The sequence below is a fragment of the Helianthus annuus genome, chromosome 8, assembly GCF_002127325.2.
Source record: "Helianthus annuus cultivar XRQ/B chromosome 8, HanXRQr2.0-SUNRISE, whole genome shotgun sequence".
Classification (NCBI taxonomy): domain Eukaryota; kingdom Viridiplantae; phylum Streptophyta; class Magnoliopsida; order Asterales; family Asteraceae; genus Helianthus; species Helianthus annuus.
This window is the reverse complement of record NC_035440.2, coordinates 115,054,406-115,126,494: the sequence shown is the minus strand read 5'-3', so window position 1 is coordinate 115,126,494 and position 72,089 is coordinate 115,054,406. Positions and strand designations below refer to the sequence as shown.

At 37.2% G+C, this 72,089-nt stretch overlaps 2 protein-coding genes and 1 non-coding gene across 4 annotated transcripts; 1 reads left to right on the top strand and 2 right to left on the bottom strand.

Moving 5' to 3' along the window:
• The first annotated feature begins 40,289 nt into the window (after positions 1–40,289).
• LOC110873399 lies at positions 40,290–42,568 on the top strand. Its single transcript, XM_022122317.2, has 2 exons — positions 40,290–40,414; positions 41,138–42,568. The coding sequence occupies exon 2, from the start codon at positions 41,144–41,146 to the stop codon at positions 42,275–42,277; it is 1,134 nt and encodes a 377-aa protein (XP_021978009.1). The 5' UTR covers positions 40,290–40,414; positions 41,138–41,143; the 3' UTR covers positions 42,278–42,568.
• A 10,664-nt stretch (positions 42,569–53,232) lies between these two features.
• Positions 53,233–53,305, bottom strand: TRNAF-GAA. Its single transcript has one exon. It is a non-coding gene; the product is annotated as a tRNA-Phe (tRNA).
• A 423-nt stretch (positions 53,306–53,728) lies between these two features.
• Positions 53,729–57,214, bottom strand: LOC110873400 (heterogeneous nuclear ribonucleoprotein 1). Of its 2 annotated transcripts, XM_022122318.2 has the most exons (5): positions 56,981–57,214; positions 56,784–56,890; positions 56,291–56,596; positions 54,881–56,006; positions 53,729–54,131 (listed from the first exon to the last, which is right to left on the bottom strand). In XM_022122318.2, exons 3-5 carry the CDS (start codon positions 56,540–56,542, stop codon positions 54,118–54,120), a joined length of 1,392 nt encoding a protein of 463 aa, XP_021978010.1. In that variant the 5' UTR covers positions 56,543–56,596; positions 56,784–56,890; positions 56,981–57,214; the 3' UTR covers positions 53,729–54,117. The 2 variants fall into 2 exon arrangements, with proteins under 2 accessions (XP_021978010.1, XP_035831664.1); XM_035975771.1 differs by lacking the exon at positions 56,784–56,890.
• Between the last annotated feature and the right edge of the window lie 14,875 nt (positions 57,215–72,089).

The following is a 72,089-nucleotide window of genomic DNA, read 5'->3' as shown; positions in this document are numbered from 1 at the left end:
TGTGAAATCAAGCTTTACGAAGACTAATTCAATGAATTCCGCCTCTGGATTAGTCTAAGACCTCTTCTGATCGACTCATCGGGTCAGCAAACGATCCTACAATATTTATCGTTTATCTTGAATCACATGCTTGCTATGAGGAATTGTTTAAACTTATCTTTTGTTATGTACGTACCAAACTTGTATACTCGCCTTTGCTTTTGCATTGAATTGTATTTTAAACATGTTACAGGTTGATGATGACGATGCTATGAAAAGAAGTAGCATTGATGCCTAGATACACATATAGACGTTAGGTTTAATATGTCGTATCAATTTTGCTTATGTTATTATGTATTCCTTTTGAACTTGTTGTTACTTGAGTTTATGTAATGTTGAAAATTTGAAGTTATGAAATGAAATGGGAATTATTTAATTATCGTCACAAATAGTGTTATGATGTCTCGAGCAATCTTCACACTTCGTCTCATCCCGATGTTTCCGCCATTGGTTGGGGTGTGACAGATTGGTATCAGAGCCATAACTATATGGAATTAGGAAAATTGCTATGCTTTTGCCCTAGTCTATAGTTTTAGGAACGTTGTCTCTTATTTGTTGTTTAAAACATTTGTACTCTACCTTACATGCTTCCTAGCTACACTTCTTGTTATTAAATTTATATGCCTTTCCTAAGGCTAACACGAATACACGCATGCTATTTTTATACTCTTGTAACACCAACGAGAAGAATTTACCAAAATAGACGTGAAACCCACAATTTGGTAAACGACTCTCATTCTACCTTAAACTATTTTTTGCACGAAATTTCACCATTAAGCTAGGAGTGAAATCCACAACTTAATGGTAATTTCCAATTCAACTCTAGTGGACCCTCGTCAAAGTGTTGAAATTTATTTTGACCCGACGAGTACTAACCACATTAGGGTACGAAATCTTCAAGTTAGGGGTGAAACCCGCACCTTGTCGATTAAGTCCCACTCCTTGATTTTCGATCTCGCCAAAGTCCCGATTGTTTTGATCGATTAGAGACGTGTAGTAACTGGAAGGGTAAGATACCGTTAATCACTTCTCGACGAGAGTATCTTACCTATAGGCCAAAGCACGTTTTCTCTAATTCGAAAGGACTTTCGACCCACTTTGGAATTGTCGACGTTTCTCTACCCGAAACAATCATATGTTTTATTGAGCCTCTCTTTTATGTATCTCAATTTATATGTGATTTTATACTTGAACGTTCTTCATTTCAAACTTTTAAACTCATTTCGCACGTCTTCGCAATCAAAAACAATGATAATTCTCGTGAACAAACTAAATTTATACCCTTTACGCAATCATATGTGTTATACTTGTCGAATACATGTTGGAAACTTATGCTTTATGTGAACTTTACATGATACATGAACACTTACTTGCTTTTACATGCGAAAACCTTATTTTCAATTTATGATCAAGTCTCATCCTTTCCTTCTCTTTCAATCTTCTAGATGTCGACTAGCACTTCCAAGAAACTCAAGTCAAAGAAGGGTTCGACTTCCACCGCCATGTCTCAAAAAGATTGCATGAAATTCATGGCCAAGCAATTTGCTAAAGTCCTACCCGACATCTTTAGCAAGATTCACACCGATTCACCGCATGGCTCTGTCGACTCAAAGGCAGGCAAACCCAAATCGACCTTCCAGTTTAAGCAATTCATGGCTTGTAAACCCTTAGAGTTTACTGGCAAGAATGGCGCTATCGCCATGATGAACTGGTTTGATGCCATCGAGCTTACCTTCTTGCAAAGTGGCTGCCCTGATGAACTAAGAACCTTGAATGCAACTGGGGTGTTTCGTGAAAAGGCACTCGAATGGTGGACGACTGAACGCAACAAGAGGGGAAACGAGGTTGCACATGATATGCCTTAGGATGATTTCAAACAGCTTATGAAAGACCACTTCTGTCCTCCTCACGAACTCCAAAAATTGGAGAACGAATTTTGGAACCTTACTCAGAAGGGGAGTGACATGGATGGCCTGATTACGCGCTTTAAACAGCTCAGTGTCCTCTGTCCTGGACAAGTTGAAACCATCCCCAAAACCATAGCCAAATTCGTTCGTTGTGTTGCACCTTCCCTGACAAACCACCTTGCCTCTGCCAATCCCCAAACCATTGAAGATGCTTTTCGTATAGCCACCGAACTTAACAACAACTGCGTTCTTCATGGAACCTTTGACAAGGTTTCAACAAAGAGTGCACGCCAAGCTACAATATACACTACCACTGATGAGCCCGTACCCTCCCAAATGTCCAAGAAAAACCAAGGCAAGAAGCGGAAGGCTTCAAGCCAAAATTTTGCGGTCGTCACTCCGCCAAACCCACAACCCCTACAAACCGTGCCTGCTTCTACCAACAATGAGACTCCACGCAAGGTTTATACTGGAACGCAACCTAAGTGTGGTAAATGCCAGTATCATCACCCTCCAAACGCTCATTGTCGAAAGTGCGACAAGTGTGGCCGAAATGGGCATACTTCTCCATACTGCCGCATCCCACCACAGGCCTACCAAAACCAAGCCCTTTTGGCTCCAAATCAAGTTGCCCCTGTGCGAGCATGTTACACGTGTGGTGATACCAACCATATGGCCAACTTGTGCCCTCAACGATACCAACCGCAACAGCCTCGACAGCAACAACCACAGCCACAACCCCAGCAACAGCAGCAACAACAGGCTCTACAACCCGCTCGAGGTCGAGCTTTTCTTCTCACTACTGCTCAGGCTCAAAACGCGAACGACGTCATTACTGGTACGTTTCTTGTTAACCATGTTTATGCTTCATGCCTATTTGATACTGGCGCCGATAAAAGTTTTATGTCGTTAGAATTCGAGTCCTTGCTCAAGTGTAAACGCTCTAAGTTGCCAAAATCTTTCGCCGTCGAAGTCGCTAATGGTAAAACCGTCGCTGTTGATTTCGTTCTCTCCAATTGTTCTTTAATCCTTAACGATCATACGTTTTCAATCGATCTCATACCTATGCAAATGGGTAGTTTCAATGTCATAGTAGGTATGGACTGGCTTAGGCGAGTTCGTGCTGAAGTTGTCTGTTCTGAGAAGTTTATTCGCTTACCTCTTCCAAACGGTGACTCCCTACACGTCTATGGTGAAAAGCCTTCTCAAGGCCTTAAGCTTATGTCGTGTATCAAAGCAAACAAATGCTTACGCAAGGGTACCTTCGCCTTTCTCGCCCACATTGTGGAAAAGAGGGACAAAGGCCCAAGCATAAGCGACATTCCTGTTGTACGTGACTTTCTGGATGTATTTCCCGACGATCTTCCTGGTTCGCCTCCTGCTCGTTCCGTCGACTTTCGAATCGATTTAGTGCCTGGTGCAACGCCTTTCGCTAAATCTCCTTACCGTTTAGCACCCTCTGAGATGCAAGAGCTCTCAAGCCAACTCCAAGAGCTTCTTGATAAAGGCTTTATACGCCCTAGTACTTCTCCTTGGGGCGCTCCCGTTCTATTTGTCAAAAAGAAAGATGGGTCTTTCCGTATGTGTATCGATTATCGTGAGCTCAATAAGCTTACTATCAAGAACCGATACCCTCTTCCTCGCATCGATGACCTCTTCGATCAATTGCAAGGCGCGACCTGCTTTTCAAAGATCGATCTTCGTTCTGGGTACCATCAACTTCGAGTTCTTGAAGAAGATGTACCTAAAACCGCCTTCCGTACACGATATGGTCATTACGAGTTCGTGGTTATGCCCTTTGGCTTGACCAACGCACCTGCTGTTTTCATGGATTTGATGAACCGCGTGTGCAAAGCATACTTGGACCGTTTCGTGATCGCTTTCATTGACGATATCCTTATCTATTCCAAGACACAAGAAGAGCATGAACAACACTTGCGTCTTATCCTTGAACTTCTTCGTGCTGAACATCTATACGCCAAATTCCCCAAGTGTGAATTTTGGTTAAAAGAGGTTCAATTCCTTGGTCATACTGTCAACGAACTTGGTTTTCACGTCGACCCCGCTAAAATCGAAGCTGTGAAAAATTGGATCACACCAAAATCTCCGTCCGAAATTCGTTCGTTTCTTGGTCTTGCTGGTTACTATCGTCGTTTTATTTCCAATTTTTCGAAAATCGCCGTCCCTTTGACCTCCTTGACTCAAAAAGAGAAACCTTTTGTTTGGGGTCCCGAGCAAGAGGAGTATTTTCAAACGCTCAAGGACATGCTATGCAATGCTCCTATCCTCACCCTTCCTGATGGAAACGACGACTTCGTCATATATTGCGATGCTTCCCGCCTTGGCCTTGGTTGTGTGCTTATGCAACGAGACAAGGTCATCGCTTATGCGTCAAGGCAACTCAAAATACATGAGAAAAACTATACTACTCACGACCTTGAACTTGGAGTAGTTGTTTTTGCGTTGAAGATTTGGCGACACTACCTTTACGGTACTAAGTGTGTGGTCTTCACCGACCATAGGAGCCTTCAACACATCTTTGACCAAAAAGAACTGAACATGCGTCAACGTCGTTGGGTGGAACTATTAAACGACTACGACTGCGAAATCAAATACCACCCAGGTAAAGCGAATGTAGTAGCAGACGCCCTTAGTCGTAAAACTCATGTCAAAAGTATCCGTTGCTTCCAACTCGTCCACGATCTTCAGAATCGCATACGTAACGCCCAATATTCATCTGTTAACGAGGGTAACCTCTACAACGAGATGCAATGTGGTGCTGAAGAAAGCCTCGTGTCCAAACCTGATGGTATTTTATACTATCTCAATCGTATCTGGATTCCTAATCGTGATAACCTTTGAAAGTTCCTGATGAAGGAGGCAAATCACACGAAATATTCTATTCACCCTGGTGCCGACAAGATGTACCATGATATGCGTGCATCCTATTGGTGGCCTGGAATGAAGAAGGATATAGCCACTTTCGTCTCGAAATGTCTCACGTGTTCAAAGGTGAAAGCTAAACATCAACGTCCCTCTGGCTTACTCGAACAACCAAGAATTCCTATATGGAAATAGGAGAGCATTGCCATGGATTTCATCACTAAGCTTCCTCGCACTTCTGCTGGTTATGACAGTATTTGGGTGATCGTTGATCGATTGACCAAGTCAGCCCACTTTCTCCCCATTCGTGAAGATTTCAAAGTCGAGAAATTGGCTAAAGTCTACACTAAGGAGATAATCTGTCGTCATGGTATTCCCATTGACATCATTTCCGATCGCGATGCTCGTTTTACGTCTCGCCTCTGGCAAACTTTTCAATCTGCTATGGGTACTGAACTCAACCTTAGCACTGCCTTCCATCCTCAGACAGACGGTCAAACCGAGCGTACTATCCAAACCCTAGAGGATATGCTTCGTTCATGCGTAATAGATTTTGGTGGCAACTGGGATTCACACTTGCCTTTGGTCAAATTCTCGTACAATAACAGTTATCACACGAGTATTCAAATGGCACCTTTCGAAGCATTGTATGGTCGCAAGTGTCGTTCGCCTATTTGTTGGCACGAGATTGGTCAAGCTCAAATCACCGGTCCCGAGCTTATACAAGAGACGACGGACAAGATTTTACAGGTTCGAGACAACTTATTGAAAGCCAGGAGCCGACAAAAGAGTTACGCTGACAAACTTCGCAAGCCTTTGGAATTCGAGACAGGTGACTTCGTGCTTCTCAAGGTATCCCCTTGGAAGGGCGTGGTTCGATTTGGCAAGAAAGGGAAACTCGCACCTCGCTACGTTGGTCCTTTCAAGATTCTCGAAAGGATTGGCAAGGTTGCGTATAGACTGGACCTGCCTGAAGAACTCAACAATGTACACCCTGTCTTCCAGGTATCCAACTTGAAGAAGTGTCTAGCTGACGAAGGACTACAAGTTCCTCTCGAAGACTTGCAAGTCAACGAAACGCTTCACTTTGTGGAAAAACCAGTCGAAATCATGGACCGAGGAGCCAAGCAATTGAGGCGCAGTCGAATTCCTATCGTCAAGGTGCGATGGGAAGGAAAACGTGGCGCTAAATTTACTTGGGAACTCGAGAGCGATATGAAGGAAAAGTATCCTCATCTTTTCCCTACATCTTCCTAAATTTCGGGACGAAATTTCCTAAAGGAGGGGAGACTGTAACGCCCGGCTCTTTTTACTTTCCATTTATAGCAAGTCTTGTTCGTATTTCTATTTTTGGAAGTCTTGTTTCCTTTGTAATCGTATTTCGTTTTAAGCCATTGTAATCCTGAGACTTCAATCGCAATAAAATTGATCTTTTGTTTACAAATTTATATGTGCATTCGTATGATACTTTGACCATAATGGAATACTATTTTTATACATGCTTATACGTGTCGCAATACATGGGTTATATGTTACCAATCTCGAATGCATACGCGCAACCGATACTCGACATACTGGTACTCATAATTTATACATGCTTGTTAACTATTAAATACATAGTTGATTATAATAATAATAATAATAATAATAATAATAATAATAATTATTATTATTATTATTCTAGTATTAATATAATAATAATTCTAAATCTAATGATAATATAATAATAATCCTAATTCTAATAATAACAAAATAACCATATGACCATAAAGTGATCGAAGACAGTAGCATGCAGCTACATTTTGGCTGAATTAGATTGTCTTACTTCTTTTTTTTTTATTTATATATTTGCTAACCACTTAATACCTTAGATAAAATAGTCATGTTACTTTAATATAACATAATATAAAGTATACTTTGTCTAACCTAGTTGTCACAACATAAAAATGGAAAATCACATGGCTGTTGACAGCGACTCACGGCCGCAAGTATCAAGCAATCATAATTCCTTTTTTTAATTGTAATCAACCAACTAATTGTATTTATTGCCAACTAACTTAAACCCTAATCCTTCCCTATAAATACCCACCTTCTCCAAGCATTTCTACACTTCAACACTCTCAAATCACTCCAAATTCACTCTCAAATCAGTTGCAAATCTGCATTTTCGGACAGATTCATACTCTTGCACAAAAGTGAGTATAACTTGCTCATTTCTTAACGAAATCACTCGATTCTTCTTCCTACTTGCTTGGATAATCATGGAGTTTGATTCCTTGACTTCTTTTTGGAGAAATCAGACCTGGAATTGCTCCGAAATTGTCCAAAAACTTTCTGTTTTGTTTTATGTTCTTCAAAAACTTGTTTAAACTTATCCAACTTGTGTCTAACACATCTCATACCTATGTCCCAATGCTTACAACCTCTCTTATGGTTGGTTAAGCTTAAAAACAAGGTTGAGACACTATAAATCAGAGGTTAAAACCTCAAATACTTTCTGTTTTATAAGGGTATTTCACCCACAAGTCATGTTCAAGCTTGGTTCTTGATGAAGAGTGATTACGGAACAACTTGGGTTGTTCCAACCTAAAATCCTCACATGATTTGATGATTTCTCGTTAGTTAGGTTGTTTGTATTATTGTACTAATCCTAGTTCGTGACCCTCCTTGGTTGTTTTTACATCAAGTGAAGTGGTGAACATTCAAGGGGTTCCTAAACGGAAGCTAGTTCTTCCTACCCCATACATGACTTCCATGATAACTCGAGGTGCCTAAATGAGGATTCTAATCCTCTACCTCCTATTTGAATTATTGGACTAAATAACATATAATACTTAACCTAAATATATGTATACATTCATTCGAACCTTTAATGTTGAACTTGTGTTTATATGTTAAAGTAGTAGAATATCATCTAAGACCTAAAACACCAAGTATGATTCTAATGGGCATATTACCCATGAAAACATTCTAACCATATTGGTTACATAGTGTCATACAAGGGTTATTAAGTTAAAGATGATTACTTTTCGTAGCATACTTTATTCTACTTTATGTTATGTTAAAACTCTAATTTCATAATCTTCCGTTAAACGCCAAACTCCCACACCTATGTTTCCTCGTGTAGAAGGACTAGGTGCTCCAAACTAATCCATCCACCAACTCACTCGCGGGATTCAAGTAGGAAAGCTTGCAAACACCGTGAGTATACTCGTATTTCCCCTTTTTACTTTTACCACTTTTGGGGTGTAACATGTTTACTTATCAAAAACTTACACATGAACATTTTGCTTAAACACATGAACATTCCTATAACATGCTTGTATACGTGATGGCTTGATACTTTAAACTTGGGTGATTCTTATGTGTTGAACTTATCATTAACTTCGTACGAGCCTAACCGTGACATATGTAGCGCTATAGGATTGACGACCCGCCCGTAGACTTGAGGTTTGATTGGAGTGTCGCGCTCCGGTCAAAGATAATATTTATATACCCAAATTACCCTTAACAAATAGCTAGTGGTAGTGAGGGGTCGAACCACGAAGAGTATGTGGTTTGTGTACGGATTTGATTGAATTATGAAGTTGTCACAATTATGAAGATTGCTAAGATATATTTTTGTGTTTTTGTTTGATTGGAAGATGTGAATTAGAATTACTAAAATGATTAATTAAATTAACTACTCGAGATTACTAAATGCAAGAATTGAAAATGATTGTTTGAACAATAATGAGAAAACAAGGTTCACACCCGGTTTCAACAATTGCAAGACTTAGGGTTACTATGTATTTTAATTAGTTTCACTTGAAATAGTTCATTAACGGATCACAATCACAAAGCTTAGGTGTCAATCACTATCAACGTCGTAAACGACGGACCATGATACACTTCGTTACTTTGGACTAGCAAATCCTACCAAAAGACAAGGCATAAATACGTGTACTCATTCGCAAAGTCAAATTTAATCATTCACTCGACAGTTTGCAAATTCAATACCAACGTAGGACAATTGTCTAAGATTCAAACGCAATTCAAGTTGTCACAAAACAATTAACAAAACATAATAAACCCTAAACCTTACAAAAGTCTACACCGGGGTGAAACCTCCAAGAAATTAGCCAAGCATGATCGAAGAAACTTGATCACCGGATGTTGGAAGCATGAATTGGATCATTGTGAAGCTTGAAGATGGATTGATGGATGAAGGTTAGGGATTTGGATGATTGGTGATGGTGAATGGATGAGTGAATTGATGGATTGGGGAATTCGTGGAGCTAGGGTTTCGAATCAAGAAGATGATGATGAATTGTTCTTGATTCGGGTTGTAGAGAGGATGATAGATGGAATGGTAGGTGAAGAATAATGGTAATTGGCTCCAAGAACAAAATTCAAAACCCAAGAATTGTGTAACTCCCGAATAATGTCCCCAACAACCCCCTTTGATTCGATATTTGACCCAAAACAAACAACCAGCGCGCAGCAAGATTGACAAGCCGTCGCCGACGGCCTGATGCCCCGTCGGCGACGGTCCTTAAATGTTGATGTGGAGCCGACGGTTTAACTCGCTGCCTACGGGCAATCCAGGCGACGGATATTTACACCAACCGTCGGCGACGGCCCATATGGGCGTCGGCGACGGTGCCCAGATGTTTGGGTTTCTTTTTCGTCCATTTCTTGAGTCCGGTTGACCCGTTTCGCTTCCCGGTGGTTCCGTTTTCGCTCCGGTGACTTGTAAAGCTCCCGAAAAGCTCTTTAAACTCTGTTAAACCTGCAAAACACATATCTAATCAAGAGTAGGCAATTCGAAACTAAAACTTGTGTAAAAACATCAAATTAAACAATTACAAGCACCGGTTTTCGACCACGTATCACATCCCCACACTTGTCTTTTGCTTGCCCTCAAGCAAATCTGTTTTTCACTTTCACGTGGGTCGAACAACGAATACACATCCCATTCCCCGAGACAAGGGTTAAGGTCTATTGTCATACAAAAGTTCACATTCTTTACAATCTACACATATTTAACGGTAAAGTGAAGAATCACATATAATAATGGTTATCCAAGATTAACCCGCCCGTAAAACTAACAAGTCATGCATATCCCTCACAATGTTCTCTCCACTCGGCTTAAAATTTGGCTAATATGTATAATGTATTAGCACTACAATCAATTAATCGCTCAAAACCGGTTAGAACACGTACCCGCATAGGCTTGCAACCCAATCGTTCTCCACCATTGATCACGACTACTAAACACAAGTCAAAAGGTCTTTGAAAGGTTGTAACGGGGTTAGGCTCAGGGTAGGGAAAAGGATATTTTAAAGTGGCTAAGGTGATGAGAAATTCGATTTTTATTACAAACCACTAAACTAAACAAAACTAAATATAAACACCAACTATGAGGCAACAAATTTCGCCTTTTATTCAACAAATACAAGTACATCTTTTTGTGTTTTTCTCAATGAGTTTTCAAATAATTTATTTTATTTTTTTTATGAATCACAACGATACAAACTTAAGTTCCTAAAATCGAATTTTCATCACACGGGTTTAAAAAAAAAAAGAAAAGGTTTATGGTCATGGGCTAAGTGGGTTGTCAAACGAAAGGTTTAGGCTCAAAGTTGGCTACTAAGGGATAATTTTTTTTTTTTGGGTAAGGATATAAAAATGGTGTAAAAAGAAAAGGTTTACCTAATGCCTTAATCATTCTCGTGCTTGTATTCGGTCTATGGTCTTGAACGTATCAAAGGTTGCAAGTTCTACAATACGTGACTAATGGTCCACTCAACAAAGAAACATGTAAATGTAACTCTATGATATAACAGTGGCTCAAACCTCACGTATAAGGGTATGATATGTGATATGCATGATATACTAGTTTCTTAGGCGGATTATTCCCAAATAGCCACCCACTAAATACCCGTCATGCTATTAACTTGAACTTGACCATGACAAAAGACCAAATGGTTTGTGACATCCCTCGTTGACTTAGTTACTTGTGTTTTTTAAGATCGCTTTTGAAACAAGAAAATTTTTGAAAAATTTTTGAAATTTCCCCCCATCCCCACACTTGAGGCAAACATTGTCCTCAATGTGTAGTGTTTAAATGCATGGGTCAAAATCGAAAATTTTTACTACTCCCTCGTCCCCACACTTGAAGTACATATTGTCCTCAATGTGTAAGAACTAGAGTTTTAAAAACGCACAAGGGATGTGACACAACTAATTCCCCCAAATTTTTCACCCCGAGAATAAAAATACAATATACAATCCACTTATTCCTAACTAACAATCAAAGTAAAAAGAAACACATGCACCTGATTTTTTTATCGGTTGATGTTCATATCCTTCGTCTCTTCATAAAAATGGTTGTCCCGCGAACATGTTGTACCTACAAATTCTAATCCTTGTGTAGAAGCATGCTTCTCACAACCACCAAAATTTGTTAGTTACGTAGTTCTACCCTTTTTATGAACACATTACCAAGCCATGCATTATTTCACTTCGATTTTTTTTTTGTGGAAAAGATTTTACAACAACAACAAACCTAACTCACTTTCGTAGGAATCACGGTTGCATTTAGCTTATGCAACAAGCCCTTTTAAACCCCTCAATAGCTTGGGAGGACGAGAGGTCTCGTGAGGGTTATATAGGGAACACACCCACAAAGTTCATTTAACTAGACGTAAATTAAATAAAAACGATAAAAAATAAAGGAACAAAATATACAACAACAACATAAAACGTACCTCGCCTCTACCACTGATATCTCTCATTAGGGTTCACTGGCGGGTTCGGCTGGTACGGATAACCAGTAAGGGCCTCAAACATATCCCTATAGTTATCCAGCGGGCTTGACTCTTGTTGAGGTGGCGGTTGGTACGGCATCGGAATGAAACTCGAACCGACTGCTTCGGGCCAATGAGGGGTTGGATCGGACGGCCCTTGCGGGTGAGGAAGGTTGGGGTAATCGGTCCACCCCGAGTATTCAGCATATGGGAGACGGGCTTGATAATCTCGTTGATGGCGTTCTTGGTCATGGAGCACCTTGAAATTATTAAGCGCCATATGATTGGAGAAAGCCATCGCCCCCCATCGGCGTTGGTCCAACTCTGCTTGTGCATTTCGACGCCTAGCATCCTCTTCCTCCCATGCTTGTCTGCTGGCCCTTTCCTCCTCTTGCAGCTGTATCATGCGTTCCATTTGTGGTTGTTGCAACGCATATTGCAGCTGCTGTTCCTCCAACTGCTTTTCCACCCTCTCGCGGAAAGATGATTGAAAACCCCATTGTTGTTGCGAGTACGCCCCTTGCGCCTCTTCCCATTCCTTTCTACTAGCATGGTACTCTCTTGCTTCACCAATACCCGCCGACACATTGTCGTAGATTGCTTGATCCCCACGGTTCCACAACCGATACGACGGTATTTGCCTTTGATTCACAAAATCTGCCACATTGGCAGAGATTTCCCTATGCTTCTTCCTGTACCTACGCCTCGGTCCCCGTGGACCGGAAGGATCAATGTCCTCCTCAACATCGGGCATCTCCTCATCGCCCCCTTCTTCATCACCTTCTTCATCACCCTCTTTGTCGTTGAACCGATAACTATCCCCTTGCTCATCTTCAACCGTGTGCAAATGCCCAAAAGCTTTCACGGTTATTCTCCAATGTCGCCTCATTGAAGCGAAGTTGAATTGATCAATGGGCTTGGACACCCACAGTGAGTCTTGAGGTAATGCATTTTGTTGGAGAATCATGGCGCTAATCAACCTTGGATAAGGAATCATTTTGCGTTTAAACGATTCCCGTGTATCCCATGTGTTAATCATAACAATTTGGCGCCACGAGAGCTTGGGCGTCCCATATAACAATGCATGCACAACCCGACAGTCGGGTGCCTTCACCATTCCACGGTCTCCGAACCGTACCATAATATTCTCCAATGAGATACCTTGAAGTATCTTTCCCATCAGAGACAAATCAGCCCTTGCATCACCTGCACCCCCAGAACCCGGTAGGGTGTCCTCTAAAAGCCTTGCTAGGTCAGCATCGTTCTTCTTGTTGTCCAAAAACTGATCATACCCATAATAGTCATACGCATCGACCCCAAGCGAATCAAACCTCGCTATAGCATTCATATGTTCGAAAGACATGACCATTTGACTTTTTCCAATCTTACCAATCAACTTCCACCTATGAGCCGGCTGATCAGAGTGTTCAAAACGAAGGGTGGATAGCCACTCACAAACTGCCCCCAAGTATACCCGAGTGGTGATGTCATCACACCAGTCAATCACCCGTTCCCAACCAAGTTTCTCAAACCTTTGCACTATACCAATCTTCCTAAACTCTTCAACATCTACCGTACGTTCACAAACCGCCCTGTCGGGTACGGGTTTTGAAATGCCCGTAACAATTTTCATCTTCCACATCTTGGCTTCCAACCTCTTATTCTTGTATCAAGAAAGGGCCTTTGTTTTCTCTTCCTTCCATGCCGAGGCCGACACACTGTTCTTAGCCTCTTCCCAATCCCAATCTTGTCTTTCAAGTTGCCCATCGCATTCTTCTACATTACTAAGTTGTTCCCAACGTCTTTGATATACCCCGGAGCCCGAACCGGCTCCCGAAGATGAACCTTGACCGGAAGTCTTTGCTTTCTTTCCCCCTCGGAACATGGCTACAATCACAAAACAAAGACAACAACAATTAGTACATTCCAACCTTCAACAATCTCAAACTTTGAACATGGTATGCAATGTTGAACTTCAATCAAATTTTAGATGTAAAATCGCCTTTTTAAACTTCCAAAGTTGCTCATTTTATCATCTATATTAACTCAACATGCTTAATCCTAAGATTTTTCAAAAGAAAATCATGGTTTCAACAATGTTCAACATTACTACTATGTTCAATCATGCCAAAGTTTTAGTGTAATCACATCACTAAAACTAAAGTATGCTCAAATCCATCCCAAATCAAACAAACATCCGAAAATTCATACTAACACATACTACATTGTGATAAACAACCTACTCTTAAACAATAAGCTTAAAATTTCGGAAGAAATCAACAACACATATGAAATTAAAGCATAATTTAAGTGAAAAGTCATACCTTTGATGAAGATTGACAAGAAGAACTAAAGAAAAGTGTAAAACAAGAACTTTGGATGAACGCTCTTCAAAACCCTAAAACGCACGTCCAGAAATCTTGCAATCGAGCAAGAATCGATGAAATTTGTTATGGGGCTTTTGTTCCTCTCGGAAAATCACTCAAGATAGACTCTAAAATCACTGGATTTGGTCGAGATTTGAAGAAGTTATGAGAAGTAGAAGGATTAGGGTTCTTAAGAGAAGTTGGGGAAGAAGGTGAAGATGAAAGAGATGGAACACGTACATTACTGATTTGATGATGTTATGAGATGTTTGGGGTATTAGATAAGATTTACGGGTCATATGTGTGGTAAAAAGATGTTTCGGGTCAAGTTTGGATACCCACAATTGACTTTGAATGTGACTTATAAGCCACAAACACGATCCTGCGTTGGCTGATTATCCAGGCACCGTCGACGACGGTCTATGGGTCCGTCGGCGACGGTATACAGAATCACAAAATGGGGCGACGGCTTATCTTGCTGTCTACGGTGGATTTTTGGCGACGGTGATTCCTGGGGACCGTAGGCGACGGCCATTCATACCGTCGGCGACGGTTCTTGTAAATCCATTTTTTTATGAAAAGAAAAGAGAATTTTTATTAACTTTTATTAAGGGGCTATGTACATGTAAAAATCCTAAAAACTTTTAAAAATATTTTTGTAATTTTTTTCTAAGTTATAATTTAAAAACACGATAATCGTCAACGGCCCTACCACCCCCAAAAAAAAATCGTGTATTGTCCTCAATGCACATAAACAAGTCTAAAAACATACCTTGTATTGTCATGACCCGTTCGGAATGTCTGGACTTCACACGATCAAGAGAGATTAGTAGGAAATGGAAACGATTAACCTCAAAACACACAAACAATTAAATGATTGTACATAACTTTACAAAAATTGTTACCGGCCCTTTTCATTCGACCTCATAGGTTGGCACACTTACCACGAAGTTTACCAACTCCACATTCTCATTCCTTTTGTCATCGTTACCATCAAGAAATGGTTTAAGGCGATGCCCGTTAACCGTTTGCTTCAACCCATCCTTCGGGTCCTTGATTGTAACATCTCCAAGCCTTCCGGCCCGGGTAATCACATACGGGCCCATCCACTTACTCTTGAGCTTTCCGGGAAAGTATTTAAGCCTTGAATTGTAGAGCCACACCTTTTGACCCACTTCAAATTCCTTTGGCTTCAACTTCGCGTCATGTGCCCTCTTCATGTCATCCTTGTATTTTGAGGCGCACTCATACGCTTCTTCCCTAAGCTCCTCCAACTCGCAAAGCTTTAATTTCCGCTCTTTACCTGCATCATCGTATTTCATATTAACTTCTTTAATAGCCCACCAAGCACGATGCACAAGCTCAACCGGCAAGTGACAATTCCGCCCATAAACTAAATGATAAGGAGTGGTTCCAATAGGTGTTTTATGAGCCGTTCTATAAGCCCATAAAGCATCATTCAACTTCGTTGACCAATCCTTTCGGTCGGGTCGAACGGTCTTTTGCAAAATTTCTTTTATTTGCCTATTGGAAACCTCGACTTGACCGCTCGTTTGTGGGTGGTAGGGAGTAGCAATTCGATGGTCAACACCATACCGTTTCAAGAGTTTGCCAAAATTAAAGTTCTTAAAATGAGATCCCCCATCACTAATGATCACCCGGGGAACCCCAAATCTAGAAATTATATTTGTTTGAACAAAATTGCAAACAACGGTGTGGTCATTCGTTTTGGTGGCAATCGCTTCGACCCATTTGGATACATAATCGACCGCCACCAAAATGTATAAATTGCCATGCGAATTAGGGAATGGGCCCATTAAATCGATCCCCCACACATCAAAAATATCTACAATGAGGATCGGTTGCATGGGCATTTCATCCCTCTTTGATATACTCCCTAATTTTTGACACTCTACAATTCTTAGCGAAATTAAAAGCATATTTGAAAATAGTCGGCCAATAAAGGCCAATATTGAGCACTTTGTGCCCGGTTTTGTGACCACTGAGATGGCCCCCACAAGCAAATGAATGCAAGTGCATCAAGACGCTAGGAATCTCCTCGTCGGGTATACATCTTCGAACGAATTGATCCGGACAAAACTTGAATAAGTCCGGTTCTTCCAACGTGTAATACTTGATTTGAGATAGGAAGTGCAACCTCTTCCTTCTATCCCAATGAGCCGGCAAGTCACCTGTAACCAAATAGTTAACAATATTAGCATACCATGGTAATATTCCAACTTTTAAAATTTGCTCATCTGGAAAATTCTCATTAATTTCTTCACGGGAAGAATCCTCCACACTCAACCGAGACAAATGGTCCGCGACCACATTTTCACTCCCTTTCTTGTCTCGGATCTCCAAGTCAAACTCTTGTAGCAAAAGAACCCATCGAATTAGCCTCGGCTTCGCATCCTTCTTGTCCATGAGATACCTAACTGCAGAATGGTCAGAATAAACAATGACCTTAGTACCCCATATATAAGCACGAAACTTGTCCAACGCATATACCACCGTAAGTAGCTCTTTCTCGGTAGTTGTGTAATTCAATTGTGCATCCGAGAGAGTCTTACTTGCGTAGTAAATGGCAACCGGTTTCTTATCTACCCTTTGACCCAACACGGCCCCCACCGCATAATCACTTGCATCACACATAATTTCGAATGGTAATGACCAATTCGGTGATTGCAAGATTGGGGCCTCAACCAACTTTTGTTTTAACACATTAAAAGCATTTTGACATTCTTGGTTAAATTCAAACGGTTGATCCTTTAACAATAATTTACAAAGAGGTTTAGTTATATCACTAAAGCCTTTTATAAATCTCCTATAAAACCCCGCATGACCCAAAAATGATCGAATACCCTTAACATTCATGGGATAAGGTAAAGTAAAGATGACTTGCACTTTTGCACGGTCAACCTCTATCCCACGACTCGACACTACATGCCCCAACACAATCCCTTCTTGAACCATGAAATGGCTCTTTTCCCAACTCAAAACAAGATTCTTTTCAACACATCTTTTTAAAACTTTTTTGAGTTGGTCAAGGCATGTATCAAATGATGATCCGAATATTGAGAAATCATCCATGAAGATTTCCAAAGACTCCCCCACCATATCCGAAAAGATACTCATCATACACCTTTGAAAGGTGGCGGGGGCATTACAAAGTCCAAACGGCATTCGCCTAAATGCGAAAGTACCGTATGGACAAGTAAAGGTAGTCTTTGCTTGGTCTTCCGGATGTATAGCAATTTGATTGTATCCGGAATAGCCATCCAGAAAACAATAAAATTTTTGTCCGGCCAATTTCTCAACTATTTGGTCAATAAAAGGTAAAGGGAAATGATCTTTGGAAGTTGCAGCATTTAACTTCCTATAATCGATACAAATACGCCACCCGGTTACCGGGCGAGTGGCGACCTCTTCACCTGCGTCATTTGTGACGACTTGAATACCCGCCTTCTTTGGAACTGTTTGTGTCGGGCTCACCCATTGGCTATCCGAGATAGGGTATATGATACCCGCATTTAGCCACTTCAACACTTCCTTCTTGACCATCTCTCGCATATTTGGATTTAATCTTCTTTGGGTGTCACGGGAAGGACTCATACCATCTTCCGTGATGATCTTGTGCATCACCACCGAGGGACTAATTCCCTTCAAATCTGCAATGGTCCATCCGATAGCGGCTCTATGGATGACCAATATCTTCATCAACTTTTCTTCTTGCTCCCCGGTTAAATTGGATGCAATAATTACCGGAAGCGTGCTACCTTCACCCACATAAGCATATTTAAGATGCTTGGGTAGCACCTTCAACTCTAACACCGGAGGCTCTTCCAATGATGGCTTTAACTTTGTGTCGATGTTTTCCGGAAGACTTTCCACTTGATGTGTCCAAGTAGGTCTTCCTTCCTTTGCCGCCAAAACCTCCAATTCCTTCATCTCTTCATCCATGCTCCGATTTGTTTCTCCTTGCAACCTGTCAAACATGAAACACTCCTCTATTGTGCTTTCCTCTTCGACACTAGTGTCACATAGAGGTATACACTCATCAACGATGTCCGCCATGTAACATTCATCGCCAACTAGAGGATCCGTTAATCTTGAAAAGACATTTAACCACAACCGACGGTTACCAAAAGTCATGTCGACCGTGCCCGATTTGCAATTAATTTGGGCATTTGATGTTTCCAAAAATGGTCGACCAAGGATCACCGTTGGTTGCTTGGTTCGGTCCAAAGAAACATAATCTAACACAAGAAAGTCCACCGGATAGTAAAAGTCCTCGACCTTGACTATTACATCCGTGACTATCCCACGGGGTAGTTTAGGAGTCAAATCGGCTAGCACCACGGTGGTGTTAGACACTTGAAGTGGACCAAAATCGTATTGGTCATATAAACTACCCGGCAAGATACTCACACTTGCCCCAAGATCCAAAAGTGCCCGTGTCATTTTGAATTCACCCACTTGTATAGAAATAATGGGCGCCCCCGGATCTTGAAGTTTTGGTGGAAGTGCACCCGAAAGAATTGAACTCACATTTTCAGTTAAATCAAGTTTCTTAGGAAACTTGTGAGTCCTCTTTTGGGTACATAAATCCTTCAAGTATTTAGCATATGAAGGTATTTGCTTAATAGCATCTAAGAGTGGTAAGTTAATTTTAACTTGTTTAAAAATTTCCCACATCTCTTCTTGATGTGGACCTCTCTTGTTTACCACTTTCTTAGATGGTCCCAACAAAGCTTCGGGATAAGGGGCGGTATTAACCTCCACGCCCTTTTCCTTAGCCTTTGGGACAGGAACGGTCTCAACGGGGGTGTTAGTATTAATTTTTAGATCATTTTTCTTTTGACCCGTTTGCCCGTTTTTACCTTCATCATCACTCGCATCTTCCACCACCCCTTCAACAAACTTGGGTGATGGTGGCTCAACACCACTATCTATGACTCGACCACTACGCAAAGAAATTTGATTAATTGGTACCTCACGTGTGTTCCTCGAGCTTGACCCTTGGTGCTTGGGGTTCATCGTGGTATCACTTGGGAGTCCTCCTCCACTTCCACGCATTTGAGCCATCTCTTGAGCGAGTTGCCCTACTTGCTTCTCTAATGCCTTTTGAGATTTATCCTTCACTTCAAACTCTTTCTTCACTTCGGCCTTGAACTCTTGATATGAATTGGTAAGAGCTTGTTGTGAGTTAGTAAGAGCTTGTTGTGAGTTGGTAAGATTACTCACGGCATTCATGATAGCATCAAACTTCGAACTTATCGACTCATCACCTTGGGAGTTTGATGCACCACCCCCATTTCCACTTTGGTTGTAACCCCGTTGATAGTTGCTTTCACGACTTTGATATGCTTGGTTACCCCTTTGATTGTAATTCCTTTGGTAACCCCCTTGGTTACCACCTTGGCGATTATTATACGAGGATCCACCTTGACCACCTTGATTACCCGATTGAAAATTCGGGTTCATTTGATTCGAAGAATTACCATACCGGAAATTAGGGTGATTTCTCAAACCCGGATGGTAAGTGTTGGAGTTCATGTCATATTGCTTTCGGTCCCCATACACTTGATTAACTTCTTCGGTGTAGTCACTCGACCCCGTTGGGCATTGTTCCGCTCTATGCCCAATATCACCACAATCTTCACATACTTCAAATTGAACCGCTTTTACTTCTTTCTTCTTCATTCGAGCCATTTCCCGCTCTAATGTAGAAATCCGATCTTTAGAATCAAGATCGGGAAGTGACCGGGAAACAGGATGCTTCTTGGCTCGGTCGGCTGATTCTTTCTCTTTCGAGCGCTTGTTCATTCGTTCCAAAAACTCCCAATCATCATCTTCATGGTTGCTTAGAAGGGTCCCGTTGCTTGTGGATTCAAGTCGATTCCATGTATTGTCATCTAGACCCCGCACAAAGCATTTAACTAACTCCCACTTTTCGATTTGATGATGAGGGCATCTTCGCATCATTTCTCTAAATCTTGTAAAGGCCTCATGTAATGGTTCACCCGACAATTGGCGAAAAGACCTAATTTCATCACGAGCATCATCGGTCTTCGCCATTGAGTAGTACTCATCGAGGAACGCTTGTTGCATCTCTCCCCAAGTGCGAATACTATTTGCCGGGAGTGTAAGAAACCACTGCTTCGCTTTGTCCTTTAGTGAAAATTGGAATAAGCGAAGTTTGACTTCTTCTAGAGCAAAGTTATGTCCCCCAATAGTATTGCAAACCGAAGAAAATTCCGCAAGATGTGTGTAAGGCTCATCGTTAGACCTCCCATTGAAATGAGGAAGTATGTTGATGTAATGTGGTTTACAATCAAACATCCTTCGCTCACAAACAATAGGCGAGTCGTTCTCGGTGACAATCGGCCTGAAACGGTCATTTACCCCCCGTGGAGGTTGTTGACGACGATAAGGACCATTGACCTCTTGATCTCCCGGCCTTCGGTTACCTCTTCGATCACCACCCCTATCATCTCTTCTATCATCTCTTCTTTCATCTCGCCTCTCATCCCTTCTATCACCCCTTACTTGATTCCCACCTTGATTACCTCTTTGATTGCCACCTCCCACGAAACGAGGAATCCGATTGGGGTTTCCGTTATTATTGTTATTGTCATACCCTTCATTTCGGTTCCGTTGGTTGTTGTTTCGTGTTTGGCGGTTATTCCCATAACCGTCATTCCTTCTATTCCCGTAACCATACTCTTCCTCCCCAACGTAATTGGCATTTTGATAGCCAAACTCTTCATCTTCATAATCCCTTGAGTTGTAAACATTACCCCTATTGATGTACCCCCAATCTTCATCATCGTTCGCTCGATCGTCATAATAACCCCCATCATCCGAGTTTTCCGTATGAATGCTTACGTGTTCCGGCGAGTGATAACCGGGAACACTATAAGGTTCATCATCGGGAATTGCATTCCTCAAATCATCGATATTGAAAAATGGGTCTTCATCCGCGGGGTTGCCGCGATCACGATTACCTCTACGGTCGGAATTGACATTCCGATCATCAAGGTTGATAGGTACCGACGCTTGTCGGTGAAGGGTTTGTTGTTGAGGTGTTCGTTGGGTGTTATTGGGATTTTGGTTTCGAAAAGGTGGAGTGGGTGGTCTAGCGTTGGTATTACCACCCGGTTGTTCTTGAGGTATGAGTTGGACATTTTGGGCGGGATAAAAGGTTCCTCGTGATTGAAATTGGTTTGGATGGAGATTTTGGTTGAAATTGAGGTTTTGATTGGAATTATGGTTCGCCATTGAATCGGTTTCAATGGTTTGTGTGAGATGTGGTGTTTGGTTGGTTTGATTAGAAGCAAGAGTTGCTTCTAACCGGCTTGCTAGGTTCCTTCTTGCGAGTCTTTCGATTTCCGGTTCGTAGACTAAAGGTGAAGTCCTCCCGGAGTTTCGCGTACGCATGCACTACCTATAACCTGCACAAGTAACACACCCCGCGTAACAAAGAAAAAGACAAGTACAAAAAGAAAGCTAAACAAATTAAACAGTTAATCACGCAAATTCAAACAATATCCAAACACAAAGCGCACGCACTCCCCGGCAACGGCGCCAAAATTTGATCGGAGTGTCGCGCTCCTGTCAAAGATAATATTTATATACCCTAATTACTCTTAACAAATAGCTAGTGGTAGTGAGGGGTCGAACCACGAAGAGTATGTGGTTTGTGTACGGATTTGATTGAATTATGAAGTTGTCACAATTATGAAGATTGCTAAGATATATTTTTGTGTTTTTGTTTGATTGGAAGATGTGAATTAGAATTACTAAAATGATTAATTAAATTAACTACTCGAGATTACTAAATGCAAGAATTGAAAATGATTGTTTGAACAATAATGAGAAAACAAGGTTCACACCCGGTTTCAACAATTGCAAGACTTAGGGTTACTATGTATTTTAATTAGTTTCACTTGAAATAGTTCATTAACGGATCACAATCACAAAGCTTAGGTGTCAATCGCTATCAACGTCGTAAACAACGGACCATGATACACTTCGTTACTTTGGACTAGCAAATCCTACCAAAAGACAAGGCATAAATACGTGTACTCATTTCGCAAAGTCAAATTTAATCATTCACTCGACAGTTTGCAAATTCAATACCAACGTAGGACAATTGTCTAAGATTCAAACGCAATTCAAGTTGTCACAAAACAATTAACAAAACATAATAAACCCTAAACCTTACAAAAGTCTACACCGGGGTGAAACCTCCAAGAAATTAGCCAAGCATGATCGAAGAAACTTGATCACCGGATGTTGGAAGCATGAATTGGATCATTGTGAAGCTTGAAGATGGATTGATGGATGAAGGTTAGGGATTTGGATGATTGGTGATGGTGAATGGATGAGTGAATTGATGGATTGGGGAATTCGTGGAGCTAGGGTTTCGAATCAAGAAGATGATGATGAATTGTTCTTGATTCGGGTTGTAGAGAGGATGATAGATGGAATGGTAGGTGAAGAATAATGGTAATTGGCTCCAAGAACAAAATTCAAAACCCAAGAATAGTGTAACTCCCGAATAATGTCCCCAACAACCCCCTTTGATTCGATATTTGACCCAAAACAAACAACCAGCACGCAGCAAGATTGACAAGCCGTCGCCGACGGCCTGATGCTCCGTCGGCGATGGTCCTTAAATGTTGATGTGGAGCCGACGGTTTAACTCGCTGCCTACGGGCAATCCAGGCGACGGATATTTACACCAACCGTCGGCGACTGCCCATATGGGCGTCGGCGATGGTGCCCAGATGTTTGGGTTTCTTTTTCGTCCATGTCTTGAGTCCGGTTGACCCGTTTCGCTTCCCGGTGGTTCCGTTTTCGCTCCAGTGACTTGTAAAGCTCCCGAAAAGCTATTTAAACTCTGTTAAACCTGCAAAACACATATCTAATCAAGAGTAGGCAATTCGAAACTAAAACTTGTGTAAAAACATCAAATTAAACAATTACAAGCACCGGTTTTCGACCACGTATCAAGGTTATGTCATGAGCATGTTGCGTCTCTTTTGGTTTGATATGTTAGACACATGCCATATTTATCGTTTATCTTGAATCACATGCTTGCTATGAGGAATTGTTTAAACTTATCTTTTGTTATGTACGTACCAAACTTGTATACTCGCCTTTGCTTTTGCATTGAATTGTATTTTAAACATGTTACAGGTTGATGATGACGATGCTATGAAAAGAAGTAGCGTTGATGCCTAGATACACATATAGACGTTAGGTTTAATATGTCGTATCAATTTTGCTTATGTTATTATGTATTCCTTTTGAACTTGTTGTTAATTGAGTTTATGTAATGTTGAAAATTTGAAGTTATGAAATGAAATGGGAATTATTTAATTATCGTCACAAATAGTGTTATGATGTCTCGAGCAATCTTCACACTTCGTCTCATCCCGATGTTTCCGCCATTGGTTGGGGTGTGACACTATGAAATGAACTATTAGATCATGTGAGCATAGGCTGAAACTGAAATGCCAACAACTCTCATAAGAAACATGGACAAAGGTTAGATCTAACGGGTACGGTCGAGCCCCACTCATGGTCCATTTATGACTACGTAGAGTGCTTTTGTGTCCCAGTCGAGGTGATTCGACAACGGTCAAGGGGATTTGACACAGTCAAGGTGATTTGACACAGTCGAGGTGATTCGACACAGTCGAGGGGATTCGACACAGTCGAGGGGATTCGACACTAATAATAGCCCACTTGTGTTGGGTACTCCCTATGTTTTCACATATATTAATGTCCTTGCAAAACATTAATTGATCTATTCATAGACGCGTTACATACTTGTTTTCAAAGGAATCTCTCAAATGTTTACAAGTTTATTGGAACTCATACAAAACGCATGAACTCGCTCAACTTTTGTTGACTTTTTAAAACTACATGTATTTCAGGAAACAAGTCTTGAGCCGGTGATACATGATTGGATGCAATGATTACCTTTCTTACGTCACACGCAACACGCTTCCGCAACTAGCAGGGTGTGACAATTACAACTGAATAAAATGGAAAAACAATAACAAGAAAAAGAACAGAAACACTGTTCTTGGCTGAGGATCGGGTTAGACATGGGTCCCTTAAAACAAATTTCGTGTCTCCCAAGAGAACACGTTTGTTTCCAGGATACAACAGCCCGAAGCAGTTGCACTGCCGGTCTTGACTCCAACCCGAAGGTATACCTTGAAGCTTGAAAGAAAAGAAGAATTTTGCAGAGGAGAAAAGAGAGAGCTGGTAATTTTCCGGTGTCGTTCTTCAACAGGGGTACCACCCTATTTATACTAGTTGGACTTGAAGAAACCGAAAAACGAATTTAATGGGTGAATTAAACTGCATTAAACGTCTTCAATGCACTTTAATTCGTCATTAAATTCTCAGTTAAACGCATTAACTTCGTCAGTTTCGAATGCTGAATCGTAACTGCACTGCATTAACTGCTGCTGGAAGCTTCTGCGCGAGCGCGCAAGACACACTGGTGCGCGCGCGCAGGTCTGCACGCTCATGCGTGGTGCATCCTTTTGGCTCACATCCATGCGCGTGTGCGCCTCAGTCTCATGCGCGCGTGCGCCACGTCACCTGTGAACCTATACTAGCACGCCACACAGTCGCGTCGTATTGGCTCACTATGGTGCGCCGCGCACGTCACATCAGGCACCATGCGCAACCGCATGCCATGTGTACTCGCGCGCACATGCGCATGACTGCCACGTCATGCGGCACATCACCTACCACCACCACTTGGTCCTTGCAACCCTTGTGCTCCACCACGCGTACGCGGTCAGAAATACAAAGGCGGCTCTCAAGCGGCTCGCGGCGATGCGAGCGTGCGAAGTGCGCCATCAAAGCGCCACATTGCACCTCATCGCCCACGCTGCGAGTGCGAGTTAGGGTGCTCCGCACCCTTCGCGAGTACACTAGTGAGTGCTTCCATGAAACAATAAGGATGGAGAGTTCCCACTTAAATACCCCTTTAAGTTTCATCTCTCATCCGATGTGAGACAAAGTGCCACTTTCCCACTTTTTTCAGCATTTCAAGTTTCAAACACCAAACTTTGAGCATCGATATCTCATTCATCTTAGCTCCGTTTTGGACGTGGTTTAGTTCGTTGCGAAGCTCTTCCGACATAGAACACAAACCCACAAATAAATATATAAAACCCGCTCATTTTATTATATTTATTTCTAGTCCAAAATAGGAAAAAATCATTTTCCTATATTTGTGAAAAATGCTATTTTCACAATTTCCAACAGTTATACAATCCATATTAACTTTCGTATAATGATAACTTTGATATCTATACATATAATAAAATAAATCAATGTGTCACACGTGTCATTCATTGAAGGCATCTAATTTTTGTTTTCCCGCCTCTTTTTCATGCTAATCTTATATTAATATTAATTAAATGATAAATTAATACTAAATCTTATCCTTAAAATTTCTCTCCTACATATTTTAATTAAATAAATAAGAATTTAATATGAAATCTTATCCTTGAATATAATCCTTTTAAAATTAAGTTGATAAATATTAATCATTTTTAAAATCAAGTTGATAAATATTAATCATAAATAAAATTAAAATTTATATATCAAGTAGGATAAATGTATATGTACATATTTAAAAGAAGAAAAAAATTATAAAACTAAAAAAAAAGAAAAATCTCTAAATCTTATTCTTGAATAATCCTTTAAAAATTAAGTTGATAAATATTAATCATAGGTAGAGTTAAAAGTTATATATAAACTAGGATAAATTTATACCTATATATTTAAATACAAAAAGAAAATTATAAAACTAAAAAAAGGAAAAATCTATAAATATATATAAGAAAATAATGATAGATCTTTAAATATATTTGAATAGTCGAAACAATATATAATAACATAGAAAATAACTTTTTTTATTATTTGGAAGATAAAATTAAATTTATTCACCCCAGGTAATATATGAAGTTATTAAAGATATATTTTATTATTATTTTAGTATATAAAATTACATTTATTCAACTTGTGTAATATACATGATTTTTAGAGATACAACTTTTTTATTATTTGGTATATAATATTAATTTAAGGATAAATTAATACTAAATCTTATCCTTAAAATTTCTCTCCTACTTATCTTAATGAAATAAATAAGAATTTAATATTAAATCTTATCCTTGAATATAATTCTTTTAAAATTAAGTTGATAAATATTAATCATTTTTAAAAGCAAGTTGATAAATATTAATCATAAATAAAGTTAAAAGTTATATATCAAGTAGGTTAAATGTATATATACATATTTCAAATAAGAAAAATTATAAAACTAAAAAAAAAGAAAAATCTCCAAATCTTATTTTTGAATAATCCTTTAAAAATTAAATTGATAAATATTAATCATAGGTAGAGTTAAAAGTTATATATCAACTAGGATACATTTATACCTATATATTTAAAATACGAAAAGAAAATTATAAGACTAAAAAAAAGGAAAAATCTCTAAATATATATAAAAAATAATGATAGATCTTTAAATATATTTAAGTAGTCAAAACAATATATAATAACATAGAAAATAACTTTTTTTATTATTTAGAAGATAAAATTAGATTTATTCAACCCAAGTAATACACGAAGTTATTAAAGATTTAATTTTTTTTATTATTTAGTATATAAAATTACCTTTATTCAACTTGTGTAATACACGTGATTTTTAAAAATACATCTTTTTTTATGGTATTTAAAATTAGATTTATTCAACTCATACAATACACTTGTTTTTTTAAAGATATCACTTTTATTATTTGGTATATAAAATTACATTTATTTAAACCGTGTAACACGGTTTTTAAATATATAACTATTTATTATTATTTGGTATATAAAATTACATTTATTCTACCCGTACCATACACAAGATTTTTAAATATATATATATATATATATTATGTAATATATAAATTCATTTATTCAACCGTGTAATAGACGAGGTTTTTAAAAATAAATTTGTTTTATTATTTAGTATATATAAAGTTATATATACATTTAACCCGTGTAATACACGGGGTTCTAACCTAGTAATGATATAAAGTTAATCACATGTAAAGTGACTTATTATTTTTATAAATAAAATATTAAAAAATGATATAAAGTTAATCACATGTAAAGTGACTTATTATTTTTATAAATAAAATATTAAAAATGATATAAAGTTAATCACATGTGAAGTGACTTATTATTTTTATGAATAAAATATTAAAAATTAGGCACCTACTTATAAAATTGGGGGACACACGAATGCAATATAATTCTCTGTAGAATTTCTGGGATAAAAAAACTCAACAATTCTTCACCAATTTCTTAAATTTTGGTTCTCAATTATTAATATATCACATGTTCTTTGAGTTAAAACATATAAATTACTTGAATTTGGAGTTGTTTATTGTTGTGGGTTTTGTTTATAATTGGAATTTAAAATGGGTTTTTGTAACACCCCAAAACCTGAATGTTAATTTTGAGCACGTTTTGTTTTACTCGATGTGACATGGTAACTAAGTTAGTTAACTTAGTTATAGATATAAGTTAAATATTAGGAATGGAATCTTTGTGACTAACAATTAACAAATTCAAGGGTTAAAAAGAGGATAAATGGAAAGTGTTTTATTTAAAAAGAATGAAGTTGTGGCAAGTATGGGAACATGGTGGATCTTGAGGGACTTAGGGTGCCAAAATGAAAACTAAATTTATTAAATAAAATATCACACACACACACACAAGATGTGTGTGTGCGTGACTTCGATCAGGGGAAAGAGTAGAAGGATGAACCCTAGCTCTCAAGAACATCAACACAAATTCAGCCCAATCAGAGCAAAAATCAAATGGGAAATCATGCATGAATGAAGAATTAGCATCACCCAACATTAACAAACATGTGGTAAGTTGTAGATTTGTATTTGGTGAACTTTTAAGAAATGGGTTATGAGCAAATCCGTGAAATTGTATGAAACTAAGCATGAATGGGTGTTAGAATCATTAAATAGAATATGTGTTATGCAAGGTTTTGAGTAATTTGATGTTTTGGGGTGAAACCCACTTGTAGTAGTAGAGATGATGATATGGATGATTATGCATGTTCAATACTTGTGTGATGTTGATATTGATGTATGTAAGGAGTAATTGTTAGATAATGGTATAAAAGTTATATGATTCTAGTTGAAATTGATGATCTATGTAATGAACTAGGAAGAGTATGCATAAAATACTTGTACTATAGGCTTAAATGATGGCATGCACACCAAATGTTTGATGAAATGCATAGGTGGAATTATTAGATGAGATTGGATGTAAACAATGAATGAACGTGTATAGGAAGTGATAATGGTGTGTTGAATAGTGAATTAACAAAAGAAGTGTGCTTTAGATATGATTCATGTAGAAGATTTGAATTGCTAGTATCATGTAGTAGTAGTATGCTTTAGGAGTGGTACCTTATGCTTAAATGATACAATGGACACCATGTGTTATTTGATGATATGTTAAATTATGTGGAATTGGAATGAAATAATTATTAAAGTAGGACTTGTGTATATTATAATGGACTAGTGAAAGTCAATGTGACCCGTGTGTTGGAAATGGATGTTATTACGTATGAGCATATATGCTAACAATGTTGTAAATATGATAGCTTGAAAGAATAAGAACCATGTCAAGATGGACCATATCATGGGAGGCAAACGGGTCAAAGAGGAGGCAAATGAACTAGCATAAACATGTCGAGCACAAGGTAAGTGACTTCCGACTCACTTCTTAGTATGCATTTAGAGTTTTTATGTTTATGAATGTGGAGAAAATTATGTAAGGTTATGAAATAATGGAAGCTTTAAGATAAAGTATTGATCTAGTTAGACGAGGGTAGATATGTAAGTCAAAAGTATTTTAAGGTGAATAAACGGGTTGAATAAGCATGTATAAGTAAGGTAGCGGTAATGAAATTTGTGAGGATTAAGGACCCGGGGCAAGGATTCTTAGTCTAATATGTAGGGAAATGTTTTACGGACAATTAGAAATAAGTTTCAAGTGAAACGGACGCAAAACGAGCAAGTTATGCGAGTTTTAGTTTTTAAATGGTGGGCTGAACTGGGCTCTACCGTAGCTTACGGTAGCCACCGTAAGCTACGGTAGGTTCTGGGCCTTTCTTCCTGCCGTAAGGCAGTAGATATGTACCGTAAGGGTTAGTGGCCACCGTAAGCTACGGTAGCCACCGTAGCTTACGGTGGAGGTCAGGTGCACTTATAAGATTTCGTAATCATTCGTTTTTCTTTCAATTTCGGGCCCCGTGAACCCATCCCAAGCCTTGATAAGTTTTTATAATGCACCTCAACCCTACCAAAAGGCTTGGTAAGTTACGGGTGCGAATGGAACTCATTCTCAAAGATCTGAAGTACACCCGAATGATATTTTAAAAGTGTTATTGATGTGTGAGTAGTAATGGGATACGTGAGTGAGTATGCGGGGCTATGAATTAAGTACGTGGGTACGTATGTGTGTATGTATGTATAGTTTTCACTAGTGAGGGTATGCATGGGTATAGTTATGATTCGTTTTATATGTGGATGCATGTATGTAGGTATAAATGTATGCTAGTAGGCATGTAAGTATGTTCGTGGGTTTTCAATACGACTGAGTAATGATGCTATTAACAGTGTACCTTGAGAATAAAGTATAATGCAGGTACAATGTTGTAATCTCACCATGGAAATGGATACTCAGACGGAAGCGCCTTACATAAAGGAATGACGAAATGGAAAGTAAAAGAGTATGAATCTTGATACGTTTATAAAGTGTACTAACGTGTGAATTGGTATGGTGAGTGTAGGTTGTACGAGGCACGGAGTATCACTGAGGAGTGAAGATCAAGGATCGAGTCACTAGTTAGATTGTACGGGATGCTCGAATAAGTAATTAGCAAACATAGTTTATGTTTCCATATCGCAGTTGAGATCTAATGATGTATTATTGTAAGATTGTCACTTTTAAATGGACTTCGAGTAAATTAAGACGTTTTTAAATGAAAGAAATTTTATGGTATCAATTTCCGCTGCGTCTTTTCAGTAAAAGCGTGTTAGGGCGTTACAAGTTGGTATCAGAGCCATGGTTTGAGGTTAATCAAGTATGTGGATGTAAATACTTGAACTCAAACCAGAGTGCTCTTGTGACAAGGAACCCATACAATCCAAGACTCGATCAAAATTTAAAGGTAGAAGCTAATGTAAGTGTGTATTTAAGCATGTATATTATGAAAAACTAACATTATGTTATGTGAAGGTTAAGCATAGTTGTTGGAGAGGATGATTCGTGAGTACAGTCTTGGACCGACACCAAGGCAAGTAGTATGATAAATTGATTCCAGGTAAGTATATTTAATATGTGTAAGTACATGTAATGGTAAAATCTAGCGAGTAAAAGAAATATTTTAAGTGAAATATAACAATGGAATGACAATGAAGTTTTGAAAATGTTACACGTGCCGAAACTTAATTCTTCGGACATATGGTGACGATTACACGAAGACACGAAACTAGTATGCGGATTGTGTACCTGGCCAGTACACAAGAAACATATGGCGTTCGTGAGACCGTGATAATTGTTACAGGTATGTCCGCTAGAACTAGGTAGTAGGTGGACGTGGGGATGAAGAGGAATGTAAGACTTTCAGGAATGAAAGTATGAATGATATGTTAGAATCCGTGAGACGGACTCGAAGCATGAAAGGAATGAAAGCGTGAATGATGTGTTAGAATCCGCGAGACGGATTCGAAGCATGAAAAAAATGAAAGCGTGAATGATGTGCTAGAATCCGCGAGACGGATTCGAAGCATGAAAGGAATGAAAGCATGAATGATATGTTAGAATCCGTGAGACGGATTCGAAGCATGAAAGGAATGAAAGCGTGAATGATGTGTTAGAATCCGCGAGACGGATTCGAAGCATGAAAAGAATGAAAGCGTGAATGATGTGCTAGAATCCGCGAGACGGATTCGAAGCATGAAAGGAATGAAAGCATGAATGATGTGTTAGAATCCGTGAGACGGATTCGAAGCATGAAAGGAATGAAAGCATAATGATATGTTTGAATCCGCGAGACGGATTCAACACATAGAAAGGAATGAAAGGTGGAATGAAAAGTTCGAATTTGTAAGTAAATGCGGACCGAAGAAGTAAATATTTTTTTAAGCGGACGTTAATTAAGTTATGTTTTAAACTTTTTACTATATATTTATGTAAATGCGTTGTATGCAAGATGGTTAGACACACGGGTCAAATGGTGATTACCATTTGAACCCGGTATTTAATGTTTTGTTTGTTCAAGTCTTACATTTGTAGGTAAGCATAATGCATGAACATCCAATACCACAAATTGGAAAGAAATAACCAACACAAGGAATGGATAACGAATTAATGGAACCGACTTGCATCGGTATGTATAAAGATTATGTTTTTGATAGGAGCTTATAGCTCGACTTGAGGAGGATGTGTCAGGAGTGGACAGTTGGTAAGCATAGGTCAGAACGTAATTATAAATGGACTACCGAAAAGTCAAACAAAGTAAATGGATAGTTATCTAACTAGTATTAGTTAATAGTATGAAATATTTGATTCATTAAGTAACTAAAAACCGACGAAAGCTATTATGGTAGCAAGAGACCTTAGTAGAAAGAGGTAAGCTTGAAATGGGTTACATGCTAGACATGTAATTAGACTGGCCTTTGGAAGTTAGAATGAATGACGGTTATGACCCAAGTGAGTGCCTCAGGTATGGACGAGGATGAAGGGTTTTTGCCAGAAAACGTTAAAGTAATGAAATAATTTTTGTAAGAATGTTCGAACGGAAAGTAAGTACAACGCGTACTATGATACTTGTATAACACTAGGTACTGAGTGGCAGTTGACCTTGAAGAGTCAAATTGCAGATGTCGGTAAATAATTATTTATGAAAGTTGGAAAATATTACGTAAAAGACGCAATGTGTAAAGTGAAATACTAGTAGTAAGGATTTCGGAATGACATAGGTAATTCAACACTGAATACCATGAAGGGCTGAGTAGAAATAGTATGCCAAGGAATGAATATGTATCGACCTGTTATGAATAAGGAGAATAAAGAAATTAAAATGTTAGGTAATGGTCATGTATTGACATGTTTAAACAGGTTGAACGTACCAATATTTTGAGAAATAAGTCGAGAAAGAATTAATATAAAAATAAGAAATGCAATAAACATTATGTTTGAACAAAGTTGAATGTAACTGTGGAAATTCTGATAGAATATATATAAAACAGTAAGTATCGTTGAAAATACTAACTTGATGCTAGGCTTGTTGGCCATGTTCATTTAAACAAGACATTATTGAAAGAACGCATTTAAATGGAAGCTTAACAAGGAACAAGTACGATCAACCCAAGTATCGCATGACTCACAATGAAATGGGGTCGATTCGGGTCGCAGGAAATTGGATTATGCAATGGAAACGAGGTTAGTAAAACGTTTAGCTTGCGATTATAAGTAAGAATTGGTATATAGAATGTTTATGGTATGCGTATAGTGACACGCCGACCTTTCAATGAATGTGAAAGTAAGTAGAAGGGACGTTAGTAACGGGGTGTTAGGGTATGATCGTGGTGAACATAATGAAATAATATGTACGATATAATAATAGATTGGAATAAATCATAAAAAGTGAAAATGACACTAATAAGAGCTCTGGATAAGTTTCCGACCTTCATGTATTTGTGAAGGTAAAGTTTGCTTAATTTAAGTAGGTAGGGACAATGCGTACAATTACATTAATTATGAATAGAAATTAGGCCAAGATTTCGAATGTATTCGTAATGTATTATGCACTCCGAATGGGTACAAAGAAAAGGTAAGAGTAAGAATGAGCAAGGTTTCGGGGACGAAACCTCTTTTAAAGAGGGTAGATTTGTAACACCCCAAAACCTGAATGTTAATTTTGAGCACGTTTTGTTTTACTCGATGTGACATGGTAACTAAGTTAGTTAACTTAGTTATAGATATAAGTTAAATATTAGGAATGGAATCTTTGTGACTAACAATTAACAAATTCAAGGGTTAAAAAGAGGATAAATGGAAAGTGTTTTATTTAAAAAGAATGAAGTTGTGGCAAGTATGGGAACATGGTGGATCTTGAGGGACTTAGGGTGCCAAAATGGAAACTAAATTTATTAAATAAAATATCACACACACACACACAAGATGTGTGTGTGCGTGACTTCGATCAGGGGAAAGAGTAGAAGGATGAACCCTAGCTCTCAAGAACATCAACACAAATTCAGCCCAATCAGAGCAAAAATCAAATGGGAAATCATGCATGAATGAAGAATTAGCATCACCCAACATTAACAAACATGTGGTAAGTTGTAGATTTGTATTTGGTGAACTTTTAAGAAATGGGTTATGAGCAAATCCGTGGAATTGTATGAAACTAAGCATGAATGGGTGTTAGAATCATTAAATAGAATATGTGTTATGCAAGGTTTTGAGTAATTTGATGTTTTGGGGTGAAACCCACTTGTAGTAGTAGAGATGATGATATTGATGATTATGCATGTTCAATACTTGTGTGATGTTGATATTGATGTATGTAAGGAGTAATTGTTAGATAATGGTATAAAAGTTATATGATTCTAGTTGAAATTGATGATCTATGTAATGAACTAGGAAGAGTATGCATAAAATACTTGTACTATAGGCTTAAATGATGGCATGCACACCAAGTGTTTGATGAAATTCATAGGTGGAATTATTAGATGAGATTGGATGTAAACAATGAATGAACGTGTATAGGAAGTGATAATGGTGTGTTGAATAGTGAATTAACAAAAGAAGTGTGCTTTAGATATGATTCATGTAGAAGATTTGAATTGCTAGTATCATGTGGTAGTAGTATGCTTTAGGAGTGGTACCTTATGCTTAAATCATACAATGGACACCATGTGTTATTTGATGATATGTTAAATTATGTGGAATTGGAATGAAATAATTATTAAAGTAGACTTGTGTATATTATAATGGACTAGTGAAAGTCAATGTGACCCGTGTGTTGGAAATGGATGTTATTACGAACGAGCATATATGCTAACAATGTTGTAAATATGATAGCTTGAAAGAATAAGAACCAGGTCAAGATGGACCATATCATGGGAGGCAAACGGGTCAAAGAGGAGGCAAAGGAACTAGCATAAACATGGCGAGCACAAGGTAAATGACTTCTGACTCACTTCTTAGTATGCATTTAGAGTTTTTATGTTTATGAATGTGGAGAAAATTATGTAAGGTTATGAAATAATGGAAGCTTTAAGATAAAGTATTGATCTAGTTAGACGAGGGTAGATATGTAAGTCGAAAGTATTTTAATGTGAATAAACGGGTTGAATAAGCATGTATAAGTAAGGTAGCGGTAATGAAATTTGTGAGGATTAAGGACCCGGGGCAAGGATTCTTAGTCTAATATGTAGGGAAATGTTTTACGGACAATTAGAAATAAGTTTCAAGTGAAACGGATGCAAAACGAGCAAGTTATGCGAGTTTTAGTTTTTAAATGGTGGGCTGAACTGGGCTCTACCGTAGCTTACGGTAGCCACCGTAAGCTACGGTAGGTTCTGGGCCTTTCTTCCTGCCGTAAGGCAGTAGATATGTACCGTAAGGGTTAGTGGCCACCGTAAGCTACGGTAGCCACCGTAGCTTACGGTGGAGGTCAAGTGCACTTATAAGATTTCGTAATCATTCGTTTTTCTTTCAATTTCGGGCCCCGTGAACCCATCCCAAGCCTTGATAAGTTTTTATAATGCACCTCAACCCTACCAAAAGGCTTGGTAAGTTACGGGTGCGAATGGAACTCATTCTCAAAGATCTGAAGTACACCCGAATGATATTTTAAAAGTGTTATTGATGTGTGAGTAGTAATGGGATACGTGAGTGAGTATGCGGGGCTATGAATTAAGTACATGGGTACGTATGTGTGTATGTATGTATAGTTTTCACTAGTGAGGGTATGCATGGGTATAGTTATGATTCGTTTTATATGTGGATGCATGTATGTAGGTATAAATGTATGCTAGTAGGCATGTAAGTATGTTCGTGGGTTTTCAATACGACTGAGTAATGATGCTATTAACAGTGTACCTTGAGAATAAAGTATAATGCAGGTATAATGTTGTAATCTCACCATGGAAATGGATACTCAGACGGAAGCGCCTTACATAAAGGAATGACGGAATGGAAAGTAAAAGAGTATGAATCCTGATACGTTTATAAAGTGTACTAACGTGTGAATTGGTATGGTGAGTGTAGGTTGTACGAGGCACGGAGTATCACTGAGGAGTGAAGATCAAGGATCGAGTCACTAGTTAGATTGTATGGGATGCTCGAATAAGTAATTAGCAAACATAGTTTATGTTTCCATATCGCAGTTGAGATCTAATGATGTATTATTGTAAGATTGTCACTTTTAAATGGACTTCGAGTAAATTAAGACGTTTTTAAATGAAAGAAATTTTATGGTATCAATTTCCGCTACGTCTTTTCAGTAGAAGCGTGTTAGGGCGTTACAATTTTAGTTTACAATTTTCATGAATTATAGTTTGATTTTCAGTAATTGAAGTGAGTTTTGCTTTAATTATATTGGGTTTGATCAAAATTGATGATTGAAGAGTTAATAATCATACTCCAGAGTTCTTGTTGTTCATTATTTATTCATATTTTAGGGTTCTTGTTGTTCATTTTTGTGAAAAGTAGCTGCAAAAGGTTATGAATTGATTCCAATTTCTGCTAATTTTTGGTCTTTGCTTGTTCGTCATCTAGGGATTTTGTTTAATTTTGTGAAAATTAGTTGCGAAAGGTTGTTAATTGACATAAAATTCGTTTTTAAGTAAAAAGACAACAATACCCTGGTCAACTAATTGTTGACTAACGGCAGCTTGCACCAGGAGCTTGATTGTGAGCAATTGACAACATCAAGAACTGGAGTGTTGAGTTTTTTCAGATGAGGACTGAGCCTGCGATTGGATGTAAATCCCAGCAACTGAAATTGTACTTTACTTTAATTTGAATCTATTGTGTTACCTTCGATAGCCTTTGAGTTGTGCCCTATTATTAATGATCTATTATGTCAATTTTGTCTTTATTTTTAGACAAAAGATAAAATACAAATAACTTTAACAACTTTAATGTACAAAACGTACGCACCGAAGGTTTTGCTGAAAAAACGTGATGACATTTTCATACTTATTAGTAATTTTGAAAATTACTCTACAAATGATCCTGTAGAGTAATTTTGTAAAATGTTCTTATAGAGTAATTTTGATCTTGTAGAGTAATTTTATAAAATGTTCTTATACAGTAATTTTGATCTTGTAGGGTAATTATCAAAATACTCTACAAGTGTATCAAAATTACTCTACAACTATATCAAAATTACTCTGCAAGTTTATCAAACAACATACAATTAAAAATTACTCTACAAATGATCCTGTAAAGTAATTTTGACCTTGTAGAGAAATTTTGTAAAATATTCTTGTAGAGTAATTTTGTAAATTTTTTTAGCATTTAGTTATGGGGTTTAGTTTTATGGTTTAGTTTTTAGCATTTAGTTTGGGTGGGGGTTAGGTTATTATTATTATTATTTTTTTTTTTTTTTTTTTGCGGGGGGGAGGTGTTAGGTTTTTTTTTAAGGTTTTTGGGGGGTGAGAGGTTAGGTTTTTTGAGGGATTTTTGGTGAGGTATAGATTTTTGATCAAAATTACTCAGAAGAATATTTTATAAAATTACTCTACAAGATCAAAATTACTCTACAGGATCATTTGTAGAGTAATTTTGATAATTACCCTACGGGCAACTAATTACGAAAATGTCACCGCGTTTTTTTTTTTTTTTTTTTTTGCCTATTTTATGTTATTCGTACGTTTAGTACGTTAAAATTATTTGTACGGAAACTTTACTCTTATTTTTAACAATAATCCATAGTAAACAAAAACTAAAATTTTTTTCTTTGAAGTCGTTTATGTTAAAAAGTTTATAATATCTTCCTCAATTAGATAAATCCTTTTATATTGATTAGTTTTTTTTCTTTCAAATTAAAATTTAGAAGTAAAAATATAGTTTGAAAAGAATTCTACCGACAAAGGGCTTAAAAACAATACTAGAAGTCAAGGGGTTCCATGTGGATGATTGAAAATATTGGTGACAATTTCAAATCTTTCCGGCGATAATAATATGATTAAAAACATATATTTGTGGGCACCTTACAATATATTTAAAACTTAGGATTACCTAGAATATCATGAGAAAAATAGTAATTATGTTTGTAACCAAATGAAATGTGGATGAAAGCCGCAGTCCGGTTGTAGACATTGAATTAAATCGATTAGTTTAAGCGTCATGTGATGCGTTAATTATATATAAAACGTGTGTTTTGACTTACTCAGTTCAACTCAGTGTAACCTAATATAAGGATCGTGATTGAATCAAAACGTAAAGTAAATCGAATTTATACCATACAACTATAACGTAACGAACCAAAAAAAAAAGCATAAAGCATTTTTAAAGAAATAACTAATATCAGTAATCAAAAGCGGCTTCTTATAGCTTTAAAATATAGAAACCACAAAAGAAAATAGAGAACATATTCACATGAAGAGGTAGCCATGGGTGTTTTGAAAAGTGAAAGGACCAAGGTTGGGAGGTGTAAACATCGACTTTGGTTTTTAGTGTGTATATATATATATATATATAATTATAAATTTACCCGTCTTGCGTTGCAAGGGGTAAAAACGTAGAGTAACTTGAATTTACACCGTCTAATAAAATGTATTATATTTAACACCACTTGCTTTGAACCAAAATTTACGTCGAAACGTTGACCAACTGGAAACATACATAAAATAAGCAAAAAAAAAAACATATTATATTTGAGTTGACTCGTTTCCAAAAAAGAGTTTACGTCTAAACGAAAATCAACTCAATTTTATACTGACACGTAATAAAAATGCGTGTAAAAAGTTAGTTTTTTAAAGTAAAGGAACAAAAAGGGTAAACTCGAAACTTTAGAAACTCGAGAAGGTCAAACATAAATTGGTTCTTTAAAAAAGAAATTAGCAAACGAAAGTTATTGAATAAAATAATAGGTTAAAAACGTATATTAGATATATATATATATATATATATATATATGATACATGGGTGAAGTTGAAACATTAAAAACTGGAGTGGCTAATTTGTAAAACTTGTAAAATGGAGTAGTAGTCTAGGGACTAAAATTACCATTTTGTAAAACTTTGGGGACAGCATAGCTGAGGGGCTAAAATTACAATTGTGTGAAAATTTGAGGGAGCAAAATCGATAGGAAACCTCACCGACTTTACTTCTTAAGATATATAATGTTATTTGTATGTAGTTAAGTAAAGATATATGTATATCGTGTAGTGGATTTACTTTTATCAGATAATAAAATCATTTGTCATTAAAATCCATTTCCCAATTTCTTCAATAACATGCCCATCACATCGAGGGGGATATTGCACGGTCCTCTCAATCGCTGGAGTGATCCCACTCCACAAGCTAGCTTTGCCCCATAGCTCTCTGACAGTTACTACCCAACCGGAAGCGAAAGCCTAGTCCTATGGGAAGAGGTGGGTGAGGCTGGCCACTGGGACACCCCAAGTGGTTATCAATCATTGTTTATCTCTAACACAGTTCTCTACATGTAATATCACCAACCATCAAAATTCGATTATGGTAATACTAAGCGTAGCTAGGAACACCACCGAAAGTGCCCTCAAAATCGAAACAACTGTAACAACTCTTGTTTTCAATTCGAACTGTGTGACACCAACGTGAAAGAAAGAAAGAAAGAAACATAACATTTTTCTTAGTAAAAATTCGTCTTTACGGCTGACGAATAAGAGTAAACTGCCATTTTGGTCCCTGAGGTTTGGCCAGCTTTGCCACTTTAGTCCAATTCTCAAACCTTTTGTATCTGGCTCCCTGTGGTTTCAGTTTTGTTGCCATTTTGATCCAAAAGTGAAATCAGGTCAGATTCCCCAAATTAAACCCCCCTGTTTTGTCCTCGTCCTCAAGGGTAATTTTGTCATTTTCGTTTTATTATAACTGGTAGAGGGATGGGGATCTTGCTCTTGCTCACTTCATCTTCCCCATACAAACCCTAGTTTTCACAGAGCAGATCCCCTTATACACAACCTATACATACAAATCCTCCAATAATACTATGGCTCAGGAACCCTCATCTTCCTCCTCATCCTCATCTCAAACCCTAGAATCACCTATCTCTACTTCAATTTCAACTGATAGCACCAACAATCAATCTCTCACACGTAACGTTTCATTCAACCGATTGAACGCCAAAGCGCCGGAGTTCCTCCCTCGCACCACCGCCGCCTCATCCTCTGCCGTTTCCGCCGCCGTGACGTCATCTTCCTCCGATCTAACTCAGCCGCGACTCGTGATATCGCCTCCGCCGACGTCGCCGGGGATAATTCATGTACTTTCGTCTCCTAATTCTCCGTTTCATGCTCGGATCCCGACGCATGTGCCGGTGACGGTTTCGGTTCCGGTGCAGAGTCATCATGGTCATCATCATCCGCATTATCATGTGGCGATTCAGTATCATCATCAGCAGCAGCATCACCAACAACATAATCATGGTCATCAGCGGAAGTTTAATGGTGGTGGCACGGGGTATCTGGATCAATTTAGTTTTATAGGGTCAAGGTTGATTAATTTAGTTTTATTATTTTTAATTAATAACCAATTATAATAAAACGAAAATGACAAAATTACCCTGAGGAAAAGGACAAAACAGGGGGGTTTAATATGGGGAATCTGGTCTGATTTCACTTTTGGACCAAAATGGCAACAAAACTGAAACCACAGGGACCTAGATACAAAAGGTTTGAGATTTGGACTAAAGTGACAAAACTGGCCAAATCTCAGGGACCAAAATGGCAGTTTACTCGACGAATAATGATAGAAGAATGATAATGCGAGAGGGAAACTCGGTAGGGATATTTTTGGACCTGCCGACTTGGAGGTTGTACAATCCATATTAACTTTAATATAATAATATTGATATAAAGTTAAGATATAAAGTTATAAAGTTAATGATATAAAAGTTAATCACATGTATAAGGCCTTATTATTTTTATAAATAAAATATTAAAAAGTAGGCACCTACTTATAAAAATGGGGACACACGAATGCATAAAACCCATCAATATAATAATTCTCTGCAGATTTTCTGGGATCAAAAACTCAACAATTCTTCACCGTTTCTTGAACTTGGTTCTCAAAAAAGGCAAGAAATGTCCTAACTTTTCTTCATATATTAATATATCACCTGTTCTTTGAGTTAAAACAGATAAATTACTTGAATTTGGAGTTGTTTATTGTTGTGGGTTTTGTTTATAATTGGAATGGAATTTAAAATGGGTTTATGATCAAATCTTGATTAACTTGAAATCAAGATTAGGGTTCTTCCTGTTACACCTTTTTAGGTTTTATGTTTGCTTTCGTGTACAATTTTCATGAATTATAGTTTGATTTTCAGTAATTGAAGTGAGTTTTGCTTTAATTATACTGGGCTTGAATCAAAATTGATGATTGAAGAGTTAATAATCATACTCTAGAGTTCTTGTTGTTCATTATTTATTTGTTTAATTATGTGAAAATTAGTTGAAAAAGGTTGTTAATTGACATAAAATTCTGCTTATTCTTGATCTTTAATTCTTCATCAATTTGGGTTCTTGTTTAATTATGTGAAAATTAGTTCCAAAAAGGTTATGAATTTGCACAACTTTCTACTAATTTTTTATCTTTAATTGTTCATCATTTTTGGTTCTTGTTTATTTTTGTTAAAATTAGTTGCAAAAAGGTTATAAATTGACACATCTTTCTGCTTATTATTGATCTTTAATTCTTCATTATCTTGTTTAATTTTGTGAAAAATTGCTGCCAAAAAAGGTGGGACTTTTCAAAATTATTCACTTTCTTGATCTTCAAAATCTTAAATCATTTGCAGGTTTTCATGGAGTCTCCTCAATCTGTTGTGTCACCATTCAAGACCTCATCTTTATTTCAAGAACCCAAATCACAAAATCTTGATCTTTTCGCAACAAACCCGAATTTCATAACAAAGAAACTCGTACCCGAACCCGAATTGTTTCTCGGTGTTCTTGATGTTCACATTCATCAAGCTAGAGACATTCAAAACATCTGCATATACCATAAACAAGACGTTTACGCCAAAATTTGCATCACTACCAACCCCGATAAATCGGTCACCACTCGAACCATCAACGGGGGTGGACAAAATCCGGTCTTTAACGAAACCCTTCAAGTTCATGTCCCAACAATCGAGTCTTCGCTTAAATGCGAGATATATATGTTGAGCAGGGTGCGAAATTATCTTGAAGATCAGTTGTTAGGGTTTACTGTAATCCCTTTGTCCGAAATCGTCATGAAAAACGGGAAGTTAGATAAAGAGTTCACTTTATCCTCAACCGATTTGTTCCACTCGCCTTCGGGCTTCGTTCACCTGTCGTTTTCGTACACCGGATCCTCCCCTGACATAATGACCATCTCACCGCCATTGCAGACCGCAGCGGCTGATTCAGAATTAACCGAATTCGACAAAATCGAGTTCCCGGATCCTAAAGTTGTGACGGAAAACCACATGATGGTGACAGAGTATTTTGGTTTGAGCTCAGAAAGTTTAGTGTCATCTGACACAGATGATCAGGTTGACCAAATTGATCAAATTGAAGTACCCTTTATGGAACCGGTTGAGACCCGAAAGCCCGAATCCCCGCCTACAAGCGTCTCGACGAACGAATCTCAATGCGCGAATCAAGAATGTGATTCGCCTGCAGAAGAGAAACCCGCGAGAACAGGTGATCCCGATGTTGATTCGGTCAACCGGACTTCTATAAAGCCGTTGACTTTGACCGCGGATTTTGACCAGAAAGTTGTGCAGCAGGACTTTGTGGATTTGTACATGAAGAGTATGCAACAGTTTACTGAGTCTTTGGCCAAGATGAAGCTTCCATTGGATGTTGAAAAAGAGGGTATGGATTCTGGAAATCCCGGGTCGGGTCAGAAGATCCAGACGCCAAACGGGTCGCAGGGTCGGGTGTTTTATGGGAGTCGGGCTTTCTTTTGATGTGTTTGTTTGGGATTCACATGTGAAAATTAGGGTTTAGAATAAAAAATACGGATTATATTTATGTTTTGTAAAAGTTTGGGAAAGGCAAAACTTTTAAATACCTTGAGAGGGGGAGGTTGGGTTCAAGTCCCACTAGGAATAAAGAAATTTGCCGTTCAAAAAAAGGGTATGTTTATAACGTTATTATTTAATGCACAATGTACGAGGTCGTTTATAACATGTTTTGAACATATGTGTACTTTTCGATTTTTGCGAAATACATGAATGACATTGTCGCGTTTTAATGTATGCGAGTTTGGATCATGTGTTCTAATGTTGTTTTTTGGAGTTTCGTCTTTGTTTTACGACTGATTATTTGTATCCCATTGTGTTTTAATCTTGTGTTTTGGAATTTAATCTTTGTTTTACAAATGGTTATGTGTAATCTATGGGATGTAGATTTATAAAGTTTGATGGGATGTAGACAGGGCCGGCCTAAGCGTAAATAAACCCAAGCAAGGGCTTTGGGCCACCATTTAAGAAAGGCCCCAAATTTAAAAAAGACTGGTAGTTTTTGTATATATATTTAAATTAAGACGGTTAAACATAAAATGGTAGGTTGATTTAGTGGTAAACTTCCTCTATATTTACAAGTAAGGCAGGGGTTCTAGACATTGTTAAGTCGCTTTTTTTGTTTGTTATTTTTAAATACAAAGTCTAAAATCTAATTGGTACAAGTCCAACAAAAAGAATCTTATTTAGTAGGCCTCAGATTTCTAGTTTTCTTTTGACTTCTAAAACGATTGAGCCGGCCCTATGATAGCAATCAGTTCGGTAACGGCTATGAAATTAAAACTCTAAATAAAACAGATAGATCTAACGGTCTCTTGTGATACAGACACACCACACAAGAAATCGATTAGGGCAAACTAAACGCGAATCAAGATACAGATACACCACTTGATTCTAATCTAGGCTCCAAGAACACCATTCAAGTTGCCACACTTGAACTAGCATGGAAGAATTAATTACTCTCAAAATCCATTGAGAAAATTAACACACAAATTTCAAACTAATAAAAAACTGCCTCCATTTCATTTAACTTGCGATACATATAGATGCAAAAGAAACCCACCCACGTTTCCTTACATATAGGAAATTGAATAACTTACTTGAAAACAAAATAAAACAAAACTAACAAATAAATAAATAAAAATAACATTGGATGAAAATAAAAGTTAACTACTGATTGAAAACGTGGGGTGCATGGTCATGTATGGAATCAATTCATGTTGAAGACGTATTAGGGTCGACCCGGATATAATTGAACCAGCCCTGGCCTGACTTTGCCTGACTCGTGAAGTTCCGTTCTTGGTCTGATTGTATTAACGATTAACCGGTCGCAATTCCTATCACCCTAGATTGTAGATTTATAAAGTTTGATAAGAATTACTCGTGTCATACATACTATGCTATGAAAAGTTGTTATCACGATGAATATAAAATTACTATATTATTCATGAAATAAGTCGGTCATTTCACCATATGATTGTGATTTTTTCGAATTCATAATCTTGTGAAAATATGCCTACACCAATATGAAATTTTTGATTGTTAAAACGCATGAGTAAAGTGAAAAGTAAGATTATTTGGTGGTATCAAAAAGTATCAAAAGTGATTTTGATATATCATAGTCAAAATAATTAGATGTATATAGAATTAGAGTAAATTACGTTTTTGACCCCTGTGGTTATATCATTTTTACTATATTAACCCAAAATAAGAATTTTTAACATATCTGCCCCCATGGTCTATATAACTAACCATTTTGGCCCCTAAGGCTAGAGATCATGGGGGCCAAAATGGTTAGTTATAGAGACCATAGGGGCCAAAATGGTTAGACTTAGAGGTCAAAATGGTTAGTTATAGAAACCATGGGGGGAGATATATTAAAAATTCTTATTTTGGGCTAATATAGTAAAAGTGATATAACCACAGGGGCCAAAAACATAATTTACTCATAGAATTATAATAAAGCTAACCATTACGATAAATGTGAAATTATCTTTTTTTACCGGTAACTTACATACTCTTGAAACAGTGGATAACCAGGGGGTCGGTCTACTAGTCTCGTCGGGTAGCGTTAATCCCTTTTTTCTTCGATCAATGGCCGGGTCGTCCTCTAATCGGTCCCCTGCACAAGGAAACACACCCTGACTCGTAACAAGGAGGATGAGGTAGGGGTTGCTTGTGAGCAAAGTATTTGAGTAATATGTGTGAGAGAGCAGATTAGCGTTACCTCAAACCTAGTTTGGGATGAGTATTTATAGCCGAAGAGTGAAGGAGGGCCCAAAGGGCCGCTAAATGGGCCTAGGGCCTGACTGACAACGCGTAGCCTTTTTGTAGGCATGTTAGGAGCGCAGGTCACGGGAGCGTCGGACGCATCCGGAGGTGATGCCACGCCCTGCTGGTGCTGCCTGCTTTCCATGCATGTGGGCTGGGCAGCTACGCATTAGGCGGTCAGCTGACCGCTATTGTCAGTACCCGGTCAGACCACTTGCTGGTTTGGTTACTGAAGTCAAAGTGTCAGTTCCACTTGTTTCGACAATAGGATGTGGTTCTGGACCGCATCGCTATGTGTGGTAACCAAAGTGATTACCGCGTGCGTAGTGTTAACGAAAACAACCATTTTCATACACAAGATAAGTCTTCTCATCTTTCCCCGAGTGGGAAAGCAAACCGGGTTTGCGTGTGCCCGCGCGAATGTAGGCGAATCCTTGTCGGTAGGGGTAATGAGCCGGGTAATGGTCACTCGCGCCTAAGCCTTGTGCGAGATTTAGACCATACCCCTTCAAATCCCCCCAGTCTAGTGTTGCTTCCATGCGCAAGTTGCAAGTGGGTGGAATGCTAGACTAATGGTCGAAAGGGTGCTCTTGAAATCGATTTGAAGAATATACTAGGCCGAGGCCTTTGCTCCTGCTTCATGTAAATCAATCTGGCGATTGATCGCTAATTGTGGAGCTGGTTGAGTTGTGTCGTTGTCGACTGTGCAGAACCGGTGAGTAAGTTCAGGCTGACGCTGAAGCACCTCATAATTGAGGCAAGAGACGACCAAAGCTTGTATACTAGCAACCTTCACGCTGACCCTTGAACTCTTAAGTTGTTTATATCCAGCCCTCATAGAATGCAGCCTTTTTTATTCTAAATAGGGTCGTCCAAACCGCTCGTCGCTCGCTCGGAAAATGCTCGTTCGTTTTAAGTCTCTCGGTTGTAAATGAGCCACTCTGCTCGGTTCGGTCCGGTTTGTAAACGAGCCAAGCATGAGCAAAGGTCCGCTCGACTCAGTTTGACTTGAATTCTTATTTTTAATTAGTATATATATAGGGTCAAGATTTAGAGAGAACAGTGAAAAATGTGAGAACGGTGAGAATGATTTTGGTGGTGACATGTGGCATTGATGTTAAATTACACTAAGGGGTAATATTGTCAAAAAAAAACCCACACACATGAACTGCATGTTCAAATAAAATGCCATAAAAACACTAAATTCAGAAAAACACCATGAAAAATACCCAGTTAAAATGCTATAAACACTCAAAAGCTATTTTTTTGAGCTATAATTTACAACAGCTCAAAAAAAACCATTTTTTAACGCTATAAAGCACTCAAAAAGCTATTTTTGAGCTATCATTTACAACAGCTCAAAAAACCATTATATTTTTGAGCCAGCTCCCAAGTTAAACTTCATAAAAAAAGTTTTTTTTTTGAGCTATAATTTACAACAGCTAAAAAAACCATTTTTTTTAGCCATAAGCCTAAATTAATATTTTTTGAGCTTAGAAAAATCATAATTTGTACTGTAAAAACGCTATAAAACACCCAGTTCAAAAAAACGCCATGGAAAAACTCAGTTGAGAACGCCATAAAACAATCAGTTCAGAAAAACGTTATGAAAATACCTAGTTAAAACGCCATAAAAACACCTGGTTCAGAAAAACGTCATGAAAATACCTAGTCTAAAACGCCATAAAATACCCAGTTCAGAAAAACGCCATAAAACCCAGTTAATTTTTTTTCGAATAGTATATCAATAGTATACTCGTTGGAAAGATAAAAACACGCTGAGTTTTATGGTGTAATTTTTTTCGAAAAATAATCACGTATAAAAAAGTTATTGTCGTTTAAATATGATGGGGGAAAATGGCATGTGGTTAGCATATGCATCTTTGTTTGAATCTTCCTATTTTACCCCTCCTGGTAGTTCCAAGACCCCTATTATTTACAAAAATGTCACCGCATCAATCTCAGCCACAAACCACTAAGATCTTGTGGATGAGAATCGTTCTCACCGTTCTCACACTTTGAGGTGTTCTCCTGATGTTCCTATATATATATAGGGGAAGGTTCATTTGAGAAGAAATTTTATGTGAGAAGAAAAAGAAGAAAGGGCATATCAGTAAAATACTATTTCATTTATAACTCATATCATTAATTATTAACTCTTTAATTAATTAGTTAACTAATCATTAATTATCCTACATATAATTTACAAAACTTACACATATCAAAATTTTTCTACATATACCCTACACATTATAGAATTTTATCCTACACAGTCGAAATTTATCATGCACACCTCGAAAATATATCTTACACAACTCGTAATTTATCCCACACAACTAGTAATTTATTCTACACTTTAAATTAACTTGTTTTTTTTAGTTTGGAAAAAGTATATATTTTGAAAAGGATTTACAAATTTAATTTAGAGTTAATTGCCAAAATCGTCCCTGAGGTTTGGGCAGGTTTGTCATTTTCGTCCAAAACGACACTTTTGTACCAAATTGCCTCCAACGTTTGTAACTTTTTGCCACTTTCATCCAAACCACTAACTTAGTTTATTTTTTCTGTTAAGTTGAGGATATTTGGATAAAACTGGCAAATATAAAACCACAGGGACGATTTTGGCAATTTACTCAAAGTCTTTTAAATTTCTTTTATTTAATTAATTTTGTTACATATATAATAAAAAGAATATACATGCAATTTTTATATGAAAAAAATGATAGCTTTGTCATATAATTTTTATAAATTTTCATCCAACCACTATCTAAGTTAATTTTTCTATTAAGGCGAAGGACGTTTATAAACTAAAACAGAAATTAATTTCTAAATTTTTATATAGATCAGTTTTATAAAAATAAGATCTACTTAAACCTCTAAATTTTATAAAACTAAAATGCTGGTGATCTTATTGAAAAAGGTCAAATAAAAAAATCTTATCAAAGGTAACAAGTTTGTAATTCATCTTCCACTCTTTAAAATTCGCTCCTAAGAAAAAACAGAAGCCAGTGCCCCCCCCCCCCCCTCCATCAAACAACGTATCATTACCAAACCTTAAAACTACCCACCAAATTGTAATTATAATGCTATGAACCAAAAGTTTCTTTACTCAAGCCACTCAGAATAAGTATTAGTTAGTTACTCTCATAATCTTAATTAAATAAATATTTTATTTGTACCAAAATATTTTCTAGGTGCTCAACACATTTAAAAAATATGTAACGTTTTACAATTTTTTTCTATCTCTACAACTGATAAATACTAAAAGTTGTAATCGATTGTTATGTGTTGCACACCAATAACGTTTTCTCTTTATAAAACTGATTTATATAAAGAAGCTGTAAATTAATTTCTGTCTTAATTTATAAAATTTAAAACATCCTTCACCTTAACAGAAAAAATAAATTGAGTTAGTGATTTGGATGAAAATTTATAAAAATTATATGACAAAATAATTAATTTGTTTTCCTAAAAATTGCATGTATATTCTTTTTTATTATATATGTAACAAAAATAATTAAATAAAAGAAATTAAAAAGGGTTTGAGTAAATTGCCGAAATCATCCCTGTGGTTTTATATTTGCCAGTTTCATCCAAATATCCTCAACTTAACAGAAAAAATAAACTAAGTTAGTGGTTTGGATGAAAATGGCAAAAAGTTACAAACGTTGGGGGCAATTTGGTACAAAAATGTCATTTTGGACGAAAATGGCAAACGTGCCCAAACCTCAGGGATGATTTTGGCAATTAGCTCTTTAATTTAATTAGTTATTAAAGGGGAAGAATACAAATTAATGATTTTTGTAAGTTTACCAATATACCTTTATATTAAAATTAAATGCAAATATTAAATGAAGTAAAATGAATCATTCTTATTGGTTGAAACTTCTTCTTTTTTCTTTTTACAAAAAAATTATTCTCATTTGAATCTTCCACTATATATATATACACACACACACACACACACATAGATATAAATTAAATTTATAGCTTTATATATCCACTCTATTAGATTTTAGTCCTATATACAAATTTACAACTTTATCTATACGTACTAGGCCAATCACGCCAATAAAAAATTAACATCAAATCTAAAAGTTAACCTTAAACCGCTAAACAACAGTCTGCTCAACGCCTCAATGTCTCATGGTGTTACCCTAAGTTGACTGTCTCCTACTATCAACGTCATTGTTCGTGCAATATGATTGTCACCTCATTAGCCATAACATTGTTATCCATAAGAAAAATATTATGCCATGAAATGTGTCTGTTTTCAAGACATAAAACTTGAGACCCAATATTGTCACTATCTCTCTCCATCAATTTAAATCGGGTAACACAGTTGTCAAAACCACTCGAAGTTCGATCAACGCTCGCGTGGAATATTCACTGCTTGAAAATGCTCGTTTGATTTGAGACTCGATTTAAATAAGGCGCCCCTCAATTCGGTTTGTAAACGAGTCAAACACAAGCAAAGGTTCGCTCGGCTCATGAAGAGCCCTAATTCCAAACACTTTCTCAAATGCACATGTACAAGTATAGCCATCATATTTTTTATGTGCAGTTAAGTACTTCGAGAATCCAATATCTACAACAACATCATTCAATCTTTTATCATTTTTTTAATTAATCAAAACTTTTATATCAAATAAATTGATGGTTTCAAAACTTTTATTTATCGTATAACATTATACGAACTTTAAGTAGGAAAATTAGAAATATCTATGAACATTGTATAATTGTTGCTTCAAGCTCGGGACATGGCACAATCATTAGTATAACAATGTGGGTTTTATTTTCTTTGGTTTGATTAATATGATCAATTGCTTCTATCTTCAATAATAATACAAAAGCGATATGGACAAAACTCTAAGGTGAAGTGAATCAATCATATGTTTAATTACGGGCATATAAACTATGTGAGTGATAGTAATTTTGACTTTTTTATTGGTTATTTTTTATTAACGAACTATTAATATGCATAAAATCTCTAGTGGTTTATTAAATAAATTGTTATCTTAATGAGACTGTTTTCGAACCATGTTCATATATTAAGTATTTCATAGACACGAACAAATAAAGTAATCATGCTGCTAAAAGTAGAACTAGAGTAATGATAATTACGTTATATTTTTACAAGTAGTGTAACCGTTATTATTCTTGTTCATTTCGTTGCAGTGTAATAATAATTACACAACAACAACATGAACTAGAATAATAATGATTACACTAGAGTTTAATAATCACGCTTCTAGTAAACTATACTGTAATTACTCTTTTTACAGTAATTTTGTAAACTCTTCTGTTTGTTTTTTCCTTCACTTCATATAGTTCCGCACTAAAACTTTTATTTGTTATAGATGAAAAAGGATAAAAACAAATTTTTTGGTGATTGATGAGAGGATCCAGTTTCTTCACGATTGTACTACGAGAGTGGATTGACCGTACAATTTGTGTGGCATCACTATCGTTACACCAATTAACAAAAGTGGTAGTTTTAATGATGCTAGTTGAGGTGTCACATATGTCAATTTTAAAATCTAATCCATTTTGTCAGTGGATGATATTCACCACTTGTGGTCTAGTAGTAGAGAGGTTTGAGTTCTTTAATGGAGATCCAAGTTCAATTCCCACTCGTGTCACTTTGGTGGATTAAGCAATGATAAATAGAGTCTAGCCTCCTTGTAGAAGTGTTTGGCAATATCTTGAGCTCACTCGGGTTTTCGCCCCACCGTGTGTTATGCCAAGAATTTTGCTCTTTTGGTGGCACGACTGTCAAGTGGCAGCCGACGGTATGGTTGCCCAAGCCAAACTTAAAAGCCAGCATGGACCCAGTTAAGACAACATAGTCTGGCCAGTGTGGGGCAACGAAACTTTCCAATTTAGGGAGTGCGGTAGCCTAATACAAGAAAGTCGTTCCAATTTTTTTTTTATATTGGATGATGTTTAACTATTTAATATATAACTAAACATTTTACTACTATTGTAACTTTAAAATGAGGTAGTAACATGTCATATTTTTCTTTAAATCTTGAGCTATAACGCTACTTTAGATTCACGTGTCTTTCATATTTTCTTTTCTTTTCATTTTACTAGAGGTTTGAATGTCTCACAAAAATCTTTTGTTGGTTTATTTTTATTTTGAAAGTTATTTTCATAGTTGTTCATCAATAATTCTGATAATTCTCTTGGTCTCTAACCACCGTTCTATCCTTTACCACAAACTACTTGTGTATAGTTTGGAATTCCGAAACAAGTTAATGCACTTCTTTACTCTTTGTAAACTTGAAGCATGTTTCTTCTTCCTTAGAAAAACTTAACCATATCCACAAACCACCAATGTACCATGTAGCAACCGAACCAAATCCAACGCGTTCATGGTATCATATGTGCCTCTTTAGTTTTAGAGTTAATTGCCAAAATCGTCCCTGAGGTTTGGGCATGTTTGTCATTTTCGTCCAAAATGACACTTTTGTACCAAATTGCCCCCAACGTTTGTAACTTTTTGCCATTTTCATCCAAACCACTAACTTAGTTTATTTTTTCTGTTAAGTTGAGGATATTTGGATAAAACTGGCAAATATAAAACCACATGGACGATTTTGGCAATTTACTCAAAGTCTTTTAAATTTCTTTTATTAATTAATTTTGTTACATATATAATAAAAAGAATATACATGCAATTTTTATATGAAAAAAATAATAGCTTTGTCACGTAATTTTTATAAATTTTCATCCAACCACTATCTAAGTTAATTTTTCTATTAAGGCGAAGGACGTTTATAAACTAAAACAGAAATTAATTTCTAATTTTTTATATAGATCAGTTTTATAAAAATAAAATCTACTTAAACCTCTAAATTTTATAAAACTAAAACGCTGGTGATCTTATTGAAAAAGGTCAAATAAAAAATCTTATCAAATGTACCAAGTTTGCAATTCATCTTCTACTCTTCAAAATTCGCTCCTAAGAAAAACAGAAGCCTCCCCCCCCCCCCAAATCAAACAACGTATCATTACCAAACCTTAAAACTACCCACCAAATTGTAATTATAATGCTATGAACCAAAAGTTTCTTTACTCAAGCCACTCAGAATAAGTATTAGTTAGTTACTCTCATAATCTTAATTAAATAAATATTTTATTTGTACCAAAATATTTTCTAGGTGCTCAACACATTTAAAAAATATGTAACGTTTTACAATTTTTTTCTATCTCTACAACTGATAAATACTAAAAGTTGTAATCGAGTGTTATGTGTTGCACACCAATAACGTTTTCTCTTTATAAAACTGATTTATATAAAGAAGCTGTAAATTAATTTCTGTCTTAATTTATAAAATTTAAAACATCCTTCACCTTAACAGAAAAAAATAAACTGAGTTAGTGATTTGGATGAAAATTTATAAAAATTATATGACAAAACAATTAATTTTTTTTCCTAAAAATTGCATGTATATTCTTTTTTATTATATATGTAACAAAAATAATTAAATAAAATAAATTAAAAAGGGTTTGAGTAAATTGCCGAAATCATCCTTGTGGTTTTATATTTGCCAGTTTCATCCAAATATCCTCAACTTAACAGAAAAAAATAAACTAAGCTAGTGGTTTGGATGAAAATGGCAAAAAGTTACAAACGTTGGAGGCAATTTGGTACAAAAATGTCATTTTAGACGAAAATGGCAAACGTGCCCAAACCTCAGGGATGATTTTGGCAATTAACTCTTAGTTTTAATCATCAACTTACATGAAGAATTTCCCATCCCAGGTATGTTTGACTCTTCAATTATAACTCTCTTCCTAATCACATCATCTATTGCAACTTTTATCTTGTTTGGAAGCTAAATCGCAAACAAAATGTTAGTGTATTCTAAAAGAAATATGCATAAACAACTTCTAATTGTGAAAAAGTTTCATTGGTGTCTTTTGGAGCTTGATAGCTAATCATGAAACCCCGATTTTCATGTTCAAAGATTCGACAAAAGAATTTGATTTTATTAGTTAGTATATAGACAAGTTACTGAATTTTAAAAACTTGCATCTTTCGCGTTATGACCTTATTATTAACACGTCCAACATATTTTCAAAAGTTGTCTTGATTAGTTTTATATCAATTTCATTATCGATTGATCCGCATTAATATACATTTAGCGTAGTAGCATCTAACGGTTTAATTCCTATACTAGGGTATAAAAGTCGTTGATTAATCAGGATTCTAGTTATTAAAGAAAAAATGACATTTTTTTGAAAAATACACAATCAGGGTACTTTTCGAAATTATAAATATAGTTAAGGGCTTCAAATCATATGATCTTGAACAGTGACGGAACCAGAACGATTTAGTTAGGGGGTCATCATAAGCTTATATTCTATACTGGTTCAAATTAGGGGGTCCATCTCTAAGTTTGTACTTCAAAAACTCAAAATTTATAAATAAAAATTCAAAAAGTTCTAGTGACCGGAGGGTCAACAGACCCACTTGACCCCCCTCTGGTTCCGCCCCTGATCTTGAATGAAAGAAACAAAGGCAGAATGTGAGAGTTCTGAAAGATTAGGGACTGAAAAAAATAACTTACAAAGTTAGGGGTGTAAAATGAAAGATCAAAATCAAGCAGTGAAAAAATGTTTGCGGTGAACGTGGATCGAACACGTGACCTTCAGATCTTCAGTCTGACGCTCTCCCAACTGAGCTATCCCCGCATTTGTTAATCCAATTGAACATTAAATATATAATCAAAACGACACCATTTTGCAACATATTATTTTAAGCAATATAATTGTGTGTGTTTAACATTTTCATTACATTTCATGCAGAGAAGTTAAAAACAATTAGAACTTATCGAGATTACTGTCGCGGCAATTGTTACACTTCTCGTCAAGATAAGTGGGGCCCACAATTACGTTTCATTTCACCTATGTATAAACAAAACCAAAACTAGTTGACGCGCGGGGGGGGGGGGGGGGGGGTTGTTGATCCTCGGAACGTAAAATTTTGTATTTAGTAAAGATAAACCAATGATATTAGTGTTTGATGTAAAAGTGTGGTTAGTAGAGTAGTTGAAAAGTTCTGGTTATGTCACTAAAGCGGATGAAAATAATTAATAAATAAATAAATAAGCAAGAAACCTAACGTTAAGTGAACTTATTAACTCGGATAACTAATCATTCATTCACACTTTATAAATCAAACGGAAACAAGCACTGGCAACTTCGCCAGACGTTACAACAACTCAACAATAAAGAATAAAACCGGACCGACCAGAAGAAACTGAAAGAGAAAGCGCGATTATTTGATCTAATCTACCACCCACCCAAATTCTTCAAAAGATGCACAACACATCAAAAGTGGAAACCTAAGGTCAAATAAAGATCAAAACTTGCCATCAAATCTTGTAATGTTTCTTTTTCTTCCAATAATCAGTGAGTGTGTTGGATTATACTATAGAGGGTTATCTACCAAAATAACTGTTCCCCCTATAGTTTACCTTCTTGTATGCAAATCTTGAAAACTTCTATGTAGCAATCCCTGAAATTATTCACCAAAAACAAATTAAAATCTAGATTTTGTATGAAAATATTCTTGAAAAAAATCTAGGGGTGCAAATGAGCCAAGTGGCTCCCGAGCTGCTCGAGAAAAAGCTGAACTGAATCGAGCCTTATCGAGCCCGAGCCGAGCTTGAGCCTAAATTAAAGCTCGTTTATTTATCGACCCCGAGCCTCAGTGGCAAAGCTTGAGATTTCCGACCGGGGGGTCGAAAACGCATATACCTAAAAAAAATATAAAACCGGGGGGTCGAAAACGTATAAACCTAAAAAATTCTATACGAAAACTACATACCGGCCACTACTGCCGAGCCTGGCACGTGAAGCTCGCCAGGCTCGTCGAACGTTAGTGTAATAGTAGTTTTTATTGATATTTAATAACATTTAACCCTTATTTGAAGTTCTCTAGTAAACGAGCCGAGCCGAGCTTCTTAAACTTGTTTACGAGCCGAACCCGAACCTAAAAATAACTTTGTTTAGTAAACGAGCCCGAGCTTCACATATCAAGCTCGTGAGCCTAAACAAGTCTATTATTTATATTATTTTTATTCAATATATTAATTAATTGATAATAAACGAGCCAAGCCCGAGCCGAGCTCGAGCTCGAGCTCTCATAAGTTAATCGAGCTCGGGCTCGGCTCGTTTGCACCCCTAAATCTTGAAAAGTTTCTTGAAAACATTCTTGAAAAAAAAATCTTGAAATTAGTTATGAAATTAACAAACATAACATACCCCTATTAGTTTGTCTATTTGCAATGCTATAGTTTCCAACATCTTCTGAACTGTCAAGCCCATAACTGAATGAGCCCGGACCAGACCCGTCTAGATCATTAGACGAAGACTGCCAAGTTGGGTCACCATACGGTGAACCACCACGGTACAAATTACCATAAGGCCCTTCATGACCTACACTGGGCCCGTTTCTTCCAAGTGTGAGCCCGTAGCTGTTTTCTGGACCCCCTATCGGTCCAATGCCTCCACCATTATACCCAGAAGAGCTCACTCCACCTTGAGTAGATATAGGAGACGAACCCCAATTCGGCCCGTTTCCAAATACTCCAAAACCACCACTTCCTGAACCGTTTCCAAAATACGCACCTGACCCGTTTGGGATTGTGAGCCCACCGTTCCCCCAGACGTTTCGGGTTGATGAATTAATAAACGACTCGTTTCTGACATTATTTTGGTTATACCCGATTGGTGCAATGTACCTATTTGAATTTCCACCGAAATACGGGCTCATAACTCTCCCATACCGCATATTATTAGAGGCTGTTCCAAATGCACCCGGGCTCAAAGCGGGCTCGAGATTCATTCCCATCCCATAACCCGATGACCCGAACGGAGAAAACCCGGTTCGCCCTCCACCAATTGGACTAAACCGACTATCGGTTCGACTCCCGTATCCTCCAATCGGGCTCATATTGAAACCTTGAGGGTAGGTACTAGTGATGAATGCGTTGGGTCGGGTTAACCCGTAGTTAAACCCAACCAACGGGCTCCGGTTCGGCCCAGGTGATAGCTCTTTTGGGACTGCCCGTTTGACCTCAACCATTTTACCATTAAGTTCATGAAACGTCTTAATTAATACCCGATCAACCGCTGCTTCTGAATCAAATGTGATGAATCCAAAACCTCTTGGCCTTTGAGTGTTGTGGTCGTACATCACCACTACGTCTGTAATGCCACCAAACTGATCGAAATATTTCTTGAAATCACTCTCGGTGACTGTAGATGCTAAACCGCCGACAAATATCTTCTTTGTACGGCCTGCAGGACCCGGTGATCCTTGAACGCTGCCATTGGTTCGGTTCAGTCCATGGTGGTCTTCCCTCGGAACTGCCTTCTTTGCTTCCACCTGAAAATTTCGAATTATTCAAATTATGATATACAAAACATACATAATACATTCTTTTGTTCATTCTACAATATATAGTAGGGGTGTTTGGATGCGCGCTTTTCGTGCATAAGAGGGTGTTTGGCATTGTGTATTTAAAACGATTACGTAATATGGATTAATCATAATCAGATAATCTTTCACAAAATGCAATGCCAAACACGGCCTTATTACGAAACTAAACGCATATCCAAACACGAACACCTTGCGTGTAAACTAGGGTTAGAAGCTTTGAACAAACTTACTGTTCTACCATCAATCATATGTTTCTCCATTACAACTCTCTCTGCAACAGCCGAATCAGCAAAGACCACAAAACCGAACCCACGAGCACGCCCAGTGATTCGATCGCGCATGATCACAGCCTCAATCACTTCACCATAACTACCAAAATACTCTTTCAATCTCCCCTCATCAGTATCCCAAGAAATCCCACCAATAAACAGTTTACCGAAATCCGGTTCAATCTTTTCCACAATCCCATGTTGAATTGCCATCAAATTCGATATAAATTCAACTAAAAACTCAACTCAGATGCAAACCCAATTCAACTACACCAACATAAACATCAAATACATCATAATCTTGAATAAAAAATCAAAACTTTACCAATTTAACACAAACATAAATCAACCCAATTACCCAAACAAGAATTCAGTAATACGAAAATCCCAATTCAATAGATCAAAATGTGGATATGTAAAGATTAAAAAGATTCAATCTTTACAATCTTTTTACCTTGAATCAAGTAAAACAGTGATCCGATAACACTATCTGAGTATTCAGGAACTAAATTCAAGAAAATCAGATCCGTAAAACACCAATCCCAAGTAGATTTCAGATTCCTAAAGCCCACAATTTAAACAGATCAAATAATAAATTAATTAAAAATAACAAAACAAAATCAAAAAAATTGGGATTTTTTGTGCACTCACCATTGACGAAAGCCTGATTTAAAGAATGAGATCTTGAGAACAGAGGAGGTGTGGGTGGTTGTTCTTCAACAAAAGGTAAGGTATTGTTGTTTTTGTTTTTTTAAATAAATAAAAATATAAACTTTACATTTTCTTGTTTATTCCTCCACTGTGTATGTATATAAATGAAAAGAAATAGAAAGAGGAGAGAGAGGGAGGCGGTGTGTTTTGGGCAATCAATCCTCTGGTGTAAGAATATTTGAAGGAAGCTAAAGAGAGATGATGTGTTTGTTTTTAAATCTTGGATTTGTGCAACTAAAATAATTAAACCAAATCTATGTTAGTGTTATTTTAATGTTTGTGGGATTTATTTATGTTCACAATTATGCATCCTGATTTGGAAATTTAACCTTGGGTGTATGTATTTTTTTTTTAATAATTTAACAATAGGTTAGTAAAGAAATGACTGGGTCGGATATTTGATAAGGAGCTGATTCGATAATTAAAATATTTTTATGTGTTAGATGTTGGTTGTTAGGTCCTCATACGCAACCACATTAAGTTGTTAGTACAATTTGGTTTAGTATTGGTAAAAGGGTAATAAGAAAATAAGTTTTTATGAATATTATAATACGTTTCTCGTGAAAGTTATTGAAGACGTTTAAACACTAGATGGCATGCTTTCAAGGACTAGGAGTCTTATCCTTCATTTACGATGTGTTTGTTGGCGACTATCTGTCTAAGGGTGTTTAAAGTCTAAAAGTTATATCTCCTACTCTGATCGTTACGGCCATACAATCTTAATTTCTACGATGTTCACTTGCTTTCATCCTAACCAAGCCATTTTAGGTTCATTGTTTGCTCATCTTTGCTATACAATTGTTAGTTTCTTTAAGCATCACCCTTTTAAGCCATCATTTACCGTGATACACAATTCACATAAGTTAATATTTTGATACCAACTAGTGAAAGCTTAATATTCAAAATGACTTTTTTTTTGTTTAACAATTAAAGATGCATAAGTGCCATTCTTATTAAGTAAGATAGTTGCACCAAAACTTTTGGAATCATAATTGATTTTGAAGGGGTATGACCCCGATTCAATCTATACCCATGGAAACCCTACTCGACTTGAGTTTAACTTGGTATGCAATTTTATTATGCCTACGTAGCATACTAAATACATCGTGACAAAGGGAATGATGATCTTGTCTAATAGAACCTCGAGATGTCACTATAATATCAAGACGGTTATGCCTTTACACGGGCCTCATTCATACGTGACAGTGACATCAACACAAATGTTTCCTTATAAATGCTCTTCCATAAGGTAATGTAAAGGAGATTCTTAATCTTTCCCATTTGCTTTTGATACTTTCGGTTTCCTGATGCCATAGGCTGTGGATCTACTTAGTCGAGTTCAAAAGGTCATGCATAGTAATGTTATGATCCCGAGATCTATGGACGTAGTTTTTAAAAGACTTAGTTTTGCTATTCAAAAAGGGGTAACGACGCAGCTTGTTGCTCGTTTGTCATCTATCTTGATGTAAATTCATAACACGATTAATTAAATGAATACTTATTCTCCTTTGAAAGGTGGTCACATGGAGAAATCCTTATTATGGCGAGGCTGATGGTGTTATGTTCTCTAAAATTGTGATAAAGGTGATCGAAATAATAAAGCTAAAATGTTAATCAGAAGTCTTTTGTTGAAGTTTACACAAGATTAGTCCAAATTTAGGGCCGCCCTAGGCACGGGCCTAGGGCCACCAAAAATCAAGGGTCACCAATTTATAGTAAGTTTTATATATTGTATATGTATTAGGCCCAAATAAAAGCAAAACTAAAGCAATTTTTTTTTGGTTAAAGGAGCCTATATTAAAATTGTTTAGGAAAAAACTCCTACATTCAAGGCTAAAGGCCTAGTTGCAAATTAAACTAAAGAGGTAATTGCAGGACTGCAACAATCATCAACCATTCGACCCTAAACCCCATCCCAATTCAGCGAATCATTGTATCAACGCCTAAAATAGAGCCGCATTCATCGTTCCCACCTCATATTGCAGCCTACTCTGTCGATAATCACTCATGGTCTCAGGATTTGAAGAACTTGATAACGATCCTTTCATCAAATAATTTGCCTCAATTAAAGCTAGAAAAATAATTTGTATTTAAACATTATACTATATCTATAAAAACATATAACTATAAAAAAATTAACATCGCCAACTATAAACTTTTTAGTTTATGATTGTCGGTCCTAAGCCTGCGTAAAGGAGGTGATTTTTGTTTCTAAATATGTTGAAAATGATAATTTTGCAAAAGAGCCTTCATTCCATAGTTCGTTTAGGATCTTCAAAAACGTTAGAACGACCCTGAGTCCAATATTCGGGTATTCAGATGTTACTTCTTATACATCTAAGCAATAGTAACAAAAGTATAGGGTCTAACTTAACTAAAAGATTAAAAGTTCATAAATGAGCCAATACACCATGTTTTTATGTTCTTGGGATGTCCGTCTCACTTGTTTCTTGAATCCTCTACCTTCTAGCATGTATGGTCTATACATCGCACAAGTAACATAACTATAGTAATCCTCGTTATGATAAGCTATACCATATCATGTCATTTTAAGATTGTGTTTATTAAGATAAGTATTTGTTATTATCTTTATGTTGCCGTACTTACTATGCCATGCTCACATCTTATCGCATTCGCATCTTATACAATATACTATTACACTGCTAAATCTTGTCATGATATATTATTTATCCTTTCGTCATATCTTGAAACCACATAAGGCTTAGTTCACCGCCCGACCATACACCACACAGTTTTTACACATGCACAAGCAAATCATTGTGTGTGTGTGTGGAGGGGGGGGGGGGACTGGGTGAATGAGCGCAAAATAATTTACCGTCGTCTATACGTTGATCAAGTATGTAGTGCCGTTTATTTCACATACTGCGTAACATCTTAACCGACATGCTTTTTAGGCACACATGATGTTCAGAATATTCTACATTGTCATGTAATATTGTATCTTGTTATATATCCATACTAGATTACAACTCCGTGTATTACACGGGTTTAATAAATGTAATTTTATATATTAAATAAAAAAACAATCTATTTTTATAAACCTCATTTGTTACACGTGTTGAGTAAATATAATTTTATACATTAAATAATAAAAATTACATCTTTAAGAAACTCGTGTATTGTGCGAGTTGAATAAATGTAATTTTATATACCAAACAAAAAAAAGTTATATTAAAAAAAAACATGTGTATTCACAGGTGGAAGAAATGTAATTTTATATGCTAAATAGTAAAAAAGTTATATTTAAAAAAACTACGTGTATTATACGGGGTTGAATAAATTTAATTTTATATAGCAAATAATAAAAAAAATGTTATATCTTTAAAAATCTTGTATATTATATGGGTTTATCTATTGTTAAAAAAATCTTTCTAAATCAAAATGGATTTTTTTATTATTTTTTAAATTAGATTAATACTATTTTAAATTTTTGGTTTGATTAATAAGTTGATAATAAAATTAACAATAAATAATATGCATGTTTATCTACTATTAAGTTGAACAATGCTTTTTAATTTAGATAAGACTTTACGATTTGAAGTTTTAATTTAGATAAGACTTTATTATTTGAAGTTAAGTTTACGTCAATAATTTAGAGTTGATAAAATTTATATTAATTTAATTAATATTTAATAATTTAAATTAAATAATAATTATCTACAATTAAAGATGGTCTAGAATAATAATAATTGTTATTTTATTAGTTTCTTTTATTATAAAGTAAGATAAGATGTGTTTGTTGTCTAAATGTTTCTCTTTCTTAATTTCTTTTATTCATATTTAGTTATGTCTTAATAAGGTTGTAGGGTATGGGGTCCGTCCTCATCCCCGTCGAGGTTCGACGCCGGCGAAACACCATCCCGGCCCCCTCCCGTCCCGTCCTCACCGGCTTGCTCAAGACGTTGGCGACGATCCAATTTTGGTGAGGCCCTGAAGGGGTATGGTCCCAGATCTCGCGTCAGCATCGACCGCGAGTGACCATTACCCTTATCAAAACCCCCACTAGCTAACAACCTACCTGTGTCCGTGCGGGAACGCGCCGACACAGTGGTTGAATCCAATCTGCCCAATGATGGAGGAGGACTTACCTGGAATATGAGAACGGTATAGTGATGCGGCTGGCACCGCATCTGGTGTATGAAAACGGAAGCGTTCACAGCGATGCGGCCTAGCACCGCATCCAGTGAACAATTCTATCAATACAAGGGAGCTGGATAACAACAACAGTCACCACGGACGACGATGCGGCATGGCACCGCATCTCGCGTATTTCTTGATCAAAGAGTGAGACGCCGGAACGTCTACAGTTACCGCAAACAGCGATACGGCCCGCACCGCATCCTGTGCACTCAGCAAGTGGGACTGACACCACAGAGCAAGTAGCACCAATGGCAGCCGCCTGTCAGGTCTACGTAAGCGACAGACTGACGTGGCGTCACCTCCACAGCCGACATGCCTGACACACCTGCAAAGGTGCAGCATGCCGTCAGTCTATCCATCCACCTCCTCCTTCACTCCTCGGCTATAAATACCAACCCCAAACCAGGTTTGAGGTATCTCTTTACAACTCTCTCACTACTACTACTATCATACTTTGCTTCCCGAGCAGACTACTGATTCTCACGCTGGAGAGTGGTAACAAGGAGCACCCCCACCCCATCCTCCTTGTTACGAGTCACGGTTTATTTCCTTGTGCAGGAGATCAACCGGCAGGCGATCTAGCCAGCGATCCTCGTGTCACGGCCCCGACCCGGTTTGACCCATCTCAGGAGCCGCGGGACAGAAATCCCGTGATATCTATTTATTTGATTTTAGCAGCGGAAGTTTATCATTAGGATCTTTTTAAAGCTAAAAACTTTTCCTGATTATTTTATTTCACAACTCGGGATATAAACCCGGTAATTTACAATAACATGATTTCACTGAGAAATTTTTATTTTTACAAAACATATTTCTTTATGTTATAATGAGTCACTTTCTTAAGCTTGAAATGCTACCCAGCACTTTTCCCGAATTACAATAGATCACCTGAAACATGTTTGAAAAAGGTTTTGTCAGCAGGAAATACTGAGTGAATCATCCTATTTAAAATGACTCGTTTATTATAATTTACAGTATTAAGAGAGATTACAATGTTTCTGATATCAAACCAACTACCCACAGTATTTGTCACTCGACCTGATCTGTGACTATGGTCATACCACTATTGGCTGCCCCAATAGTGACGAATATCACAAATTTTAGGTTCGCCCACCTAATAGTGATAAAAACAGTAGTAATGTGCACAATACCCCACATACCGGCTGTAATTTGGTAATTACATAAACTTAATCACTGTAATTATAATTCTGAAAATAATTTGGAGTATTGTAAAAACATTTGATAAAAAGAGAATGACTCACCTTGCAGATTTAATACGGACAAAATATGGATTAGCCTTGTTAACCTAATTTAAATAACCATGCACACAAAACCGGGTTAGTAATCAATACAGCATTTACGATAACTCACGAGATCAAATTCTCACAACGAACGACAAAGTGCGATACTTAAACATCCATCGAATTAACGAAGAACGACAAAGTATAACCCTAATGTGGGCGGCACTTAAACATCCATTGGATATATTGATCGGTCGGAAAATGAATCGTAATAGCGATCGAGTTATTACCCTGTTTTGCGGCAGTACTTCGTGATCAGTGTGTGTTTTGGGACTGTTTATACTATAACTCGACGTATACAGAGAATTTGGACGTCGTTTTTGTGCCCAGATTCAAGTGCCAACATCCCCTATTTATATCTGAAATTTGGTCTCCCTCGCGTGTCGCGACAGGGAAACCTGGTCCTGTCGCGTGGCGCGACGGGTTACTTTTTAGGGTAGGTTAGGTTCGTGTCCCAGTTGCTTGGATGAGCTGACAATTTCGTTAAATTTACATTCTACAGCAAGAATTTAAGATAATTATTAACTAGGGTTTAACCCCCCCGAGTTTTAGGGGCCCTGATCCTGATTCCGATTGTTATGAAAATTTTAGGGTTTATGCAGAATTACTTGGGTTTCTCAATTTAGGGTTTCCTTAATAGATAATTAACCTACTAAGTATTAGTTTTAGTGAGAGTTGTTACATCTTCCCCACCTTAAGAAAAATCTCGTCCTCGAGATTCACTGAAATAGATGAGGGTATTTCCGCTTCATTTCTGATTCCAGCTCCCAAGTGTATTCTGGTCCTCTCTTTGAATCCCATTTGACTTTGACTAGCACCAGTCGCTTGTTTTTGAGAAACTTGACCTTCTTGTCTTCTATTTGCAGTGGTTTTTCTACGAATTTTAACTTTTCATTTACCTCCACATCTTGAAGAGGTACTACCAGGGATTCATCTGATAAACAATTCTTGAGATTGGATACATGAAATACATCATGTACTCCAGCTAGTTCTTCTGGTAGTTGTAAGCGATAAGCAACTGGTCCTATTCGTTGCATTACTGAAAATGGTCCTACGTATCTTGGACTTAGTTTTCCTTTCTTACCGAATCGTACTACTCCTTTCCAAGGTGAGACTTTTAAAAGTACTTTGTCTCCTACCTGAAACTCTAGTGGCTTGCGGCGATTGTCTGCATAGCTTTTCTGGCGATCTCGAGCCGTCTTTAGTCTTTCCTTGATTTGTGTTATCTTGTCTGTGGTTTCTTGTACGATTTCTGGGCCTGATAATTGACTTTCTCCTATTTCTGCCCAACAAACCGGAGTTCTGCACTTGCGTCCATACAGTGCTTCGAATGGAGCAGCTTCGATGCTTGAATGATAACTATTATTATAGGAGAATTCGATTAAGGGTAAGTGGTTATCCCAATTACCACCAAAATCAATCACACATGCTAGAAGCATGTCTTCTAGAGTTTGGATCGTCCTTTCACTTTGCCCGTCTGTTTGTGGATGATATGCAGTACTTAGGTTTAGTCGAGTTCCCATTGCTTCTTGGAAACTTTTCCAAAAATGAGAAGTGAACCGACTATCTCTATCTGATACAATGGAGAGTGGAACTCCATGTAAAGATACGACCTCATCTACATACAATTTTGCCAATCTTTCCATGCTAAAGGTTTCTTTCATAGGTAGAAAGTGAGCAGATTTGGTTAATCGATCCACAATTACCCAAATCGCATCATTACCTTTTCTGGTTTTGGGTAACTTAGTAACAAAATCCATTGTTATAAGTTCCCACTTCCATACTGGCATCTCTAATTGTTGTAGTAGACCTGAAGGTTTCTGATGTTTTGCCTTAACTTGTGAACAAGTAAGACATTTAGAAATATATCTAGCTATATCCTTCTTCATTCCTATCCACCAGAAATTCTTTCTTAAATCTTGGTACATCTTATTGTTTCCTGGGTGTATAGTATACCTAGATTTATGAGCTTCCTCTAAAATCTTTGATTTTAAATTTCCCAGCTTAGGTACCCAAATTCTGCTTTTGTGGAATTTCAAAATTCCATCATTTCCTTGTTCTAATTATTTTATGTAACCTTTCATTCCTTCACCATCATCCTTGATTGTTGTTTCCTAAATTTCCTTCAATTGTTCCTTTAAATCTACTTGTAGATTTATTCTAAGAGCACGGACTTGCCTTTGCTTCTCATGATACTTACGACTTAAGGCATCTGCGACTACGTTTGCCTTTCCTTCGTGATATTGAATATCACAGTCGTAATCACTCAGGATTTCCATCCATCTTCTTTGCCTCATATTTAACTCTTTTTGCCCAAATATATACCTTAAACTTTTATGATCTGTATAAACAGTAAACTTACTTCCATACAGATAATGTCTCCATATCTTAAGGGCAAAAACTATAGCTCCTAATTCTAAGTCATGAGTCGTATAATTTTCTTCGTGCTTTTTCAATTGTCTTGAAGCATATGCAATCACCTTTTTGCGTTGCATAAGCACACATCCATATCCTAGTGTTGAAGCATCACAATATATTTCAAAATCTTCAGTTCCTTCTGGTAAGGCTAAGATTGGAGCATTGGTTAATTTCTGCTTCAAGATTCTAAAGGCTTCTTCTTGTTTAGGTCCCCATTCAAACTTAATGGATTTACAGGTTAGCTTAGTTAATGGTACAGCTATCTTGGAAAAATCCTTAATAAACCATCTATAATACCCAGCTAAACCTATAAAACTTCTAATTTCCATCGCGGTTTGCGGAACCTTCCAATTGGTAATTGCTTCTATCTTAGCAGGATCTACGTGAATACCTTCATGATTTACCATGTGTCCTAAGAATTGCACTTCTTGTAGCCAAAATTCACACTTCGAGAATTTGGCGTACAACTTTTCTTTTCTTAACAAAGTTAAGAGTGCATGCAAGTGCTGACAATGTTCGTCCTGACTTTTTGAATAAATAAGTATATCGTCTATGAAAACAATTACAAATTTATCCAAATATGGTTTACAGATCCTGTTCATCAAGTCCATGAATGCTGCAGGTGCATTAGTTAACCCGAAGGGCATGACTGTAAACTCATAATGTCCATACCTAGTTCTAAAAGCAGTTTTAGGTATGTCTTCTTCTTGAACCTTTAATTGATGATATCCGGAGCGCAAGTCTATCTTAGAAAAGTACTTAGCGCCTTGCAATTGATCGAAAAGATCATCAATCCTAGGTAATGGGTATCGATTCTTAATTGTAACCTTATTTAGCTCTCTATAATCGATACACATTCTCATTGATCCATCTTTCTTTTTCACAAACAACACTGGAGCTCCCCAAGGGGATGAGCTAGGTTGTATGAATCCTTTACTTAATAATTCATCTAATTGCTTCTTTAATTCTAACATTTCGGTAGGAGCTAACCGATAAGGTGCCTTGGCTATCGGTGTAGTTCCTGGAATTAGATGAATCCTAAATTCTACTTCCCTATCTGGTGGTAACCCAGGTAAATCTTCTGGGAATATATCTGGGTATTCTGAGACTACAGGAATTTCCTTAAGTTCTTTACCCTTAGTACTAATGATTATTGAAATCATATATACTATTCCTTGTTTTCGTTCATAATTAGCAACTTTCATTACTGATATGAACTTCATGGGTTTACGCGGTTTATCTCCCGTAATCATGATTACTTTTCCAGTAGGTGATTGAATTTCTATAGAGTTTTTATCACAAATGATTTGAGCATGGTTGGCTATTAACCAATCCATCCCTAACACAACATCAAATTCAGCTAATTTCATAGGTAATAGGTTTGCAGCAAATTTATGACCTGAAAGTTCTATTTCTACTTTTTGCAAAACCTGATTGATTTTTACTGAATTCCCATCTGCGGTTTCGACTTTAAAAATCTGCCTAATGTATGTTAATGGTAACTTAAGAGCTTGGCAGAATAAAGTATTTATAAAACTTTGATTTGCACCCGAGTCAAATAATACTTTTGCGTATACGTTGTGAACTAGGAATGTACCAGCTATCCCATCTGGGATGAGCTCTGCTTCTTGAGTGGTTAGCTGGAATGCTCTGACATTCTTTTTAGTAACTCCTTCGGTCGCCTTGGGTTTGTTGTCTACTGGTTTGACTAATTTAGGACATTCTGTTTTGAAATGTCCGGCTTCTCCACAATTGTATCAAATTATGGATTTCTTTCTGCAGTTTTCTTCACGATGTCCTATAGTTTTGCAAAAATTGCAAGTTATATTACATCTTCCAAAATGTTTCTTTTTGCAAGTTTTGCAGAATGGCAGAGTTGAAGATTGCCCTGCTCCTCTTTTCTTGAAATTACTACTATTACCCACCCGAAATCCTTGGGTAATTTTCTGAGCTAGTTCCTTCTTCCTGTCTTCATCTCTTGTGCGTATCAGTTCATCAGTTAGGGTGTTAGCTAATTCTACTGCATCGTCAATAGTGCGAGGTCTCGCAGCCTTAACGATATTGCGAATTTCGCTAATTAATCCCCAAATATAGCGAGAAATGAGTACCGGTTCTGGCGAAGCCAGTGTTGGTACCACTCTAGCATATTCAAAGAATGTCGAAGTATAACCACGACAATCCACACCTATCATCCGATGATTTAGGAACTTATTTGCCATTTGTTCCTTTTCATACTCAGGACAGAATTTTCTTTCTACAAGATTCTTAAATTCTTCCCAAGTTATAGCATAAGCCCTATTTCTTCCTTTAGCTTGTAACACAGTGTTCCACCATTCGAGTGCTCCTTCCTTAAAAAGATTTGATGCGTACGTGACCTGATCATCTTTGGCACACTTACTTATTGCAATTACTGCTTCAGTTTTCTCTAACCAATGCAGTGATGCAGTTGCCCCTTCATTGCCTGCAAATTCAGTGGGTTTACAAGCAAGGAATTCTTTGAAAGTGCAACCAGGTGTTGTAGCTTTCAGTTTCTTAGGGAGCGGCGTATGCTGCGATTCATTATCATGATTAACATGATTATTGCCCACGTTTACACTATTACTGAAGTTATCTTCAGAAATACGTTTAATAGGAACGATATGTTGCGGTTCGATTGGATTTTTCACAGCAGCAACGATTGTTGGAATAGCATTGGCTATCCCTTGAGCAACAATATTTTCAATATCTTGCCTAGTCATATATTGATCCCCTGGATGTTGCTCTGACTGATTAACCTCATTTACCGGTTCATTACCAATGTTTGCCATCTGCTAATATATATATAGTTTTTATTAGTATCTGATAAATAGCAATTATACAAAACAATCAGATAATTTACAATACACGTATAGTCAAAACTATCGATTTCTCGATTCCATTATATATCAGTTATAGTATGCATCACTACACACCAATATCTTACAAAGTTTTATTCGTAGTTATTTACAGACTGATTTTACTATTACTTTTGCTACATAACCATAGTTTTACCATCCTACTATCTTTCGTCACTTGTTGTTCTAAAAACGAAGTTCCCTTTCATCATATTTCCAGGCAATTTGTCCCCCTATCTCCCTGATTCTATTTCCTGCATCCATCAACTCTTCACCAAAATGGCGAAGTTCAGCCATATTTTCGTTACTCATTGGTGGATTAGGTAGGGGTTCTGGATCGAATTGTGGAAGAAAGGAATAAGGATCGTTGACAATATTTTGAAATTGCCAATCATTCGTCCACCATTCGTCCATTCCTACAGCTTGGGAGTGGACTATTGGTTCTGGGATTGCTGGTTCAAAATTCATAGGGAGTTGATTTTCAATAGGATAGGTAAAAACATTAGTATTGACAGGCTGAATAGTCTCACAGCTTGCCAATAGAAAATCTATTTCCTCTTGAAAAGTTATTCCCTGGTTTTGGTTGGAGCTCTCTCCAATTTCCATCTGAGTTGGTCTAGAACCTTGTCCAACTTCCATTTCTATTTCCTTAGAATATTCCTCAAACTGCATTCCCATTTGCCTAGAATCTTCCTTGACTTCAGTTTCCATTTCCTGCTGTTTACAATTTTCCTTGGATACAATTTCTTTTCCTTTTTCTAAAGGATTGTTTATTTTAGGAAGTTTTGTAGTTGGCTTTTTCCTACGTATACGACTCCCCCATACATAATTCTTTCTTTTCTTTTGTTTTGGCTTTGTCAAAGGTGGAGCATTGAATTCTACAGGTTGTTCCACATCAGGAAAGTATCCAGTAATGTCTTTGGAAACTTCTACATTCACCGGGTAAAGATTGAGGTTCTGAAAGGCTTCAGATATCTCACTCATGCTGTGTAGCATATATGCAAAATGCACAAAAATGCTAAGTTAAAACTTTGGAACAAAGTTTAACAAATAAACATTGAAGTTTTATTGCACACTATTTGTACAAAATAACAGGAAAGAACACACTCGGATTTATTTATTTATTTACTGGGAAGTGTTATTACTAGACTTAGGATGTTTAAAGATCTGCATGTTCTGCTACAGTGGCTAGCATATACAAATTTGCCCATTTCTCATCTAGCTTGTCTTCCCAAGGTGATTTATTGATTAAATCCTGGGTTTCCTTTTAATCTTCTTTTCTCGGATTTGCTCTTTACTTTTCTTAATAATCATACTCCTTTTTCTAGGAGAAAGTGGTTTCTCATATTGTGCTTTTCGCACAAATATTCCTTCTTCAGGAATTGCAGGGAGTTTTGAAGATTTGGTTTGGGATGAACTTCCCTCTTCGTTGACTGACCTATCTAATTTAAGATAGATATTTAGCAGCTTTTGCTTACCCATACTGTAACTAACAAATAGTCAGTTTAATAAAACACATAATCACATAATAGTAATCAGGGAAAAATTAAGTATCTCTAAATACTTAATTAGCTTAACTCAGTGGCTCTGATACCACCTTATTTCTGTCACGGCCCCGACCCGGTTTGACCCGTTTCAGGAGCCGCGGGACAGAAATCCTGTGATATCTATTTATTTGATTTTAGCAGCGGAAGTTTATCATTAGGATCTTTTTAAAGCTAAAAACTTTTCCTGATTATTTTATTTCACAACTCGGGATATAAACCCGGTAATTTACAATAACATGATTTCACTGAGAAATATTTATTTTTACAAAACATATTTCTTTATTTTATAATGAGTCACTTTCTTAAGCTTGAAATGCTCCCCAGCACTTTTCCCGAATTACAATAGATCACCTGAAACATGTTTTTTGAAAAGGTTTTGTCAGCAGGAAATACTGAGTGAATCATCCTATTTAAAATGACTCGTTTATTATAATTTACAGTATTAAGAGAGATTACAATGTTTCTGATATCAAACCAACTACCCACAGTATTTGTCACTCGACCTGATCTGTGACTATGGTCATACCACTATTGGCTGCCCCAATAGTGACGAATATCACAAATTTTAGGTTCGCCCACCTAATAGTGATAAAAACAGTAGTAATGTGCACAATACCTCACATACCGGCTGTAATTTGGTGATTACATAAACTTAATCACTGTAATTATAATTCTGAAAATAATTTGGAGTATTGTAAAACATTTGATAAAAAGAGAATGACTCACCTTGCAGATTTAATACGGACAGAATATGGATTAGCCTTGTTAACCTAATTTAAATAACCATGCACACAAAACCGGGTTAGTAATCAATACAGCATTTACGATAACTCACGAGATCAAATTCTCACAACGAACGACAAAGTGCGATACTTAAACATCCATCGAATTAACGACGAACGACAAAGTATAACCCTAATGTGGGCGGCACTTAAACATCCATTGGATATATTGATCGGTCGGAAAATGAATCGTAATAGCGATCGAGTTATTACCCTGTTTTGCGGCAGTACTTCGTGATCAGTGTGTGTTTTGGGACTGTTTATACTATAACTCGACGTATACAGAGAATTTGGACGTCGTTTTTGTGCCCAGATTCAAGTGCCAACATCCCCTATTTATATCTGAAATTTGGTCTCCCTCGCGTGTCGCGACAGGGAAACCTGGTCCTGTCACGTGGCGCGACTGGTTACTTTTTAGGGTAGGTTAGGTTCGTGTCCCAGTAGCTTGGATGAGCTGAAAATTTCGTTAAATTTACATTCTACAGCAAGAATTTAAGATAATTATTAACTAGGGTTTAACCACCCCTGAGTTTTAGGGGCCCTGATCCTGATTCCGATTGTTATGAAAATTTTAGGGTTTATGCAGAATTACTTGGGTTTCTCAATTTAGGGTTTCCTTAATAGATAATTAACCTACTAAGTATTAATTTTAGTGAGAGTTGTTACATCCTCCCCACCTTAAGAAAAATCTCGTCCTCGAGATTCACTGAAATAGATGAGGGTATTTCCGCTTCATTTCTGATTCCAGCTCCCAAGTGTATTCTGGTCCTCTCTTTGAATCCCATTTGACTTTGACTAGCACCAGTCGCTTGTTTTTGAGAAACTTGACCTTCTTGTCTTCTATTTGCAGTGGTTTTTCTACGAATTTTAACTTTTCATTTACCTCCACATCTTGAAGAGGTACTACCAGGGATTCATCTGATAAACATTTCTTGAGATTGGATACATGAAATACATCATGTACTCCAGCTAGTTCTTCTGGTAGTTGTAAGCGATAAGCAACTGGTCCTATTCGTTGCATTACTGAAAATGGTCTTACGTATCTTGGACTTAGTTTTCCTTTCTTACTGAATCGTACTACTCCTTCCCAAGGAGAGACTTTTAAAAGTACTTTGTCTCCTACCTGAAACTCTAGTGGCTTGCGGCGATTGTCTGCATAGCTTTTCTGGCGATCTCGAGCCGTCTTTAGTCTTTCCTTGATTTGTGTTATCTTGTCTGTGGTTTCTTGTACGATTTCTGGGCCTGATAATTGACTTTCTCCTATTTCTGCCCAACAAACCGGAGTTCTGCACTTGCGTCCATACAGTGCTTCGAATGGAGCAGCTTCGATGCTTGAATGTTAACTATTATTATAGGAGAATTCGATTAAGGGTAAGTGGTTATCCCAATTACCACCAAAATCAATCACACATGCTCGAAGCATGTCTTCTAGAGTTTGGATCGTCCTTTCACTTTGCCCGTCTGTTTGTGGATGATATGTAGTACTTAGGTTTAGTCGAGTTCCCATTGCTTCTTGGAAACTTTTCCAAAAATGAGAAGTGAACCGACTATCTCTATCTGATATAATGGAGAGTGGAACTCCATGTAAAGATACGACCTCATCTACATACAACCGAGCTTGCGCGGAAGCGCAGATACAAGCCGGACCTACCCCGGCACCACATACACCTGCGGGTCGTATTTTACAATACGACGGCAGGGCACCCTCACGTCCAGCCTCCAGAAGCAGGCGTGAAGACCGCGGATCCTCTTACTGTGAGGTCCGCACAATAAATGAGGACGATTCCTCATATGGGTCTCGCACCAGAGGCCCAATACAAAGCCGCCTGGGCCCTCAAGGCGATAACAGGCGGCAATCCACAGTCCACCGTGGTTCCGGCATCCAAAGCCGGCTGGGACCGCTGCCCCAACACGAAGGGTATGGCCGTACCGACCCGGACGACCATACATATTGCGGGGATTCTCAT

Excerpts from the sequence above, each read along its gene's own strand:
- LOC110873399 (XM_022122317.2), top strand. The coding sequence starts at position 41,144 with ATGGAGTCTCCTCAATCTGTTGTGTCACCATTCAAGACCTCATCTTTA.
- LOC110873400 (XM_022122318.2), bottom strand. The coding sequence starts at position 56,542 with ATGGCAATTCAACATGGGATTGTGGAAAAGATTGAACCGGATTTCGGT. Across the intron at positions 56,007-56,290 it reads ATATGATTGATGGTAGAACA|GTGGAAGCAAAGAAGGCAGT; the intron begins GTAAGTTTGTTC and ends CGAAATTTTCAG.